A 72,089-nucleotide genomic window follows, 5' to 3' on the forward strand; every position below is an offset into this window, starting at 1 on the left:
GAAACTTGGTAAGGCTGAGTGGGTTCAGAAACCCGGGCACCTCAGGCCTGAGGCCAGTAGGTGTTTCACCCACTCCTGACCAGATTACCAGCCTGGAACACATGACCACAACTCCCCACTTAAAAGAATGTGACCACTGGTCATATAGCAGAGAACACAGAGTACTCCATGCTAATGAGTTATCTAGATGAACCCTGAGGGTTTAGCCACTGAGCTTCCTCTCCCAGACATTCCTTCCTATATAATGTGTTTAATCTCTGGTTCACCCTGAGGAAGATGTATGCACCCATTTTTCAGGAGCTACAGTGAATAAATAGGATGGACAAGAAAAGGCTGTCTCTCATCAAGAATCGCCATGAGGGAAAGTCTTCATTGTACAGAACATTTGCCAAGGTCTCCCACAGAAGTCTCCCTCTATGTTCCCAGACACTCACTCATTTCCTGAGCTAAGCTGGAGTTCCTCACTCCATCCCATGCCCCAGCCTCATTGTCAGCCTGAGGGTCCCCTTCATTCCCCACTCCAACTCCCCATAGTTCCCAGCAGATAATTGACCCCCAGGAGTGAGGGAACCCCATCTTCGGCCTCAGGCTGGGCCCCCATCGTAGGCTGTTTTCCCACCCCCCTGAGTGGTGTATTTGTGCATAGGGTGCAGAACCACAGCACAAGAAACTTATATTATAGTAAGCCTGACCCTCACTACCTCTTTTTCTGCTCATCTTGGAAGTATGAATCTTTGTTCCTACACATGCATACACTGTGAATTTCCACCATCTGCTACACTAAACAGGAGGGTGGGGGTGGGGGGATGTGACCTGTCTGAGTGTGGTCTTTGAATTCCTCCCCCAAAATTAAGAAAATAAGACATCCCCCTTTATAATATATGATCCAGTATTTAGACACAGGAATGTAAAGTCGACTATCATGGGGCAGGACCTATAAAATTACACTGCTCTCAAGTAAAACAATTCTCATCAAACTGTTTTAAAGGGCTAGCTGAGATTAAAGAGATGAAACGTAGTCCCCACAGCTAAAGGAGATGATCACAAAGAGAGAAAGGTTCATCTACTGTCCTCAGATATGAGGTGCGGGGCTTACTGAATCCATTCAACAATGTCCCAGGGCCCTTCAAACATTCAGTGTAACCAAGTACATTCTTCCTGCTTCGTGCTTTGTTTCTGGACTATTTCCCACTATTCAATTAGGCAATGTTCTGAAAATAAATATTTCCATCTTCAACTCTAATTATAACATATTTTATAACTATACTGTAATTGATAGCAGAAAACAAATAGGCAACATAAAGAAGTAGGAATTTAAATCAAAGAGACTCAGTGATTTAAAAAAAAAATGAGCATCTGGATTTAGAAAGAATAGATCAGTCCGTACAAGAGTATGTTGAACAGTTGGAAAGATCTTTACTTCGTGTTCAAGTTGTTCAATACCTTTTTAACCATCTAGATCTTGGTACCTTGTACAGACATATGATCAACCAGACCTCTGTTTAGTGAGAAATATTATAGAGTATATGTTCCTGAACCCAGGACTTTCAGGCTTAGCTCTGATGAAGAGAAGTTTAGAGAAGTAAGCTAGGGGGCTGAGAAAAGGGCTTTTGCCATCTAAACAGCTATCAGATACAGCAAGAAGTCGGAAACCTTTGCTCACAACACAGGTCCTTTCCACATCATTTTATCTATGACCATAAAGACCATGTTTCTCTTTGCATGACTCAAAAATTCCTGTATGAAGTGAGCCATGCAAAGTGAAATGTAAATTTCTGATATGGCTTCCTCAATGAGGAGACCCTTCTCCTCTACTGTCATTGACTGTAGCATGAGCAGTCTCCATGATGGCGTTCACAGTTCCCCTACAATTCACAGTTTTCCTCACACCTCCCCGTATGTATCTGTTTACCCTTTATGGTTGCAGCTTCCCCAGGCCCTGTATGTGTAGAGATCGATATGTTACCGTGGGGGCCCCTGTGAGTGACAAGGTCTAGTCAGAGCTCCTCTAGGCCAAAGGCTCCAGCAGACGCAAGGCTAATATCTCAAAGGAGACAGTCCCGGGGTGGATTTTAGAGGACATGAATCTGGATTTGAAAATGTCATAGGCTTCTCTATGATTACTGTTCTCAAGCATTATTATTCTTCAATTTGTTCATTTCATAATGCAGATTTTGTTTGGAATTCTTAGATGTGATCAGACATGTTTACATAAAAAAGAATTTGTTAAAAATGGTCACCCAAGATTCAAAGGTCAGATAACAGGAAATCAGACACTAAGTGTGTGTTCCTGGTGAGCACGATAACTATTTCCCATCGAATTTGAAGTGCCAGTCATGTCTGTGTAGCTACTGAAGATTTTCCACTTATATATCTATGCAATTAGCAGTATGACAGACACCTGGCCTTCGCAAACACATCCAATCATCCAAGCAAAATGATAGCCTTAGAGCTTTAATAAAACACCAAGATTTTGTTTCCTGTTTGTGAAGGAATTAATATAATCCAGCAAAAATAAATGATTGTATGTACATTTAACTATGAAAATAATAAAGCTCTTTAGCTCTTGGTTCCCCTCCAGAGACACTGAGAGGGATCCAAAACTATCAGATTTACTAAGAAGACTGGCTTTGAGTTCTTCATAGGTGAAGTGAGATGCAATGTTCTCTGGGCCACAACAGAGATTTTTCAGTTTCCAAATATTACATGAGTTATAAAAATTGCCCCAGGATGCTGTTCCTGAGATTAGCTCTGGAATCACGCTCTCAAATTCATTTCTGACCCCAATCCCCTGTATGGATGACATTTACCTAACTTCTTCTTCATCTCTTATCTATATATAAAGGTAAAAATGTTTCTTACTTCAAAGGGCAGTTTGAAGGGTGGGTAGAGGGTTTTCAGGAGAGCAAGGCGTATACACATGGCAAGTGAAATGAACAGAAGGTTTTATTGTTATTATACAGTCACAAAGGCCATTATTACAGATCTATGTTGATGTCCTCTAAAAAGCTTGCTTGTCTGACTTAGTTTTAGGAGGCTCAATTAACAAAACCTACAGTGTTAATGTAATGAATTAAGACCATGTTTTAAACCCTAGGCCATATGGATCTCCTCACTGTGCTCTTCTGATCCTTTTCCTGAGTAGGAGTGGGGCCTTCAGTTCTCTACCTCTCACTGAAGCTCCCTCAGAGTTCAAGGCTTAACTCCTGAAAGTGAATGGTGGAATTTAGAATTCTGTAACTGAATTTTACTCCATTGGAAACTGAAAGAAAAAAAAAAATCAACGGTTCCTTCCTGCCTTGTACTGAAGGTTTTTTTTTTTTTTTTTCTTTTTAAGATTAACTTCTTCATGCCTTGCTTTCAATCATTTCACACAGAACACCTCAGGGTAAAAGCTGGTTTGCATTTTAACTAGCTGCCTCCCTAACCTTCTGTCTGTGGCATTTGAGGAACTCTGACTGCAGATCTCAGAAAGGGCAAGCAGTCTGGGAAATGAAGGGCATTTCTTCCTGTGTCTCTTGTTTCAGCCCTCTAGGAGGATGGGATGAAAGCGCTGATTAATTTTGTACCTTTAAGTTTCTGCAATCCCATGACATATTGGCACTCTTCCCTTTATGATCTCAGCCATGCCCCCGCACTTCCTCTGTGCAGTACTGCAGCGGGAAGGCAACCTTTATGCTTTCATAGACCAATATGACTCAAAGTCAAAGCTAGTTGGCAATCAAAGGCGAGGCAGCTTTGGGAAGGAAGATTATGCCAGTGGGGTCACAGTAGGAGTTCTCTGAAGCCATAAAATGAAGCATTCCAAACCATGCTTCTTTGCATACCATGTGTTACTGAACGCTGCTATTCCTTCCATTACATTGCAGTTCTCCGTAGGCTTTGTGTACAGCCATTCACCATGTTCACAGACCTGACGTTCAGATCATTGCTCACAACTCTAGATTTTATTCTAATTTTAGAAGAGCTCAATTTCCTTAAAGGGTTGTTTGCTGATTGTTACATGTATTATATATCTGGAGGTGATTACCCATAACACCTATTCTTGATTTAGAATGGTGGCATCAAGTTTAGGTATGATCATCAGATTCTTTCTCTATGGGGGCTGATATCCCTTACTTGGGGCTTGTTTTTCAACTCATGTGCTTCATCTCCTTCAATTTCGACACAAAGCTACAGCTTTCCATACTGCTTTCCTTAGTCCTGTGCTACCTATGAATTTTTTTAGCATTTCCAGACTCTTTCCTTGGGGGAATGGTTGGGAGAATTTTAGGTAGAAGAAGGATGATATGGGGCACAGCCTAGAAGTTGGAGGTGACTCCACACTTAAGTACTGGCACTGTTGAAGACCTTGATTGTTGTTTCCTTTTCATTTCATATAGGAAATGAAATAGGGGTTTTGTTGAGACAAGTTTAGTAGCACATCAGCCTTACACTGCTAGAATCTGACACCCCTGTCTTCAGGCTGCACTGTGAAAGACTGTGAGGGCCTCAGGTCTTTAGGAGATGAAGCTCCCAGTTACAAAAGCACCATGGAGGACCCAGCTGCTGTTCCATTGCTCCACCATTCTGATCATAATGGATTTTAGCCCCATGCCCACAGTGTGCATTCCCTAATGGAGGTGTAATATACATAACCTCTTAAGCATGGGATTGAAGGGCCAATACTGGTTGCTGGGTTAGAAGATCAAAGGTTCTTTTGGGCCTTCAGCTTTCAAATCTTATTAATTTAAATAATTAAAATAAATAATATAAAGTACTGGTGCTTTCTTTCTTGTGTTCTAAGAAAGAAAATAACTATCAAAAATGTTTTTATTTTACAAGTCTCATGGACTTCTAAAAATACGGTGTCAAAAGAAAATTAACCCTCACCGTCCACAAAGGAGTGACTGGCAGAAATTGTTCTCTACTCCTCTATCAGTAATGTATCATACATTAATTTTGCTTCAATATTTTTTGTACTGGATACTGAAAATAGCAAAGAGAAACACCTGTTACAGTTGTCAAAAGAGGGGTGGTTGCTGGTGCAGGAGATGGAAAGTTTTGTCTCTCACATTTTGTAAAGGTCTGATTTAGTTCTTCAAAAATATCAGGACTTAACTGTGGGGCTGCTTTCTACTTAGGTCCCTAGAAGGCCACACTCACAAAAACCTTATCTTGGAAAGCAGACATCTACCTTTAAGCAATACATGCTTATCTCTTGGCTTCGATGGTTTCTACCCCTGATGCACCACAGACGGGTTTAAGGAAGTGTGTTTGGCCTACTCTGTGCTCAGACTGTGGATTTAAATAGAATCGAGTTTGACTCTTCACATATGAGCATTCAACAAGGCTGAACTTATGTTTCCTATGTAGTGCATAGGTACTTAGAGAAATTTCAATGTAAATCAAAAATAACTCTGATTGACATTTTTGCCTGAAATCCTCTTCCCATACCTCAGGCTTGTCACAAAAGCTCATTCTACACATATTCACACTGTTTGAGAGTGCGCAGAAATGGGAAATAATATAAATAAAGAAAGTTCAACAATTTTAGCTTAATAATAAGAAGTTTACCTTCCTGTAAGTTTACAATGATATTTTCTTGAGAAACACTCGATATAGCTTTATGAAAGGCAGGCCTTCAAGGAGCATGTAGTGGCTTGCAGGATGAATTACCATAATAGTTTATTCAACTATTTTGAAGAAACAGATTTGAAACCATAGCTATAGTCTTCACTTTGAATGTGGATATTTTACATTTCAAAAGAGAATTAGTTTGTATCTGGCGATGAATTATTCAGATGTTTATGCTTAGCACTGTTAAATCTTCTTTTGGAGTATCACAAGATTTTAAGAACTCACATTGCATATTACCCTTAATATGAGAATCAAATGTGCTTGTATTTCTTTAAGCATTTTAAAACTGTTTCTGGCTAATAATAATAATGATCATAATAATAATAGTGATTAATAAAATCTTATTTTTCTCTGACATTCACACAGTTCTGCAATTCAGGTTAAATTGTTTTCTGTGATAAAGTTTCATTAGGCTGCTGCTGCTATTCTTTCTCTTCCTTCTCCTTGTCTACTTTCTCTGCCTTCTTCTCTTCCTCCTCCTCCTCCTTCACTATTCCTCCTCTTTGTTCCCTTCCCCCTCTCCTTTATTCTCTTTTGCTTTCTTCCTCTAATTTTCATTGTAACCTTGTTGTGACATTTCAACATTTTGGAATAGAGCAACTAGAACTATTTTTTCTCAAAAGAACCATGAAAGATAACAAACTCTATACTACTCGCAGAAGATTTTTGTCAGTACAACATAGTTATGAAGCAAACAAGAGACACTGTTACTCAGATGGACATTGTGTAAAAGAGACAAACATACTGAAAATTTCAGTGCTCCAGTAAAATGAATAAAGGTTCTTTCCTTCCCTTTCTGATCCCGTAACTCTTGAAGAAGAGCTCTTCATCATGATGCCCCAGAATCCAAGCTAATGAAGTTGACACAATCTCAATTCTTAGAGGCATGCTTCAGTGCAGAGGGAAACAAAGATGTTCTTTGACCTTTGAATCAACAAGAAATTCGCAGCCCAGAAATTTAACACCATATTTCCAGTCTCAATTCACTGATCAGAAAATGAATTTGTGGCTCTATCAGCAACAAAGGAAGAAACTTACCCAATTGTGTACTCAAAAAATCAATGGAAAAAAACACTAAGTATAAATAACTCTGAACAGTTGCAATGTTCTCCATTCTAACCAACATTAATACAATATATTTAACCTTCCTGAGGAACACAATGGAAACATTCTTCATACAGTCATGACAGGAATCACTAAGGCTTGAGCCAGTATAGGGAGACACAGTGAGATATACATCAAAGGTATCCTTGGGTTAAATTATCATGCTGTACCTTGGATCTTGCCTCTTGAAATAGTGAATCTTGTCACCTTGATTGGATCTACAATCAACAAAGAGATGAACTTCTGGACCTATCATGAGGAAAACTCCAGCAATTCTTAATGAAAACAAAAACAAAAATTAAAAAAAAACAAAAAACAAAAAACCTGCTCCTAAGAGTACATAGCATCTTTTAGCAATTTCCCAGAAACAAAGAGGTTGATTTTTGTTCATGAATGTGTCTATCTTCTTGCTACTGCCACTGTTGAGCCTGCTCCTATCTTCACTAACATCTGATAACAGGCCACCAGATTGGGGCAGCAGAGGCACCCAGTTCCCTGCTCTACCAGATTTACTCCTGCTCAAGTGAACAAATAGAAATTGAAGGAACTCTAGACAGCCAAATCAGGGCAAACATAGCTCTGACATGCATTGCCTTTCTCATCCCTCTGTCTTGCAAAAACAAAAACAAAAACCAAAAAAAACAAAACCACCACCACCACCACCAACAACAACAACAACAACAAAAAAACTATTAGATTACATTTTTAAAACTAGCCCCTTTATTTGGTCACTTTCTCCTGAGGATGACTTACCAAGATTCACTTACCAAAGTACTGAAAGATAGAAATCAAAAGTTCCCTGTTGGCTCACCTAATAGATCAAATTAAAATTAATGAGTCCATCCTGACACAGGATTTCCCTTTGTACATTTATAAATTACCATTTGCCTAGAGGCCAAGTCTGTCTCTTCTCTATGCAAAGTCAGGTTTGTTCCCCAGGACAAATACATCTTCCTCTTCTCATTTCTTTCCTCCTTCTCCCTTGTCCTTTATCTCCTGTCTTTGTCTTCTATTTCATGTCCTTTGTCCCTCTGGATCAAATAAATCTCCTTTGTCCTGAGAACTTGGTCTTGTGGTGTCTTGAAACAACACAAGTGCTCCTATAGAAATATTTGGAATATTATCACCTACTGGTCAGAAAGCATGTAGTAAATTTTGTGTTTTGGTTCTATTGTTTATGTTCATCTTCAGTATTCTGACTAATACACGATTCTGTATTATGACATCTATGTTGTCCATCCAACTGGCTGACTTGCTGTCAAAGCTTCCATGGGGACTACCAGAAGAATAATAGAAAACTAGAGGGAAAAAACATACCTGAAATTTGTTTTTGAATCAGTGAAAATCAGTTCCTTAATTCCTCCTTAATATATCAGTCTCAATTATTCTAGAAAGAGCAGCTGCTTTCAGTTTAGAATTTTTCTGCATTCCCAAAAGAACTTTATTCCATTCTTTTAGAGCCACAACTCCAGCCTCCTGCAATCAGCTCCAGGTTTGCATGAAGTTTCCAGAGAACCCCAAATTCACCAGTCACAGGGCATACACCTCAAGCAGGGTAGAGATTTTAACATTTCTTCCAATTTCCAAAGAATAAGATTTAAATTTCTTTTTCCTAGAGATACTCTTTGTACAATTTAACCTGCTACTTTTGCCTTCTCAATTCCATAACACCACATTAAATGTATTTCCATAAAATTATCTGTTAAAAACCACTGTTGTGGGTTGGGTCATGCATTATGTTTTTATCATACTTTTGGTTATAACCAGCACCACTTAACCAAAGGTTGTTTATGAACACAAAGACACAAAGTGGATGAGAATGCCACTCTGTGATAAAGGGCTTGTCTCACATACACAGGGCCTGATTTCAATTCCATTAAACATAAAACATTAAGAAACAAGGAAAGTTAGAAATGGAAGACAGGAGGGAAGGATGGAGGAAAAGAAGAAGGAAGGGAGGGAGAGAGAGAAGGAGGGAAAGAAGAAGGAAGAAATCAGTTGTAAGTCCCAACCCCTCCTATAAAAATCTATGGAGTAGGAATAGATTGCTTTCAATAAATGCTTCTATTTAGTCAGTATTAAGGAAGAACATGATAACCTAGGCAGCTGAGTTCCTGGTCTGTTTAGAGCGATCCTCTGGTCATTGTTTGCTTTGATGCTCTTTCTGATGTCCAAAACTCTTAATTAGCCATTCTCCATGTGATCATCTTTGGAGACTGTATTTAGAATGCTCTTTTTCTGCTTGTCTGACACTCTTGAGAAATGGATCCCTAGAGAGAATTAAATATGCAATCAATATTTTGAAATCGGTTCCTGTGAGAAAAAAAGGAGAAAAGTTATTATATAGGGAACTGTAGAGGCTTTAAAACACAAATGAGATCTGAGGCCATAGTAGAGAGAGAGAGAGAAAGAGGTGAGAAGAAAGAGAGAGATTGAAGCATCTTAAGAGGCAAGGCAATTATAAGGACATTTTGGAAAGGAAGTCTGTGATGACTTCAGCCATAGTTGCCTGCCACCAGGATTGCTCACCAGGAGGCTATGCCTTAGTAATCCTAAATGTCCAGTCACTACCTGGGAAAATACATCTGAGAATGTGGGCTCATTCCACAAGCATCAGCTGAACTGAGATGCTCATCCTGTGCACTGTGTACTTGTCAACATAATACCACATATTCAAGGTGTCATTTTGGGATGGCATTATTCCTTACAATATAAAAATATAAAACAAATTCTTAATGTATCAAGCATTCAGACTTAAACTAGGGTTTTACTTTTAGTATGAATATTTCTTTCTTAATTTCCATGTATTCAACTGGTAGCCTGTCCTCAGAGCCTCATGTAACTGTTTTTTTGTCTCTTTGGTTTTTTGGTTTGTTTAATCAAAGGACTTTTAACTCTCATTTCCTGAACATAATTGCTAGTAACTGAGTCTGTATTATTTCACACTCAACTCTTTCTCCTTTGTTATCTTGTCCAATTGAAAGGATTAAAAACATTTGAACTAAACTATTTGAAGAAAGAACATTGGATTTGAAAGCTTTTCTGTTAATTTTATTGCTGCTTCTAGGCAGAAGTTTAATCTGATTTTGTTGTTAAAGTAACTTGCTCGTTTACTGTTAAGGACAGAAAGGAGTTATTTCTTCTAAATCTGTCACTACCTGATTAACTACAGCATCTCTTTCTTTTATTCCTGATTACAGACAACAGGTAATTCTGTTCTTTTGCTCCCAGTGACTTCTCAAATGGAGTGGAAAACACAACTAATAGCATTCCGTTCCCCAAACATTCCCACTAGAGCCACATGTTCATTTTGTACTCAGGTGAACTGCATGTTGATTCTGGCACAGTTCTACCAAATAAGTTGCAACTGTTCATAAAGAATTCTTGTTTACAATTAAACGATAATCCATTGTTAATTAAGAGTGGTCCTGGACAGTTGTTCAGTGTTGTTCAGAATTTATAAACTCTCAACAATAACATGGAAATGTCGCTCCTGATATGACCATGATGAGGGCCAGCATGAGAATCATTTAGAACATATCAGAACTACTTCCAGTGGTAAAGAATAATAGAGGTATAAATAGTGCATGCATTAAATCTTACACCTTTTATCTACTGGAGTCCCCTCTATCATTAAGAAGTCTATTTAACTTTCTGATCATAATACACCAGATTTCTACAAAACACTAAGACCACCAAGAGTGACAGGAAAATATGCTCACCAAGAGATAAATTTTTGATACCTGCATCCAGGCGAATATGAGCAGGGTCACAGTCTTCTTTAGTTGCTTCCTTAATCTAATTGTCATGTCAAGACATGGCATGATGGACATGGAAAAACACTGTTTTTGTCGCACTGTAAATAGATGTTGTGTTGATCGTTTAGTCACCAGCATATCTTTTGCTGATTTACCACTTTGTAAGCAGAACACAAATTTATCTAGTCTACCCTAAAACATGAGGAAGGAAAGTACTAAAATAATTTCCTTCCACTGTGGGATGTTAAGATAGAAGTTTCTGACCTTTCTCTGTACCTAGAGGTATGTAGTACCCAGAGTATACAGCCTCATTCACATCTGCAACATATGAGCTGGGAAGCCTAGGTCCAACCCTTGTATTATCTTTGATTCAGACTCTGAGAGCCCCAAGGGTCCACCTTAGTTGACTCTGTTGGTTTTCCTGTGGAGTTACTATCCCCTTCAGAGCCTACAGTCCTTCCTTCTATTCTTCCATAAGAGTCCCCAAATTCCATCCACTGCTTGTCTGTGGGTGTCTGTATCTGTATGAGTCAGCTACTAGGTGGAGCCTCTCAGAGAATAACATGCTCCTGTCTGCATGTTATTAGTAATGTCAGTGATTGGTGCTTGCCCATGGGATGAGTCTCAAGTTCTGCTGGTTATTGGTTGGTCATTCCCTCAGTCTCTTCTCCCTCCCCCATGCCTGCATTATTTGTAGACAGGATAAATTTTCAGCTGAAAGTTTTATGGCTACATTGGTGTCTCTATAGCTCCACTAGGGTTCCTCTATAGGTACAGGAGGTGGCCTTCTGTTTGGTGAACTTTAGACTTGCTAGTTCCCCATAGTCACATCATGCATGGCAACTTGCCAGAATGTTAGCCTCCTTTCAGTAAATGTAGACAAAGACAGACATAGACACAAACAGCCTCAAAGAAATGTGTATCATTGGTTCAGTTTCTCTGGTGAATCCTGACTGACATGACCTGGCACCATGATATTTCCCATTTGACCTTGGATTTGCTTATCAAACTAGGTCAGGATCTTTGTATGCTTGCCTTGTACTTTTGCTGATTACTGTTAAATAAAGGCTTTAGGCCTTCTCTTCTATGACTTCTACTACTACATCACCTCCACATGATGCATTATATTAAAATATGTCTGAGGAAAATAAAAAACATTTTTTTCTGCAAGAAGGGACAAAATTAGTATTCAAATCTGGTCTTTGAAAAATTGCTTAAGACTTAAATACTGGGATGACTTGCTTGTTTTAAGATGGGTGAAAAATTATATTGGTAATTGAATCATTCCAGCTTCCCATGGGGTTAGGTGACACCAGCTTTCAAAATCTAGAGGCTGTGTGACCTGGATTGCAATCTGTGAGTTCTTTTTGGCTTCTCAGAATAGATGGAGGTGCCCCTACTCTCCTTGGATTCCACTAAAATTAGGAGCAATAATCTACATTGCTAAATTCATTAACAATCTTGAATTTTCAACTTGTAATGTTCACTATTCATTTCTGAGATATGGATTTCAGACTTAGAATTGAGCTCTCCTTATTATAACCAAATAGATAATGCACACAGAACTTTTGTAGTTACACAGATTACTTATTTTGGATAATCATCCAAATTACAAAGTCAAACTAATTTGCAAAAGTCAAGGTATATTTAATTTGGAGTCTTGTTTATTAATTAAGCAATTAGAAGATAAATTACAAGAGTACAAATAATGAAGGGAAAACTATTCAAACAGAAATCTCATTCATATTTTTGACTTAAATAGTAAGGAAAATGTCTAGATTACTGAAAAGTTAAGAGGAAGGCACATTTTCCATTTATCTCTGATCCTGTGCATGAGCAATCTCCCAAAGGAAAATGACTACATCTATGATAATACATGATCCTGTACTGAGACAACTCTTATGCCTTTTGTAGTTTACATTACAGTTCATACTTGATAGATTTTTCTGTGACTTTCAAGAAACTTATAGTGACATATATTCCAATTATAAGATTTTATTTTTATTAATTATAGGATTTTTCTTTATCCTTCTTTCCTACTAACCTTAATTGCCAACAATCCATCCACTGCCTTAGTTTTCCCTTTCTCAGGATATCATACTGTATGATCCCCACAGAATTTTGCCGTGTTGGGTTCCATGTTTTAATATTATGCATTCAGGTTTGTCCATGTTTCCTATTACTGCAATTTTTGTAAGGCAGAGAAATGTTCTGTAGTCTTCATATCTCAATCTATGTTTAAAATGAAATTAATGCAAATGTGACTATTTGTATACTACACTTAACACTTGAACAACACAGGACTAGGGACCTCAGTTGCTTTGTACCATTGAAATTCAAATTAGCATTGGAGACTTAAAAACTTAATTACTACTTGTGAAGTATGGAGTGCAAGCTTTATCAGTGAAATAAATCAATTAATACTTATTCATATGTTGTATATATTATATAAGATAGATGAGACACCCAAACAACAGGTCAGGGCACTTTTTCACAGGTTTATAATTTGTTGGCTAAAGCAGCTGCTCATATGGTGGTGATGGTTTCATCCCATGTTCTCAGCAGATGCTTTCAACACTTGAACTTTCTTCAACAGCAAGAAAAGACATAGTGTGTATTGTGGTACTATAGTTTATCCATGAATATGTTATTTAATGTTAGATCCTTATGGTTGCTTACTGTATCATTTGTGTCTATGTCTATAAATTTTGGTAAATTTATTTTAAATATTTATATTATAAAATGAGTTTATGATTTATAATATGAATTTTACATTTATACTTAATGGTATCATATGATATTATATATATATATGTGTGTGTGTGTGTGCATATGTATATATATGAATGATATATTACCTTTCTAACTTTATTTTGAATATGGAGCAATATAACTCAAATGAAAGTTTTCTATAAGCATCACAAGAATAAACAAAATCTGCATATGGGCTGACCTGGATAGTTCATGCTGGTCATACTCAAACTCTCAACTGAAATTGTTTTTAGTAAGTCAGAACATGTTTATTGGCATTGAGCCATAAAAGGATAGGGAGTAAATTTACAGCAGGAAGGATGTATAACTCACAAATAAAATGAAGATGGGACACAGGATGCTAGTATGATAAGCATGTCCTGTGGTATTGGAGTACGATGCTGCTGAGGTAGAGGTATGGATTAGGATTCTCTTTTAGTAATAATCCCATGCTTTCATGTGCTACATAATGTAGTGTAGCAATCATTTTCATAACACTTACATGCCATTAGGTATTCTCAGTCATTTAGAAATGGGACAAAGTACCCAGAATGTGTATGGGCAGATGAAAACGCTATGTAATTTTTATCAAATAGGGCATGTTTGTCAGCTTCTCTTCACTGTGACAAATCCCCAAAAAAACAATTTAAAAGATAGAAGGAACTGTTTTGTTTCATGCTTTCAGATGTAGGCTTTGGGTATAAAAAATTAGAATATCAGAGAGAGAAGTGGTTGTTGAGGTTGTTCCCCTGTCACTACCAGAGAGCAGAGGGGACCCATGAAAAAATATATTGTTCAAAGACATCCAAAATGTGCACTCCCTCAGCTATGCCCAACCTCAGAAAGATTCTATGCTTCAATTGTGTCACCACATTATAAATCTAGGTGGATCCATCCATCCCTTAAGTCACAGCTGCTTGTATAGTCCATGCATCCCCAACGCTAGTGTGTTTCAACTAGTCCTAAGACACAACCATTTGGGAGACACTGTGTATCTAAACATAGCAAGGTACATTAAGCATTTGTGGATGGTGGCATTTATTATGGAAGAGGTACTAGAACCAGTGTCCTGAGGATAGGGAATGGCATTTCTGTTGTATCAGAAACCTGCTGAATGTCAGTGTTGCAAAGAGTGAGATAATTTCTTCTAACATTTTTGGAGATGAAAATTTTGCTGACAATCTTATAATTAGGAAACTATTGGTCTTTTTGCATAATACACTTATTTTGATATTGTGAATGGTTTTCTTAAAATTTCGTTTTACCTGTCCTGTGTTTTTCATACCAGAGTTTGAATTCATGACTCGGGACCTCATTCAGGGGCAAAAATTTACCAGGGAACTATATGGTGATGAACCATGGCCCTGCTCCAAATTTATCATTCTATTTATTTTCAGGGATATATATGTGTCTTAGTCAGGGTTTCTATTCCTGCACAAACACCATGACCAAGAAGCAAGTTGGGGAGGAAAGGGTTTATTCGGCTTACACTTCTATGCTGCTGTTCATCACCAAAGGAAGTCAGGACTGGAACTCAGACAGGTCAGGGAGCAGGAGCTGATACAGAGGCCATGGAGGGATGTTCTTTACTGGCTTGCCTCCCCTGGCTTGCTCAGCCTACTCTCTTATAGAACCCAAGACTACCAGCCCAGGGATGGTCCCACCCACAGGGGCCTTTCCCCCTTGATCACTAATTGAGAAAATGCCTTACAGTTGGATCTCATGGAGGCATTTCCTCAACTGAAGCTCCTTTCTCTGTGATAACTCAGCTGTGTCAAGTTGACACAAAAATAGCCAGTACAATTAACCCCTTGTCAACTTGACACACAAACACATCACTAGTAAGCCTCAACCCTTACATTCTTATTCATCCCCAAGATCTAAATAACTTTAAAAGTCCCACAGTCTTTACATATTCTTAAAATTTGAATCTCTTTAAAATATCCATCTCTTTTAAAATCCAAAGTCTTTTTACAATTAAAAGTCTCTTAAATGTGGGCTCCACTAAAACAGTGTCTTCCTTCAAGAGGGAAAATATCAGGGCACAGTCACAATCAAAGCAAAAATCAATCTCCAACTGTCCAACGTCTGGGATCCAACTCACGATCTTCTGGGCTCCTCCAAGGGCTTGGGTCACTTCTCCAGCCATGCCCTTTGTAGCACACACGTCGTCCTCTGGGCTCCAGATGCCTGTACTCCACTGCTGCTGCTGCTCTTGGTGGTCATCTCATGGTACTGGCATCTCCAAATACTGCATGACCCCTTCAGTCCTGGGCCTTCAATTACAACTGAGGCTGCACCTTCACCAATGGCCTTCCATGGCCTCTCACTGTGCTGAACCTCAGCTGCTCTGCATGACCCCTTCATGCCTTCAAAACCAGTACCACCTGGGTGACCCTTACACATTACCAAGTCCCGCTGCAGAAGGAGTACAACCTTGCCTATCTCTGGAACACAGCCTCTTTGTGCTTTCAGAAAACACTTCCCAGAAGATGTCACCTCAGCGATGCTGGTCTCTTCTTAATCACCGCTAATTTCTTAGCTCCAGCTAACCAGCATCAATAGTCCCAGTAATGCAAAGTTTTTGCTTTAGTAGTTCTGGTATCTTGTTAATCACAGCTGATTCTTCAGCCCCAGCTAACCAGAACTACAAAATCTTCACAATCAAAACTGCAACGGCCCTGAAAAGAGTCTTTAATTTTCCCTCTGAAATTTCACAAACCAGGCCTCCATCTTCTGCACTGTTCTCAACATTATCTTCCAAGCTCCTACACAACATCTGACAGAGCTCTTAACAACGAATGGATCTTCAAGCCCAAAGTTCCAAAGTCCTTCCACAGTCCTTCCCAAAACATGGTCAGGTTGTTACAGGAATACCCCACTCTGCTGGTACCAATTTGTCTTAGTCAGGGTTTCTATTCCTGCACAAACACCATGACCAAGAAGCAAGTTGGGGAGGAAAGGGTTTATTCGGCTTACACTTCCATGCTGCTGTTCATCACCAAAGGAAGTCAGGACTGGAACTCAGACAGGTCAGGGAGCAGGAGCTGATACAGAGGCCATGGAGGGATGTTCTTTACTGGCTTGCCTCCCCTGGCTTGCTCAGCCTACTCTCTTATAGAACCCAAGACTACCAGCCCAGGGATGGTCCCACCCACAGGGGCCTTTCCCCCTTGATCACTAATTGAGAAAATGCCTTACAGTTGGATCTCATGGAGGCATTTCCTCAACTGAAGCTCCTTTCTCTGTGATAACTCAGCTGTGTCAAGTTGACACAAAAATAGCCAGTACAATATGTATATGCTTATCTGTGATTTACCCTAAAGTTTAAACAATTTTGAAACATTTAGAACTTTCTATTTCTTCCAATAATAATAATAATAATAAATAATAATAATAATAACTCATCAAAATCAGTGAATGGTGGATGTTTTCATAAATGTAAATGTATACATAACTGTGTATATATGCACACTTTTTCCCTAGCAGAATCTTTTTTATTTTATTTTTATTTTTTTAATTAATTTAGTTTTTACAATCCATATTTTATTCCCCCCCCCCCCCCGTGATCCACCCTCTGACTGTTCCACATCCAGTGGAACACCTCCACTGGAATACCTCCTCCCTACCCCACCCCTGTCTCCACGAGGATGTCCCCACCTGCCACTCCACCTGGCCTCTAAACTCCCTGGGGCCTCCAGTCTCTTGAGGGTTAGGTGCATCATCTCTGAATGAACACAGACCCAGATGTCCTCTGCTGTATGTGTGTTGGGGGCCTTGTATCAGCTGGTGCATGCTGTTTGGTGATCCAGTGTTTGAGAGCTCTCAGGGGTCCAGATTAATTGAGACTGCTGGTCCTCCTACAGGATCTCCCTTCTCCTCAGTTTTGTTTAGCCTTCCCTAATTCAACAGCAGGGGTCAGCTGCTTCCGTCCATTGGTTGGGTGCGAATATCTGTATTGACTCTTTCAGCTGTTTGTTGGGTCTTTTAGAGGGCAGTCATGCTAGGTCCCCTTTTTATGAGCGCTCCATAGCCCCAGTGATAGTGTTAAGCCTTGGGGCCTGCCCTTGAGCTGTCTGTCACTGGACCTACTTTTCCTCAGGCTCCTCTCCATATATATATATATATATATATATATATATATATATATATGCTTATCTGGCATTTATTCTAAAATTTAAACAATTTTGAAACTCTTACAACTTTCTATTTCTTCTTCTAACAACAACAACAACAATAATAATAATGAACACTATCTCATCAAAATCTGTGAATGGTGTATGATTTAATAAATGTAAATGTATACATATCTGTATATATATGCACACTTTTCTCCTAACAGATTCTTATTCATTTTTATAATCGATTTTTGCTCAGCTTAGAGTATATCAACTTAGCAAAATTTATATTAAATGGGTATATTTTCCAACTGTAATATTGTTTATTTACCTTACACTAACCTCTATGTAGAATAACAGGGTTTTGCCATTTGACTTAACCAAGCACATAGTTTCACTACGTAGTCAGAGAGCAGATCATATTAAATATGGGGTTTTCTTATTTAGTCTCTTCCACATACTATAGCCTAGGGATGCTTTGTTTTTTAGCCCTAAGAAACTGACCTCCTGATCCAAAGAGATTCTTACTCTCAAGCTGTCAAGAAGGTGGCACTGGCTGCTGCTGACCTGTTACATTTCTAGTGCCCCTAGCATCTGAGCAGCATCTTTATATAGCTCCTGGTACATAGAGATGCTCATGTTAACATTAAGGTCAAGATGTGTGTTAAAGTATCCTCTTTTCATCTTTAACAATTGTAGTGGTTTGACCAGGAATGGCTCCCACTAACTCATGTGTTTGAAAGCTTAGTCCATAGAGAGTGGCACTATTAGGAGAGGTGTTGGCTTATTGGAGCAAGGCTGTTATTGTAGGAGCAGGCTTTGAGGTCTCCTATGCTCAGGCTATTCCTATTATGGCACATAGTCTCCTTCTGCGGCTTGCAGATCAAGGTGTAGAACTCACATCTCTCTCTCAAGCACCATGTCTGGCTGCATACTGCCATGTTTGCAGCCTGGACAATGAAGTACCAAACCTCTGAAACTGTAAGCCAGACCCAATTAAATGTTTCCCTTTAAAAGAGTTGTCTTGGTCATGGTGTAAAACTAATCTTTATTCTCCTGTTTTAATTGTTTTCTAAAAGGTTTACTGCCTCAATATGCTAATTTGGCCTCCATACAATCTAAGTAAGGCCTAGAAAATTTTCAACACTCTGAGACTTACTGCTGAATAAGATCATACTTTCTTGTTCTTTCTGATCTCTCTAACTAGCTCATTTAACTCAGCTGTTCTAGCTCAAAACTCCTCTTCATGATGACTGATTCAACCTGACTTCTCTCAGATTCTCAATGAATTGCTCTACTTGGCCTCAAACTAACTCGGGAAATATGTTCTGATCTTCTGAGTCTTCCTCATTCTCTCTGGCTCATTCTGCCTTCACCTGTGTCTAGCTTATTTTCTGTCTGCAGCCTGTTTGTGTATAACTGTTCCAGTAAAACTGCCTCTTTCTCTGTGCTCTCTAAAGTAGCTTTTCTTTCCTGTCTCTTTTCTCTTGAGAGTTGGGCATATCCTTTACTGTCAAATCTTTCTCTGATTTTTCACTTTGTCTACCACTCAATTAGACATCACTTTTAAGCATGGGTGTTTTCATTCTACAAACTAACTTTACCTTCATTGTTTGTAATTAAAGGTGTGTACCAAGGACATGTCTGCATTCCAGCCAGAGGCATTAAAAATAGGTAAGGGCTGAGCCACACAACTTGAAACAAATTTTATTCAGTAAAGAACAGAATCTTGTGGTTCACAGTGTGATGTGATCAAATATCCTATAACATCAAGGTGTTTCTTCACAGCAATAAAACCCTAACAAAGATGTCAGTGTATATTTGATCAGGGAGATGAACTGTAGAGCACATGCAACCAAAGTCGATTTGCTTTTGCTCATTATTACGTGTTTCCAGACTTTTCTTGACTGTATATGTCTGTCAAAAGGGGAAATAGAGTGAGTTAAAGTCTTAATCTCAAGGGAAAGTAAGTTGTAGATATTTCATTTATACACATCCTGGAGAGAGTTCTAATACATATTCATTGGGTTATTTCTGTCTAGAAAGAAGTGTGAACATTCTCTGCAGACAAGAACATCAAGTCAGTGGAGGTGAGATATTAAGATATGGAATCCAACTTGTTCTTACTTCATTAAGTTGAAATATTTCCATATTATTAGTATCTGTCACTCCTCTGTGTAGTATAAATTAACAGTCAATTTCCAGGATGCAGAGGTAATTTTAGGTACTGCTTGATGTTTTGTTTGTAAATCCCTGAGCTGAACATTAGGTTTAAAAATCCTTACTTTGATACCAATGTGTAGATTCTGCCTTAGTTTTCCAACAGCTAGGAAAGTGTGCATAAAATAGCTCTATGAGAAAATACACACTGACAAGAACAGAAAGAAGAATATGGATCTCCTTCAATTTTATCATTTATTTCTACAGTATAAATGTGTGTGTGTGTGTGTGTGTGTGTGTGTGTGTGTTTACTGTGTCTATGAATGTATGTGTGTATATGGGAGTCCAAGACCCACTGCACATATGTAGAAGTCAGAAGACAACTCCTTTGAGTTCTTTATCTCCTTTCACACATGGGTTTTAGGTATAAAACACAGGTCTTCAGCCTTGATGGCTGGTGCCCATACCTACTTAGTCATCTCTCCAGCCTCTCCCTTTAAGCTTAGAAAGTGATGATTCAGACAATATTTCCCAGTTGTAATGTGAGTAATTCTATTTATTTTTTCCTCAGTTATTCAGATTTAAGTTCTTTTTTTTTTTCTTTCGAGACAGGGTTTCTCTGTGTAGCCCTGGCTGTCCTGGAACTCACTCTGTAGACCAGGCTAGCCTTGAACTCAGAAATCTGCCCACCTCTGCCTCCCGAGTGCTGAAATTAAAGGCATCTGCCACCACCGCCCAGCTTAAATTCTAAAAGATGTATATTTTTTTTCATTTTATACTACTCTAGTAAGATAGCACAGACAAATTGCTTATAGTTCTATAGGCTGAGAAATTCATCACCAGTCTATGGATGGCCTCAGTGTATGGTAAGTGTTGCACTTTAGATCTCTTTCTCAAGGAGTCCTTGAAGAGAAGATTGCGTTCTTACCTGGAAGAAGGAGGAGAGAGGGAGGGATTATGTGTCTTCTGTTAAGCTTGTTAATAAGGTGCATAATCTCAAGATTCAGCCGCTTCCTATGTGTAAGTCTTTTCAACTTTGCATTGAGAAATAAAACTCAACATGAATGGAGAAAAGGGTAGACAAAATATGCAGTGCATTGAAATAACATATTTGAATAGCTAATAGTATTATTCTTGCAATTTTCCAATACCTAGAATCTATAAGTGGATCAAGAACAAGTTACTGTCTGTTGAACAAGTCATTAATTACAAACTAGACTAGATATTGGAATGTAAATTAGTGAATTACCCTTTTAAAATCAACCAACTTACTGGACCTCTGAGACCATTTTATGCATGAGTTTTGTAACCTCCCAGCTATTTGCTATCAATGCCCTAAATATCTAATCCCACTGTTCGCTATTATGATCTTGCCTTATTGGTCCTATAAATACATAAATAACACTAGGAGAACTTAAATAGACAGGAGTGTTTCTATTTTGAAATATTTTAATATATTAAAGAACAAAATGAAAGTACAAATAATATTCTGTAAAACCAAAATAGGAGAAACTTAGGACACTAGGTTGAGCTTATGAATAAATAGTGGCAGCTGATCAGGGTAAGTTAATAGGAAAAGTTCAGCAAACTGAGTGAAGTATGAGTTTGTGACTACATTTGATGGAACACAGGGCCCCTAATGAAGGAGCTAGAGAAAGTACCCAAGGAGATAAAGGGGTCTGCAACCCTATATATAGGAGGAACAACAACATGAACTAACTAGTACCCCCAGATGTGTGTCTCTAGTTGCATATGTAGCAAAGGATTACATATGCATATACATATATATAGTAGTCGGCCATCAACGGGAGGAGAGGCCCTTGGTATTGCGAAGATCATATGCCCCAATACAGAAGAATGCCAGGGCCAGGAAGCAGGAGTGGGTGTGTTGGGTAGCAGGGAGGGGCGGTGTAGGGGATTTTGGGGATATCATTTGAAATGTAAATGAAGAAAATATCTAATAAAATGCCTTAATAAAAAAAAAATCTGTGCTTAGATTTTCCACATTTACTAATGGCCTTGATTAATATTAAGTCTGTTCAAGCATCAGTCTGTAAGAGACTTGAATTCAGGCCCTGTGGTACATTCTTCAACTGCATTGGTCACAGCTGTTCATACTAGTCTGTGAGAACTGCTTTGTATGACCTGTGCTCCCCATCAATGAAGGCTGGAATGAAGCTAAGCCCTGCTTGATTGAGGGATCTCTATAGATCAGTCTTCTCCAGCTTCTGTGGAAAAAAAAAAAAAAACACCTCACAAACAGAACTATCAACTGTTAAAGCTTATTTGATTCATAGCTCTGGAAGTGGAACCTATAAGATTCAGGTCATGGCCTGAAGAGTTGGCTCAGAATTTACGAGCACTGACTTGTATTCCAGAGGTCCTGAGTTCAATTCCCAGCAACCACCTGGTAGCTCACAACCATCTGTAATGGATCTGATGTCCTCTTCTGGTGTGACTGAAGACAGTGACAGTGTACTCATCATGAGAGAGAGAGAGAGAGAGAGAGAGAGAGAGAGAGAGAGAGAGAGAGAGAGATTCAGGTCATTGAAGTTTGGTTTCCCATGAGGCCTCTTTGATGGATCTGATGCCATAATGTCATATCGTCAAAGGACCTTTCTTCTGTGAAGTGAATCATCTCTGATACTTTTCTCATGAAAACATAGATTTCACTAGATTGGGACCCAAATCTTATGATTTCATTTAAACTTAGTATGTTTTAGAGGTCATGTCTCTGAATTCAATCACATACAGGGCTAAGATTTCCAAAGTATGAATTTAGAAAGGGTGATATAAATTAGATCATAAAACTATGATATCGTAAAGTCACTGCAGGGCTTAGGCAGGCTATCTCAGTGTATGGATCATTTGTTCTGCAACCATGAAGACCTGAGTTTAAATTCTCAGAAAACATATAGGAAGCCAGACATTGCTATACATGCCTGTAACCCCAGCATTGAGGTCAGGGTTAGGAGAGGCAGAGACAGGTGACTGCTAGAAACTTTCTGGCCAGCCAACCAGGCCAAATCAGTTCACCTTCAGGTTCAGTGAGAAGCCTTGTCTCAAGGCAATAAAGACAGAAAGCAATAGAGGAAGATACCTAATGCTCTACTCTGGTTTAAACATGCCTACACTCTACACACTAGCTCATGCATTTGCATATTCACATGATTGCTCAAGACCAGACACACCATATAAACACACAAACACACACACACACACACATACACACACCTTACAAACACTGCACATAGAACACATACAAACATACAGGCAGTGTTGCAAACTCAGACCTCTGGCCTGTTTCTAGTATCTTTCACTCCCTTGGTCACTGAACAAAGTTCTCTGTTGTAAATCATATTATTTAATTGCTGGTAGTAAAAATTATGGCCCCAGCATTGAACTCTTGCTGAAATACACAAGTCCTAAAGCCATATTCATATCTATCATCTTAATTCAACATTAAGCAGGAATCTGAAATACAATACATTTTAGAAACTATTCATTTCCCTTCAGGCATGCCACCAAAATTTCTTGATCTCAAGGAGTCCTTGATCATTCACCTAAGTATCTTCTTTCCACTTTCATGTTCCTTGTTCCCTCACATCCCTAATCTATATTAGCAGCAAATCTTCTTAATTATACTTTCAATACTATTTCTTAAATCTTACCTGAGGCCGTAGTGAAAGAGGTTTGATATGGATGCTGTATTTTGGACCTAAAAATAAAAAAAAAATCCCTTAAGTCCCATAGGTTAAAGAAATGGTTTCAAACCTATTCTGATATTTGGGGGAATCCTTTAGAGGTGAGGTATGTTGGAAGGCAATTAGCATTAGAGGCATGTCCTTGCCAAGGACACCAGAGTCCTGATCTTATTTTTGCTTTTCCCTTCACTGTGAGTAAAACAGGCTTTCTGTCCCATGTGTCAAAATGTGTTGTTTTTTTGTTTTTTTTTTCTTTTTCCTCTTTGGGTGAAACCTGGGCATAGGATGTTAATGGTGCATAGGAATGTCTGCTGCAATTCATCCAAGAAAAATTTCCTTCTCTTTGGGGTAATTATCTCAGATACATTGTTATAATAATGGAAACAATCCATTCTAGTTCTAGAGATTTTAATCATGTGTGTTTGCATAATTGTGTCAATCACTATTTTCTTCTCTTATAAAAAAGACATCAAAGTATCTAGATCACAGAGTTTGTACAGCATGCACAGTGCATGGTATGTAGTGACCACTTAATAACTGACAAGCATAATGGTACATACACACTATTTAAGAATTTCTCCTAGGAGAGAAATAACAGGTTCTTCATCATGTCAACCACTTCATCTCCCTTCCCCTGTGTTTCCCACAGGAAACCTTGGTCAGCAGTTAGAAACACTCGAACCTGAAATTACTGAACATAAACTGGGTTTATGTGATGCTTCTGCTGTGATACCTCTGTATCTCTGAGGTTGATGCATGCCTCATTTTCACTGAGACAAGGTAGCAACTGACTGTAAATACATGTGCAACAGCGAATGAGTCATGAGCACAAATTCAGAACTCATTTGTTGCCAAACTGCACATGCAGGAAACAGATATCCCTGCCTCTCGTCTCTTTATTCTGTTGTCTTCTGGTAAACTTTGACACTGATTTCGTAGGAACTGGGCTGTGAAATCAGACACCTCATCAGACACAGTGAAATAGCTCTTCACATGAAACTATCCTTGTAGGACATCACTATTAGTTTTTCATTTACCTCTGCTCTCCGAACTTTGTACTTAGACCTCTGAACTCACAAAGAGCCTTATGGGTAGAGATGCTTTATGAAGACTAAGGTGTACGGAGTTAGTGACAAAGGACACTAATTCTAACTGTGAAGTTGTATAAGCAGAAATGTTAAAAATAAAAATTTGAACTTTTGAGAGATTTGGTCTTGCAATGTTTTTTTGCAGGCAGCCACAGCTGCTGTAAGGTCACATATGCAACATCCCCTCTTGACCTGTAGCCACTGTTTTATAGCAGTCTTCCTTGACCTGTCTCCTAAAATCTTCCTACTTCCTCTTCTGCAATGCACCATCATCTTTTGGGCATATGATGTGATATGAATGTCAAATTTAGTGCTGAGAACAGCACACTTGCTCAGTTTCTGCCATCTGACTAGCAATGATTCCTTTCCACTTTTAGGTACATCTACCATGGTGTTTCTGCCCTGAGAACATGTCCAAAACAATGGAAACAAACATGTACTGAAACTAAAAAGCCAAGGTCTACATTTGTTCTTCTGAGCTATTTTATTACAGAGCAAGAACATGAGTACCCCAGGATCATTCTTTCTTGCCTGTGAAGTGGAACAAGGTGTCCAACTGTGATGCTGTGCCATAATAAAACTACGTAAAAGAGGCAAGAGAAGCAATCATTTTCAAAGGAAAAATATTGAGTAGCATCTGCATTGCTTCCCATTTGGATTTTCCCAGATGTATATGAACAATAACAGATGGTATTTATGATATCTGTTCAGTGTGCAGTCACAGAGGTAGCAGTATTTTAATCTCATTAATTCAAGGGAAAAAAATCACTGAAAGGTGGGAGCTGCACTCATCATAGCTTTGCAGATGACGAATCTGGGTTTTCCTAGCAAGTAAGTTACACAAGTCCAAAAAAACTAGGAAAGAGAAGGACCTATGTGCTGGCCACATTTCTCTGACACTTCAGTATCATGATGAAGCAAACAGGCAGCACAGACTGCAGATTAGGGCTCACCATTACAATCTATGTCTCTGTTCTATCAATTACTAGAGGTGTGAATTTTGAATTATTCCCCTACAGTGCACACAAGAACCACAGAACTGTTTTTTTTTTTAATAAGGAAATGGATTTATGCACTTATGGTGCTTATAAATTGGGCTGTAGTTTCCAAAGTGGTAAATAACAATGCACATAAAATGTTTTCATATCCATCTCTGAATAGATAAGAGAAATGCAGTCCTCACACTCAAGAAAGCTTGAAAATTTCTCTGCATATCCCAAACAGCTGAATATTTTATAACCAGTTTATAATTTTCAGTTCAAAATCAGTTCTGTAATTATACACTAATGTGAACTTCCTTTTTATTTCTCAATAAACAGAGAAGAATGAAGACAGTAGCTCACAGATTAGCTGGACGTTGATTCAGGCATGGAGAGTATTTATTCTAGAAGACCATCAGTGAAAAATAATTTAAAACTAACTCTCATTAAAAAAAATAACCCTCTTTACGTATACTAAGATAGCCATAAAATGAAAATATTTTGTTTAGAAATGCACTTCTCTTGCCTGATGTCTATGTTTCTTACCCAGGTTTCACATATTCACAAATGAGTTATGGCCTTCTACTTTATTCTTTGACAACATTTAGTCTGGAGAAATTAGGAGAGTGTTAAGTAACTTTACATCAGTATCAAAATTACTCAAAAGAGTTACTTCTCTTCTGAATCTACACCAGATTGAAATGAAACAAGTAAAAATGATCACACTCACTAATGCATCTCTATAGTTCTCTATGGAACGGCAATTCTTAAAGAACAAGGATAATGGTTTTGTTTGTTTGCTTGTTCATTTGTTTAAATGCCCACATTCTTGGAAGTTGTCACTGGTTTCAATTCTGTATTTTGTTGGGTTCAATGCACTTCATTACAACTGATGTCCTTCTTTTCTCAACATTTGATTCCATCATTTAATTGATGCTTACTTCCAAACTTCCACCTAAAAATAAGTGCAATTGCACATAGCACAAGGTGAATTTAAAGTGAAGTATCCAGGTCCAATATGATCAGTCTGTGTTCATTCTTCATGCAGGTTGAACTACCATTACTGAGTTGATAAATTTCAAAAAAATTTTTCAAAAGGGAAGTTCTCACTATTCTCTGCCTTTTATGGATACGTTTTTGATGTTTTTCATGCACTTATGATAGCTTTTTTCCCGTGGAGTTTGAATGTTTAATTTTTTTTCTAACAAAAGAATAAAGTAGCCCAAGCAATGGTTGTCTTAGAATACAGGTGTTTCATCCCTGTATTTCCTAGAGTAGCACTGTCCAACAAACTTTATTTGGACAATGGATCCAAATTCATATAGCTTATGTTCATATTATACAGCGTAGCAGCCATTTACCACGTAACGCTATAGAGCCCATAAAATACTTCCATATGGCAAAGAAATAGAATATTCAACATTGTTTAATTTAATGCAGTTTTAACTAACTCTTTTGACTAGAAGCTCTTACACTGAATTGTGTTCGATGAAGAATATCATCCATTTCATTGTGTCGTTCCTATTCAAAGCATGTCTTAAGTATTATAAAAGTTTTATTACAGCCGGGCATGGTGGCACACGCCTTTAATCCCAGCACTCGGGAGGCAGAGGCAGGTGGATTTCTGAGTTCAAGGCCAGCCTGGTCTACAAAGTGAGTTCCAGGACAGGGAGAGCTGTTCCAGGATAGAGAAACCCTGTCTTGAAAAACAACAACAACAACAACAAAAAAAGTTTTATTAATCGCTAGTTCCTCAGAATCAACCTATCTCCTATATAATCAGTACATGTATTCATTTATTAGGATTTCAGCAAATTATAAAGGAAGTTTTGAGTCAGACAAGGCAGCTGAGTCATGAGGGTTTTGAAAGCCCAGTGTGTAACGGTTCCATAAAATATGATAGTCATAGGCCTGTGAACAAAGAGTGGGTGGTCCCCATCTTCACTCATCTAAAATTTTACTAGTTTAGGAATGCAGAAATCACTACAAACAGTTTTAACCAAACTTCCTCTGCCTAAATTTTATACAGCTTCCTGTCTCCATTCTTACATAAATCAAAACACTGAATACACAGCTCAACAACCCCCTAAAACTTCTTTTCTATTTTTCCCTCAAATTGCTAGCAAGATTAGATCATAAATAACTCTAGATTTTCACTAACTCCATAGACATCCAGAAATATTTGATTTAGAAAATGTCTCCATATTCCATCTTTGAGGGCTCCTGATTCTAGGATATAATATATCCTTTATTCACGTTAATTTAGAATTTAACTTTGCATAGCTTGAATACCATATAGACATAGGTTTTCATTTCCTATACAAAGCATTATTCTTTTCAGTAATAGTCACTTACTAACTTGAAATTCATTTGGACATTTGGGGATGTAATTTTAAAAGTGTATTTTGAAGTTTTTACTTATTTTTATTCTTCAACAATTTCAGTATATAATATATACTGAATTTTGCTTATCTTCACCCCCATAAACTTTTCCCCCATTCTTCTTCCTAAGAAATACCACACTACTTTGATATCCCTTTTTGGCCCTCATAGAGTTTAATTATGACTGCTTACATAACATTAAATAGAAAGATTGTTTACTGGAAAACGGGCACTTTATCAGTGGCTACACCACTGAAGAAAAGGATGCCCCTCCATAGCATTCATTTGCTGTCCATATTTCCTTTGTGGGTGATAGGGCCCATGAGGCCTTCCCTAGTTCTTGATGATGTGGACTAGGTATTCACTTTTCTGAGTGAGTCATCCTCAAACCTGACGTGATTGGTTATCCCCATTATGGTCATGGTATTATTGCTCCAGTGGATATGCCTTGCTAGGGAGATGACTATGGTAATTTGTTGGGTCCACAACTCAGCAGGAGTACTGCCGACCTTTTTTCCCCCAGCAGCTTGCAGAATATCCAACTTTGAAATAGACATGCATGGCAAAAAAAAAAAAAAAAAAAAAACATTGTCTTAATCATACGTGTTAAAATATATAGTTATTTTTAAAAGATCATTGTACCAAATTGTCTTATATAAGGTAGGTAAAAATGAAAATTCACAGTGAAGAAATGTACTTCTCTATCAGTCTTTCCCCTCATTCAGGAAATAAACCCATACAGGCTGGAGAATCTGGGAAGAATGCCAGGGTGCCCTGGCTCCCTGTGGAGTCAGCAAACAAGTCATTTTGCTGATTGGGTATAATTTCTGTCATCTTACACTTCTATATGACATTTTAGTTATGAGTCCAAGGCAAATTTGGCTAATTGATCCTGGTCCAATCATCTAATTTGAGATTCTGCATTCATTCATAGTCCATTATATAGTTACTGCAAGCTCACTTTGGCATGTTATTCTGAGATTAGCCATGCTTCCATAGCATATCCTACTTGAGTATCATAATTGTGTATTTCATACTGAAAATGGTAGCTCAATGAATAATTGTGTAAAGCTAGATGCTTACTGGTGAGTGATTATAAATAATAATATATACTACATTAGTATTTCAATCTATTATTTGATTTTTCCTTCTCATTTTCTCTTCTATTTTTCTCCCTCATGCTCTGTCACTCACTATTCAGGTAAATATGCCTATTTTCTGTGAGTTTGGTCTTTTATCCAAAATAGGCAAAATTGTTAAAGACAAAGAATATGAAGAAACCATTGGCATTAAAAAGTAGATACCATGAAAGTTATTTTTCCAATGTTGTTGCATTAAATGTTTCTCTGTCATACTGTTTCTTAATTTTGACAAATAACAATAATATTCCTTACATAAAATAAGTAATAATGGTTTGGGGAGAATGAATGGAATTCCTGAAAACAATGGCCAATCGTTACTTTAAATTCAATTTTTTTGATAACTGAAGGCATATTTTTATTATACATAGTTGTTCCTCAAAACCATTTTTTGGTCAACTTTTATTCTTGTTTTTCTTCAAATGCTATCCTGAAAGTCCCCTATACCTTCCCTCTGTCCTGCTCCCCTACCCACCCACTCCTACTTCTTGGCCCAGGCATTCCTCTGTACTGGGGCATACAAAGTTTGCAAGACCAAGGGGGCTCTCTTCCCAATGATGACCAACTGGGCCATCTTCTGCTACATATGCAGCTAGAGACACAAACTCTGGGGGTACTGGTTAGTTAACATTGTTGTTCCACCTATAGGGTTGCACACCCCTTCAGTTCCTTATATATTTTCTCTAGCTCCTCCATTGGGGGCCCTGTGTTCCATCCAATAGATGACTGTGAGCATCCACTTCTGTGTTTGCCAGGCACTGGCATAGCCTCACAAGAGACAGCTATATCGGGGTCCTTTCAGCAAAATATTGCTGGCATATGCAATAGTCTCTTATTTGGTGGCTGATTATGGGATGGATACCAAGGTGGGTTACAACCACTGTGGAAATCAGTCTGGCGGTTCCTCAGATAACTGAACATAGTACTAGCATAGTACCAGCAATACCACTCCTGGGCATATACCCAGAAGATGTTCCAACTCGTAATAAGGACACATGCTCCACTATGTTCATAGCAGCCTTATTTATAATAGGCAGAAGCTGGAAAGAACCCAGATGTCCCTCAACAGAGGAATGGATACAGAAAATGTGGTACATTCACACAATGGAGTACTACTCAGCTATTAAAAACAATGAATTTATGAAATTCTTAGGCAAATGGATGTATCTGGAGGATATCATCCTGAGTGAGGTAACCCAATCACAAAAGAACTCACTTGATATGCACTCACTGATAAGTGAATGTTAGCCCAGAAACTTAGAATACCCAAGATACAATTTGCAAAACACAAGAAAATCAAGAAGAAGGAAGACCAACATGTAGATACTTCATTCATACTTTAAATTCTTGTGAAAAGATAACCTGTAACTCCAGCATCGATACCATCATCTGTATACACTTATTCTCCACAGTGTTGTCAGTGACAGAACTTTCTTTAAAATTTGTGGTCCTCCATTCCAACTTGATGAAATTGGTTTTCTTTCTTTGTGTAAGTTTTCTGTGCTAGAATATATATTTTAAAATGGTACTGAGAAACTCTATTTTACACAAATTAAATTCATGAATCAAACTATTGTCCTAATCAAATGGTATCATCATAATTCAAGGCTTAGAAATCAGGATTCTTATAAAGCAAGAGCTATGAGTCAAGTATTCTGATATTCATTAGTGTGGGGAAAAACAATCCCTTCCATTCCTAAAACATTGCATGGGCGATGAGAAATGCCTCAGTGGGCAAAGTGGAACACACAACATGATGGCTAATTTTGACTCCCCAGGACCTGTATAAAATCTAACAGAGTTCTGTAAATCTTTAATCTCTGGAGGTATTCCTATCAAAACAGGTGGAGAAAACTGTTCAGCTAGTCTAGCCAGTCAATATGGCCAAGAAACTCTGTCTCTTTCCACTAAAGGAAGCATAATACTAAGATACTCCATATTGAACTTGGGAATCCACATTCTTTCTTTCTTACTACAGAGATATTTGTTCAGCCATGTTAATTGCTGCTCTATTTATAATTGCTAGACACTGGAAGGAGCCTCAATGTCTATCAATAGATGAATGGAAAAAGTAAATGCGGTATATTTACACCATGGAACATTACTCATTTAAAAACATGAAATTATAAAATTGGCTAGTAAATGAGTGGAGCCAGAATACAATCACTCTCAATGAGGTAATGCATATTCAAAAAGAAAAATATGGTACGTATTTGGTAGTATGTGGATGTTAGCTGTTAAGTCTTCTATAAGCAGGGTTTGTTGCAAATAGCTACAGAGTTTAGGTATAGAGCAAGGCACAAAGAATGAATGAAGGATCTCCCTAGAAAAGGGAAACAGAATAGATTATCATGGATGGACTGGGAAAGGTGACTACAATCAAAAGATTAAACAGGAAGGGGGAGGGGAAAAGGGGAGGGAAGGAGAAAATGAAGGGATGATCAGCTAAACCTAAAGGAATGGTTAAGACCACTATGGAATCTACAGCAGCAGAAGCATCTTAATATATATACATATACGGAAGAAATCCAAATAGAATCACTAATTAGTAAGGGAGACAAAGTCCCAACTAGACATCTCTTGCTACTAAAGGAAGTGCCCACTACCAGAAATAGGTTACACTTAATTCGGTTGTTGGATCAAGGGGCCTCATGGGAACACTAAAGAACCCAGTTTATTGCCAAAGCTCTTTGTTGCCCTTCACAGCTGATGGTAAGGCTCTATTCTGAAGATAAAACCTACACAACTCATTGAACATGGAGTAGTGAGCTGCTGCTTATCTGATGCCTTCACCCTTGCTGACTAGTGTTCATCGTTCTAGAAGGTACCAGATTAGAATGATAAACACCAACCAAACCAGAAACTCTTAAATATACAATGATGAGCTGCTTAAAGGATATGCTGGTGCAATCGTTGCACAAAACGTGTGAGAGTTACCAACCACTTTCTGGTGGGAATTAAGGCCCACTCCATGGGATGGAACCATATGCAACACTGAGACTAGGTAGGTCACAGAGATTAAGGTATTTGTTGGAAACCTAATACTACTGCCCTGCTAAAGGACGGTAGCAACAAAATGACTCCTAGCAAGACCAGTGTCTTGTTCAGCTATCATTAGAGAGTTGTCCTCCTATAGTAAACTGGCACAAATTCTGCGACCCACAATTGGACAATGTATAGAGAGTGAGAGATCTGAAACACTCAATCCTAAATGGGAAGTCTCCATCAAACCCCCTTCCTCAAGTGTGGAAAGCCGTGCAGCGAGCAATTGCTGTGGAGAGCCGTGCGCATGCCGCGAGCAATCACCATTATAAGATGGCGCTGGCCTCCGCTGTGACAAACTAGTAAATAAGCCTTGTGCGCAAGTGCGAGAGTGAACTCACTCCTAGTCACTGCCCATTCTCGGGGTGTAATAGTGGTGTGATGGGCGAGCAACTAATCAAGAGCTGTCACGCCACATCAGGTGCTGAAACGTCATGGCTGAGTGCTATATAAGGGACTCCATTTTCTGGGGTCGGGATCTTCCTGAGAAGTAAGCAATAAAGCATTGCCGCAGAAGATTCCGGTTGTCCTGAGTGTGTTCTTGCCAGCGGTGACAAAAGCTCGGGATACGTGGTGCCGAAACCCGGGAACTTTATACCATCACGCTGGCACAAGGAAGATCCCTCGTTCGCGGGGTGGAACCAGAATTGCAGGACACTACAGCTCTGCAAGGTAAGTATAGTCTTGAAATTTCTCCAGAGTTAGATGCCCTTTTGATTGTTTGCACGGCGATTGCACTTTCCCTTTTGGTTTCGTTTTGCTTCCACCACTGGAACTGCTGACTGGTTCCCAGTTGCAGTCAGGCTCGGACAGCACCTGGACAGTGCCTGGACAGCGATTAGTTTCAGTCAAGGTCAGGACTGGATAGCGGCAGTATGGGAATTTCTCACTCTGTAGTAGTGGCATTAAGGTAGGTCCTGAAGCAGTGTGGCCTAAAAATCGCCACTAAGAGTATAGAGGCATTTGTCAGGGAGGTAGACCGTGTGGCACCATGGTATGCTTGCTCAGGTTCGTTAACTATCACCTCTTGGGACAAACTGAAAGGAGATCTAGTTAGGGAACAGCAGAACGGCAAACTTAAAGCAGGGATCATGCTGTTATGGAAATTGTTGAGATCATGCTTAACAGATGAGGATTGTCAGCAAATGGTAGAAGCAGGGCAAAAGATTTTGGATGAAATTCAAGACAGTCTATCAGAGGCAGAGTGGGGAGAGAGATTGAAAGTTGGGACGAAACAAGGTACACCGAAGAATTTAGGCCTTTCCACAGGCCTTGAGCCCAAGGAAAGAGATATAAAGGAAAGAATGCCTTGGGAGAGATTAGAAAAAGGGATGGAAAGGGAGAGAAGAAGAGAGGAAGAACTGGAGAGGCACATAAGGAAAGGAGCCTCTACCCGCCATTAGATGAGTTTAAGGCACTAGCTGTCAGTAGCTCAGAATTGGATAAGGAACTTAGCTCCTCTGAGGAAACAGACTTAGAGGAAGAAAGATATCAGCTAGATGAAAGACGAGCTAATCAGTCACAGAATAACATAAAGAAAGCAAAAGTAGCTAGAGACAAATGTCAAATCACTATGCGATCTTCAGATCCGCAACCTCTGGGTCCTAGTACACCTACGCCCTATGTTCAGAGGTATCAATCAGACTCATTCATTTCAAAAGAGGAACAGAGAAAAGTGCAGCAAGCGTTCCCATTCTTTGAAGGCGCAGAGGGCGGACGCGTTCATGCCACAGTGGAGTATATACAGATTAAAGAACTAGCAGAGTCAGTTCGTAACTATGGAGTCAATGCCAACTTTACTGTAGCCCAAGTCGAAAGGCTTGCGACTCTGGCAATGACCCCCGGCGATTGGATGACGGTAGTAAAAGCCGTATCTCCTAACATGGGAATGTATTTAGAATGGAAAGCTTTGTGGCAAGACTCCTGCCAAGCACAGGCAAGGGCCAATGCCAATGTTGAAGGGGACCAAGGAACATGGACTTTTGAGTTGCTTACAGGTCAGGGACAACACGCTAATAACCAGACAAATTACCATTGGGGAGCTTATGCTCAGATCTCAGCTAAGGCATGGAAGGCACTCTCTAAGAAGGGAGAGGCAAGTGGGCATTTGACCAAGATCACCCAGGGCGCACAGGAGTCATTCTCAGATTTTGTGGCTAGAATGACAGAAGCGGCAGGGAGAATTTTTGGGGATCCAGAGACAGCTATGCCTTTAATTGAACAGTTGATCTATGAACAGGCTACCCAGGAATGCAGGGCGGCTATTACACCTAGAAAGAGCAAGGGACTGCAGGATTGGTTGAAGGTTTGCTGTGAGCTTGGAGGGCCACTCACTAATGCAGGTTTAGCAGCTGCCATTCTACAAGGGCAAAAGCGCCCTGACATGGCTGAGCTCAAACTCTGCTATAATTGTGGCAAACAAAGGAGAGCACCAGGACTGTGTACTAAGTGTGGAAAAGGATATCATTGGACTAGAGATTGTCGTTCAGTCAGGGACATTCGAGGCAGGCCCCTGCAGCCAGGATTCCCTCAAGCAGTAAATAACGAGACCATTCCAAAAAACCAGTACAGGGCCCTCAGGTCTCAGGGCCCGAAAACATATGGGACCTCGACAGGCAAAAGGTGGACCCCACAGTCCGCAGGGCAACAGAAGGATCAGCTGGGTTGGACCTCCGTACCACCACCCGATTCATGCTAATGCCCCAAATGGGGGTACAGCCTATTCCTACTGACTATAAAGGACCTCTGCCATCCGGGAGTGTTGGCCTAATATTGGGCCGGGCCTCCCTTACCTTACAAGGTCTTATTGTTCACCCTGGAGTCGTAGATCAAGACTATGAAGGGGAACTTCAAGTTCTCTGTTCCTGTCCTCAGGGTGTCTTTTCTATTTCACAAGGGGATAGAATAGCTCAGTTAATAATTTTGCCAAGCCTACATGGCTGTTTTCCTTCCTCTGGTGTCCCTCGAGCTACCAGAGGGATTGGTTCTACTGGAAATGACTCTGCTTACTTAGTGATGCCTCTTGACTCCAGGCCATTCTTAGAATTAGTTATAGAAGGAAAACAATTTAAAGGGATTTTAGACACAGGAGCAGATAAAAGTATCCTTTCTTCCCAATGGTGGCCAAAAACTTGGCCCGTTACTCAGTCATCACGTTCTTTGCAAGGTTTAGGTTATCAGTCCTGTCCCACTATTAGTTCCCGTTCTTTGAGCTGGACAGCTCCTGAAGGTCAAACAGGATGATTCACTCCCTATGTTTTACCACTCCCAGTAAATCTCTGGGGGAGAGACATCTTACAGGCACTAGGACTGACCTTGACTAATGAATACTCGCCACAAGCTGTTCAAATAATGAAGAAAATGGGCTATAAAGAAGGAAGGGGATTAGGGAAAGGAGAGCAGGGTAAACTTGAACCTATCCCTCAAAAAGGTAGTAATGGGAGACAAGGTTTGGGTTTTTTCTAGGGGCCGTTGAGGGCTCCATGCCCATACCATGGCTTACAGAGGAAGTTGTATGGGTTCCTCAATGGCCTCTCTCCTCTGAAAAGTTAGAAGCAGCTACAAAACTAATTTCTGAACAGCTACGCTTGGGTCATTTAGAGCCCTCTACCTCAACCTGGAATACACCTATTTTCGTAATTAAGAAAAAATCTGGCAAATGGCGCTTATTACATGATCTTAGAGCTATTAATGCACAAATGCGTCTATTTGGACCAGTTCAGCGAGGGTTACCATTGCTTTCTGCCTTACCCAAAAATTGGGAAATTATAATTATAGATATTAAAGATTGCTTTTTCTCTATACCTTTATGCCCTCAAGATAGGCAAAGATTTGCATTTACCATCCCAGCCATTAATCATTTAGAGCCGGATCAAAGATACCAATGGAAGGTCCTACCTCAGGGGATGGCGAATAGTCCCACCATGTGTCAACTGTATGTGCAATTGGCACTTAAGTCAGTTAGAGAGCATTTTCCATCATTACAGGTGATAATTTATATGGATGACATTTTGATTTGCCATAAAAATTCACAGTTATTGCAAGATGCATACCCTATATTAATAAAAACATTAGGGCAATGGGGATTGCAGGTGGCCACTGAAAAGGTGCAAGTTGCTCAAATGGGAGCCTTCCTAGGGTCACTCATTTATCCTGACAAAATTGTTCCTCAAAAATTAGAGATTCGCAAAGATCAACTACATATCTTGAATGATTTCCAAAAATTGCTAGGAGATATTAATTGGCTAAGACCATTTTTGAAAATTCCATCAGCAGAATTAAAGCCCTTATTTGACATATTAGAGGGAGATACCCACATCTCCTCCCACAGAGCACTTACCCCAGCTGCATGTCAAGCTTTACAAACGATAGAAAAGGCCTTACAGGATGCTCAATTACAACGCATTGAGGAGTCAAAGTCATTTCAATTGTGCATATTAAAAACTGCACAGTTACCAACAGCAGTCTTATGGCAAAAAGGACCCTTATTGTGGGTCCATCCTAATGCTTCCCCTGCAAAAATCATTGAGTGGTATCCTAATGCAATTGCTCAACTTGCACTTAGGGGGATAAAAGCAGCTATTACTTATTTTGGGAAAGAACCTCATATGCTAATCGTACCTTATACTTCTGCTCAAGTTCAAACCCTGGCAGCAACAACTAACGATTGGGCAGTCTTGGTTGCCTCTTATTCAGGACAAATTGATAATCATTATCCAAAACATCCAATTTTACAATTTGCCTTAAGCCAAGCCATAGTGTTTCCAGTAATAACAGCCAAACACCCACTTCCGGATGGGGTAGTAGTGTATACAGATGGATCCAAATCTGGCATAGGTGCATATGTAGTAAATGGCCAAGTAACATCTAAACAATATAATGAGACATCACCCCAGGTTGTAGAGTGTTTGGTAGTTCTAGAAGTCCTTGAAACTTTTCCGGGACCGCTCAATATTGTATCTGATTCCTCATATGTGGTCAATGCAGTTAATATGCTTGAAGTTGCTGGCTTAATTAGACCTTCTAGCAAGCTTGCTCACATTTTTCAGCAAATTCAGTCAGCCTTGTTACATAGAAGACATCTTGTGTATATTACTCATGTTAGGGCTCATTCTGGCCTTCCTGGCCCCATGTCTCATGGAAATGACTTGGCAGACAAAGCTACTAGAATCGTGGCTGCTGCTCTGTCCTCGCAGGCAGAGGCTGCAAGGGAGTTTCATAAATGCTTCCACGTGACGGCTGAAACATTACGCCGCCATTTCACTTTAACTAGGAAAGAAGCTCGTGACATTGTCACCCGATGTCAAAACTGTCGTCAATTTCTGCCTACTCCTCATGTAGAGGTAAACCCCCGAGGCATCAGACCATTACAGGTCTGGCAAATGGATGTCACTCATATTTCCTCCTTTGGAAGAAATCAATATTTACATGTTTCCATTGACACCTGCTCTGGTGTTATGTTTGCTACACCTTTAACAGGTGAGAAAGCCTCTCATGTTATACAGCACTGTTTAGAAGCATGGAGTGCTTGGGGCAAGCCCACAATTCTTAAAACTGATAATGGGCCAGCATATACCTCTACTAAATTTCAGCAATTTTGTCATCAAATGGATGTCACTCACTTGACTGGCCTTCCTTATAATCCTCAAGGACAAGGCATTGTGGAACGTGCCCACCGTACACTTAAGTCTTATCTTATAAAACAAAAAGGGGGAGTTGATGAGACTCTGCCCTCAGTGCCAAGAGTAGCTGTATCTATGGCACTCTTTACACTTAATTTTTTGAATCTTGATGAGCAAGGTCGCTCTGCAGCTGATCGACATAGCTCAGACCCTGATAGACCAAAAGAAATGGTCAAATGGAAGGATGTCTTAACTGGTCTGTGGAAAGGCCCGGATCCTATTTTGATAAGATCCAGGGGAGCTGTTTGTGTTTTTCCACAGAGTGAAGACAACCCATTTTGGCTGCCGGAACGACTCACCCGCAAGATATTCATCAAGGATGGTGCAGAAGATGCAGACCTCCCGAGGACTGCTCCTGATCCTGACAATGCTGAACTTGTCTCAGGTTCCTAGTATGAGGGGCGAACAGAGATGGGCCATTCTCTCGACTTTCCCTAAACCAATGCCAGTTCGCCATAATGCTATAGTTTTTCCAAAATTCTTTACTACTAATAAAACATTAGATTTGCCATATCTACCCTATGATCCCACCCGAGCACCATTAGGGGAAAATTGCTCTTTATTAGAACAGGGTTCTTTATGTTTTCAAATTAATGGACCAGGAAAATGTATCAACCTCACAGCTCGAGCTTTGGGGAAGTTTAATGAGCACCGAGGAGGTTGGGTAAGCACAACCCAAGATACTTCCAATGCAGATATAACCTTTACAAATCGGACCTTTTGGCAGGAGGCAATTTGCGTTAATGGTACATTTCTACCACCTAACTTTTCAGACAAAGAACGTCCCCACCAACCAAAAATAGCCCCTCATTGTAGCTTGGAAGATGAAGGGCTGATACTGCCTTGGTCTGATTGTCAATCCTCCATCACTCGTTGGGCAGATCAGAGTAAAACCTTTTCCTTTTCTCCCAACATGATAGATGATCCAGAGAAGGAATTTGTTATGAAAGAGGGACTTTTCATACAAGACTTTAGAATGCATCCCTTTCACAAGTGGGTGCTTTGTGGAGTCAATGGCAGTGGTACAGAACTCAATCCTTTTATCTTTATCCAGGGAGGAGCAGTTGGAAAGGCTTCTTTTACTGGCATCTCAAGATTTGCTCAGTATTGGGGAATACATGCTGCCTCCCAGGACTCTTATGGATATACTAATACCAGTGTAGAGATCACTGGGTTCAATAAAACTTTGGTAAACCAGATTAATTATCCATCTACCCCAGTCTGTGTTTACCCCCCTTTCTTGTTTATTCTTTCAAATGATTCATTTGAAGTCTGTTCCAATGATTCTTGTTGGATTTCTCAATGTTGGGACATAACAAAGAACACCCGTGCCATGGTAGCACGGATCCCACGTTGGATCCCTGTTCCGGTGGAAACACCCTCCACCTTATCTCTGTTTCGACAAAAAAGAGATTTTGGAATTACTGCTGCCATGATCATAGCAATTTCAGCCAGTGCAGCTGCTGCTACAGCTGCAGGGTATGCTATGGCTAGTACAGTTCAATCAGGCACAAAATTAAATCAGCTTTCAGCAGATCTGGCTGATGCCATCACTGTCCAAAATTCTGCTAGTACCAAGTTAAAGGGAGGGCTGATGATATTGAATCAGCGCCTTGACCTGGCAGAAGAACAGATAGGAGTTCTATACCAGATGGCCCAGTTGGGCTGTGAAAGAAAACTGGAAGCTCTGTGTATTACCAGTGTCCAATATGAAAATTTTACTTATGCAGCTAATCTGTCTAGACAGCTTTCCTTGTATCTTGCAGGAAATTGGTCTGAGGGATTTGATGAGACTCTTGAGGCCCTGAGGGTGGCAGTTTTGAAGATCAACTCAACGCGAGTGGACCTGTCATTGACAGAGGGCCTCTCCTCCTGGATTTCATCTGCATTTTCTTATTTTAAGGAATGGGTGGGGGTGGGTTTATTTGGTGTTGCCACCTGCTGTGGACTTGTGTTCATGCTCTGGTTGGTTTGCAAGCTCAGAACCCAACAAACACGTGACAAGGTTGTGATAGCTCAAGCACTTGCTGCCATTGAGCAAGGCGCCTCCCCCGAAATCTGGCTATCTATGCTCAAAAATTAGTTGACATTGGTGGCTGGCCTCTTTTGTAGAGTTCGCCATAGGTCATTTAGTAGTTACTGTCACATAGCACTGTGGTATCCAGGGACGGGCAACTTTCCTCATGCACAGATCATCCTAAGACATGGGGCCTGGTGGCGATAGGGTTACCCTATGACAGGAAAAGCTGTGACATTGGAGGAACGACCTAAGACAGGAGCCACAGCAGATGGGCATAATTACACAGACCTAGTCCAGCCTCAATTTAATAAAATAAAAAGGGGGAGATGTGGAAAGCCGTGCAGCTAGCAATCGCTGTGGAGAGCCGTGCGCGTGCTGCCAGCAATCACCATTATAAGATGGCGCTGGCCTCCGCTGTGACAAACTAGTAAACAAGCCTTGTGTGCAAGTGCGAGAGTGAACTCACTCCTACTCACTGCCCATTCTCGGGGTGTAATAGTGGTGTGATGGGCGAGCAACGAATCAAGAGCTGTCACGCCACATCAGGTGCTGAAACGTCATGGCTGAGTGCTATATAAGGGACTCCATTTTCTGGGGTCGGGATCTTCCTGAGAAGTAAGCAATAAAGCTTTGCTGCAGAAGATTCCGGTTGTCCTGAGTGTGTTCTTGCCGGCGGGGACAAAAGCTCGGGATACTCAAGGCTCAGGGACCTGTTAGGATGAGGATGCAGAAAAATTGTAAGAGGCAGTAATGGAAACACAGCCTTGTAGACACAACAGAATTGACACATATAGAGACTGTGGCAGCATGCCGAGGACCTGAACATGTCTAAGCTACCTGGGCTTCCAGCACTGTAAGACACAACACCCCCAACCCAGAAGCTACCTCAAATTGGCCAAAGCTCCAAAGGAAAAAATCACTTTTCTTCAGTGGAGTCTCACTGAAGGGCAGGCCCCATGACATGCATTACATGGACAGTACAAAGTGAACTCAGTGGGATTTTTGCAGGATTTTTGTTTCATAGTGCTTGGTATGGAAATTCTTTCCCCTTATATGTCTTTTGCTTATATATTTATTTTTATGATTTGGTGCTTTTGGGGGAAGTTTGTGTGTATGAATGTGTATGTCTCTGCATCTGTTTCTTGTGAATTTTCTTTGGTTCATTTTTCCTGTTCCTTTATTTTGTGTATTCTGGTTTGTTTTTATAGTATTGTATAATTATCATCATCATATACTTGTCTGTTTACTAATGAGAGAAAGAAAGAGTATGGATTTTGTATGAAGAGAATTGGGGAGAATCTGTTTTGAGTTCGAGAGAGAAAACAGAAATCACAATTATTTGTGGTACGAAAAATATTTATTTTCAACTATAAATAAGTACATAAAAACAAAACCACACACACACACACAAATACCTGAAAACATATATGCAGCAAACATTATACAGACTGTACAGTTCATATCTAAAAATATATATGTATATACATGATTTCATGTAGCAGCAATTAACAGAAAAAGGAGGACATGAATTTGAAAGACAGAAAAGTGGGAATATGGGACAGTTTAAAGATAGGAAAGGGAGAGGGGAAAATAATGTAATATTATAATATCAAAAATTAAAATAATTTTTAAAAGACTTCCAAATTTTAAAAAATAAAAAGCTAGGCCACGTACCTGTGGAACGGAAACACATTTGATTGTTCTGAGACTCATTTTCCTCATGTGTGAGGTGAAAACAATAGATGATTAAAATTGCTTTTAATAACAATGAAGTAAATAGATTCCCTATAACAATTAAATATGATTCTTTAGAACATGGCACATCAGCGGTGACTGGGTTCATCTGGCTCCTTCTCCTGTCACCTCAACTTGTTTGTTGGTTTTCTCTATTTTAAACCTATACCATCACCTTAATTCTCATAGAAATTGCTTTCTATTTATTTCTCTTCTGAAAAGTTCTGGTAAGATTGAGGTTGACATTTTCCTGGGTGTGTGTAATTTTCACTGTCCACCCAATTAACAGACACAGGCAATAGTGTATAAATATGCTTGAAGTTTTGTGGTGGGAGCTCTGACAGAAGAGACTGAGTGTAACTCTTCTCTCAAAATGCAACAATCAGTTTGTGTGTGTGTGTTTGTGTTTGTGTGTTTGTGTGTATGTGTGCGTGCATGCATGTTTGTGTGTCAGTATGTGTATGTATGTAATATTGTGTATGTGTGTGTATGTATGTGTTTGTGAGTGTTTATGTGTGTATGTGTCTATGTGTGGTTTTGGGTCTGTGTGTCAAGGGACACAGTGTCTGTTTATTTTACAGTAAGTGGAACTTGGTTGCCCTTCATGCATGAAGCATTTTATAGAGCGACATTAAGTTCCCAGGGTATAGTTTGAGAACAAACTCTAACCTTCCTTTAGAGTGAGACCCCTGTCAGGTAAAGGGAGGCTGGGAATCATGAGTATATAGGACAGTAGATAGCTAGGGAGAATAATTGGTAAGGGAAGACCAAACCTCTTAGCTCGAGGTCACTAGTCCTAATATACATCAAGCCAGCAGTGATCAAAGGTGTTCAGTCTCTCAAAGGTTTGTTTTGTATTTTTCTGCTGAGCAGAGGGTTTATGTCAGAAAAGCATCTCCACAAAGGACAGCCTCAGAAGTGAAGCCACATTCAGCCAATATAGTGAAGAGGTTTCACTACATCAGTAGAGGCCAGCAGTCACGGTCATAGTAAACACAGCACATATAAGTTTATCCTGCAAATGAAGAGTGGAACCATGCAAAATGATCAAGTGTTTATAATCCAGAAACAGGTAAAATAAATCAGTCTGTTTAATGATGGCATTGCTATTAAATATTTTGTGCTATCTCTTATTTTTTTATAATACCAGATGTTAAGTTGCATAACAAAACCCCTCATTGTCCACATTTTTCAAATACTGTATGGAGTGTGTTCAGTTTTAAACACTCTCACTACCAGGTACAACTCTTCCTCCCTGAGTCATTTTTTTATGGCAAGAACAGTGGGGGTTCGTTTCTCTCGTTGGCCTCCACATATATTTATAAGACACATGCTGTTTTAGTGTTCGAGCAACCATCACTTCTAGACAGAGATATCTTAAGCAACAAAATGTAAAATAGAGGTCCCCTCCACTTGGAAACATCTTGGTGGCAAGGCATTGTCACAGGTTGGATCTGAAGTTCCTCAACTGGCTACTCCTGTGTTTGAATACTTGATCACCAGTTGGTGGCAGTATTTTGGGAATTTGTAAAGCATTTAGGACAGGGGAGGTAGCTAATGGGGCTCATCATAATGAGCTACCTCCCCTGTCCTAAATGCTCTACAAATTTGGCTTTGAGGATTGTACCTCTTTTCCTGAATGCTTGTTCTGTGTTTCTGCCCACTGTAATATGAATAAACATGAAATGTCATGATCTCAGCACCATGGACAGAGCCTCTTGCTTTGTCCGGACTTCTAAATCATAAGGGACTGTACGATCTGAAGAGGTGAGACAAAAGAAAACTGCCGTACCTTAAGCTGCTCTGTTGGTTGTCTGGCCACAGCAATAGGGAGTGTAACTTTAAATTTCAGAGCAAACCTGACAGGTATATTTCGGTTTTAATTTCTGCTTAGCAGCTGCTATCTACAAGGCCGAAACTTAGGTAAGTTACCACAATTTCTCCAAATCTGTTTTCTTTTACAGGTCGTCATGAAAATGTCAGTTTTAAAGGATTGTTTTCAGCAAATCAAATAATATCCACAAAGGATTGCCCTCATCATGAATCAGTAGCTTTAGGAGATGAGCAAGATGTTGATTTGCTTTAATACACCAGCCATGTGACCATCTATCCACTCCTTATAACTATTTAAATCTCAGGTATAAAGGGTAAGTGTAGTTTTTGTCAAAAAACAAAAAGCAAATCTCCTAATCTTTCATTAGATTAAAATAAAAATTAAGTGTTTATCTTGAGTCTTGATCAGTCATTAATCCAATTAAATATGTTACTAATTATCACTTGGCCTGGGGATTTTACATTTGTTTTTACATGATAGATTCTATTAGCACATAGAGTAATAGAATCATCTCCTCTCTTAACACAAAATATAAGTTGAATAAGACACACACTGTAACTCTGTGGGAGCAGTTCTTTATTTTTAATCAGTTTATCAGTTTTTTCTTTGGAATGAATGACAAGCACAATAAGCACATACATTTCACTCACTTTAACAACAACTAAAAGGACAAATGGAAACATCTTTATGTAGCAGGTAGGGCAGGCTACATGTAGATACTTGCTTACTTCCCAGGACCAAAGGTGGAACTGTCCTACCACTTGGCCTCAAAGTACTATTTAACAAAATTATATTTAATATGCTTTGTGAAAAACTAATATAAAGGACAGTTTCTATCTTTAAACCATCTAAATATTTGTAATTATTAATGAAAATAACTCATTAGAATGTTCTTCTTTCTGCATTGTGTTTCCGTTACAATGGCTGTTAGTATTAATTTATTCCACGATCTAAGTAGATCCATCTTACAGAAGGAGGTATTGTAGCTTAATTGCCTTACACTGAATTATTCAGTTAATTAAGGAAATGATCCATAATTTTACATCTCAAATTATGTCCTACTCAAATTATATAATGAATATAAGAACACAGCTTTACTAATGACAATCTGATTTTATAGAACAGAGACTATGATTATGTCCCATCTGACAAGTAATCCCGATCTATCTTGACAAGGACATCACCAATAATAAATGTGTGCTCTCATAGTTTTCCTGCCTACAAATACATTCTTAAACAATATAGAACATTTTCCTTGGCAACATCCTTGATGCTTTAGTATCAAGTTATAAATCATATAGGAAGTTGGCAGAGTGACATTATTAAAGTACTTGTGCAGTATGCAAAAGGAGCATAACATCCAGACAATCCTTGAAACTACAGAAATAATTTTGTTGCCTAAGTTTGCATTTTCCTAATTCCAGGAAAGCTGTGTCTACTGTGGGAGATGCTCATAGTTAATATCAGAACACTGAGTTCATTGTCAGCCAAGGACTCAGATCCACATGTATGCTTCTCTTCCATACACGGTGGATTCATTTCAACTAATTAGCAATGCTTTATTTTTAGAAATCAGATGTAATTGCTAATATAAATCCATTGAATAAAATAATCTATATTCACCAATTACATGAAATATTCTATTTCAGACTTTTAAAAACATTCAAACATAGACTAGATAAAGTCTGTTGGGTCTTGGCATTTTCTTCCTTTAAAGAAAAGTAGTGCAAGAAGGGTTACCGTGATCAGGAGAGAAGTTGCTGTCTCAAGACAAATGAACAAATTCATTGGGCAAATCTAGTTGTATGATCTCATTCTTGGTTGCCATCTTTTGGTTTTTGTCACAGAGGAGGTGGATATGTTTTTTTTTTCCTAACTAACAAAATGAAAGAGAAAAATCTGCTAAAGTTCCACTGCTCCTGTTAAATCATAAGCCATGAAAACACGGAGACTTTAGTTTCATGATACCTAGATATCCTTCCACCTTCCACATTTTCCATATATTCTGATAAGAAAACATATGACCTCTGGGTTGAACAAATACTCCACTATTCAGTACTCCAAGTCCAAATGCCGCACCCAGATAAAAACTTTATACCAAGTTCAGGTTGTCCCAGTACAGTGTGGTGAGGCCCAGATGTTTACACACACCCGTGTGTGCACACACACACACTGATGTGTATATATATATATATATATATATATATATATATATATATATATGTATGTATATATATACATATATATATGTATACATATATATGTGTGTGTATAGATATAGATAGATAGATAGATAGATAGATAGATAGATAGATAGATAGATAGATAGAGATATCAGTAGATGAACTTATTGTGTAACATCAGTGGATCAGTTACCATGTGACTAAAAATACAAAGACTTGTACCTATCTAGAAAGCTATCTGAATGCTTTCTATTAGTTATAAGAATAATTAAGATAGTTGACATTTATATAGGACAGTTGGTAATCTGCTGTTTGTGGGAAAGGAGAAGAGATTGTATATTATCCTAATGCTAGTGATGGAATGTAGTTCACAGTATTGTATAGGTAGAAATGTTCTTTAGAACAATTCCTCAGAATTTATAATATAAGCCAATATGCTCAGACAAACAAGAAAATGATATGGTTTCTGTGAGTCTCTTGCAATAACTTAGCCAAGAGTGTGTAACTTTTCCTCAGAAAACACAACGTTGTGGACATGAAACATTCTTGGAGAATTGTCTCTCAAAACATTCCATCCTTCGTAAAAAGACTCTTCTAAGATGCCTGCTTGTTCACTATTTTCTTTTGCCCACATATTGCCCTGTAATATTCAGAGATGCATAAACATAACACACATATAAGGTGACAAGGGTATCCGTAAAAGTCAGTGAGTGAACAGTTGTTGAAACTAACAGCAAGAGTTGTATTGATTCGCTGAACCACTACCTATTTGAATCATCTGCAAAACTCTATCCAAATTTAGTGTGAGTGAAACAAACTCTTCCTTGATTAATGAATATTCGTTTGGATTTCATGTTATTTGCAATAGGCAGTACTACTGAATCATGGGTAACATTTCCAGAGACAGTGCATAGATGAATGAAGACAGTATATATTCTGAGCAAACTTGGGCAAGGTGTATCACAGTGAGTATATTCCCTCCCGGATCACTTATAGCATGGTCAATATTAAATTCCACATGATTTAATCTTCATAAGGTTTGGGGACCCATGGATTTCTTAGTTTCATAATTAAGGCATTATAAGCTTACCTAGACTAGGTTGTAACACTTCCAGGAATGTATGATGTACAAACGTGCACTCTCCTCTTTTGAGCATTCTAATATGAACAGATACTTACTTTCCCTTTATACTTTGCACAAATGAAAGACTATATGTCCTCAAACCATAACCAATGTTCTCAGCTTTATTATAGTAAGTTCAGTTTAATTATTTTCTTTGTCCATGATGTGCTTATATGCGATTTCTTCTGTTTTGACCAACAGTTTAGCTATGTGATTAATTTGTCACTTTAAATTTTCCTCATATAGATAATTAAATGGTTACCCGAAGACAAATCTTTACTATGTGGTTGGAATGCCAGGATGGAGGTGTATATATTTGTAGGATAATAGATTCTGTGACCTCATTCAGCCATTCTTTGTCCTTCACACAGAGAAATCTGGTGGTTATATGCACAGAGTGAAATGTTAAATAATCAAAATATTCATTCCATTGCTGGATAATTTGATTTCCTATAGGGAAAATTGAATTTTGACATGTATCTTTGTAGTATATAGAAGCTTTCCAAATTCCACTAGGCAAATGGTCACACATTTAATTTCCCTGTAATGTATCAAATTGTCAGTGAAACATGATAATTAATCCCCTCAAGGAATGCATGTGCTATGTACACAGTGCAGGTTAGGCAATCACTGGAAATCTCATTTGCTCAGATATACAATGATTGTGGTCACACAAACAAGAAATGAGTTATAAATTCACAAAGTTTAGCTGTTGGCTGTCTAGATTATCAGGCTACTTGCCATGAGTAATTTCTCTGGAATGTTCCGTTTTTAGTTTCTATTGTGAACCAATGATTTATAAGCCATAAAGCATATATAAGAAAGTGAAATTAATGTTTTACTTCAGTTTTACAGGCTCTTGCTATGTAGCTCTGTCTGGCTTAGTACTTGCTACATAAACTAGAATGATCTCACCTCACAGAGATTTCACCTCACAGAGATGCCACCTCACAGAGATACGCCTGCCTCTCTCTCAAGTGTTTGGTTAATGGTGTGTGACAAGAAACCCAACAACATTTCTGATTTTTAACAAAAACATAAATAACAATCTCCAGTTATTTTAAGATAATTTACAGTATATAGATTTAATACATATAGAACAAACATGATATACATGAAGGGGCCTTGGTTTAAACCCTAATCTATGTAAAATGTGTGCGCAGAAGCCTGGTAGAGAAATACTTATCGCAGATGTTCCATATGATACGTGTTCATTTTGTCATCATAAGTAATGAGAATTTAAAACTGAAGTACTAACCTTGGTCTGGTGTTTTGTTTCGTTATTGTGAAACATTTCCTCTAAGGAATTCATTTATGTAGAAACATTGAAAATGGGAAACTATTTTAAAGCAATTTTAGTTTTGAACATTTGCGTTTATTTTTTTTTCACCAAAATCGAAGCAAAGGCATTTCAAAAGTCACTGTTTAAACTCTAATAGGTGCATCCACATTCAGAAACACATTCCACAAAAATTTCAGTTTCATTTAAATTGTCTTCCAATAAAGTCTGACTTTTATGTACATTTAATATATTGTTTAGCCAAAAATGGCAAACACACCAGAAAATACCTCACATAGTAATGAGGGCATGCTGTGTGCAACAAATTCAGAGCTTGTGGTCACAAACACCTGAGAAAGAAGAGCAACAGCAGAATCTATTTGAATGTGCCCCAGAAAATGTGTACACTAAATGTCTTTGACATGTCTCAGCAGAATTAGGTTGACATACAATTTATAACATGTCAATGGGTTTTTGATCAAATCCGGTGCCTCTGATCAAATCTTCACATTTCTTCTCCTTTTCAACTTCATGTGCTCTCAAAAAAAAAAATGCTGAGCTCACTACTTAATGTTGCCTGTTTATGGGTAGTATAAGACCACCATCTATTAGATCATGGGTAGCCTTTCATGTAACATTCCTGAAGGATACTGTGTGTGTGTGTGTGTGTGTGTGTGTGTGTGTGTGTGTGTGTGTGTGTTTGAATGCCATGGCACATGTGGAGGTCCAAGTACAACTTGGGTGAGTTATTCTCTCTTTCTTCTATGTGGATCTCATGGATCAAAGTTGGGTCATCATATTGGTTGGCAGGCAACTTTACTTGTTGAGCCATGCCACTGGTTCTAAACTCTTGCTCAAGGAATCAATTCATCTTTGCAGTTAACAGTGCCACCCTCCAGGGCTCTTGGCAAAGCACCAGCTAATAGAAAATTCAATGGTATCCTTGCTAGTTTATTGTCAAACTGACACAAGTCAAAGTTGTCTAAAAAGAGGCAAGAGCAACTGAGAATGTCCCTCCATAAGACTGACTATTGGAAAGTCTGTTACGGCATTTTCTTAATTAGTGACTGGTGAAGGAGGGTCCCATGCATTGTGGATAGTACTATGTTGGATAGATAGGTGTTTTGGGTGCATAAGGAAGCAGGGAGAGCAAGCCATTAGGAGAAATCAAACAAGCATCACTCCTCCATGGCTTCTGCTTCAGTTCCTGCCTTCTTTCTGTCTTTAGTTCCAGGCATGTACTCCTTCTCAGATGAACTGTGATTTGAAAGTATAAGTGAAGATGCTCTTTGTCATGCTGGTTGATCACAGCAATAGAAACCAGAAGATAAGTGATCTCTCTGGCACCCATGTTCCATGGAAATGCAGAATGTAATTAAAGTACAAGCCATAATTTCTGCCATACTCTTCATTGGAAGCTTTTTATTTTTTCTCATTTCACTTTTGTCTCAACTTTACCCTAAATCATTAAACAGTTTGTTTTACCTACATTAATATCTTAAAACATGAATATTACATCAGGGTCCATTCATTCTTGTATGACTTAAAGAAAGGCCTATGGAAGTCTCACCAACATGACTGCTAAGCATGAGCTCAACAAGAATAGTAGCATGGGCAGGAGAAAATCTAAGATGCCTCAAGCCTCCAGAAACTACAGGCAACTAAGGAATTCTGGGAACAGGAGTGATAATCATCTACAAGTGGACCAGATTTCTACAAGTAACATGTAGACTATACTGTATGTATGTATTTATTTATGAATAAATACACACATATATCAATATATATGTGTGTGTATATGTATGCGTGTGTGTGTGCATATATATATATATATATATATATATATATATATATATATATATATATACAATTAATGAAAAAAGCCATGGTTCTGAAAGAGATCAAGAAGGTATATTATAGGTAGGGAATGGATAGAGGAAAGGGAAGAAGTAAGTAATGTGATTAAATTATGATCTCAAAGCATCAAATAAATAGTTTTTTAAAGCAGAAAGAATTCCGGGGCTGTTAGGTGACCCCCAGCGAGCAACAGGGTTGTCATGACTCAGGTTGGCTGTCTTTTTTTACTGGGAGAAGTCATGTCCTCCTGCTAGTAGATAATGTCCCTACATTACCTTGGAAATGATTTAATTTTCTCAATATAAAATAGAATTACACTACTTTTTTCTGAGTCTATTATTAATTTAACCCTCATTAGTGTTCTCGTTGAATTTGGAATATGAAGAATTTGAGGCTTTTACAGTCTGTAACTTTTAACACCAACCACACAAAACAAATTTGTTGGTTGATGTTCTACAAGAATAACTATGCAAAATCAGTAGGTCTTGCCTACATTTCTTTTTTTTTAAATTGGGTATTTATTTCATTTACATTTCCAATGCTATCCCAAAAGTCCCCCACATGCTCCCCCACCTACTCCCCTAACCACCCACTCCTACTTCTTGGCCCTGGTGTTCCCCTGTACTGAGGCATATAAAGTTTACATGACCAATGGGCCTCTCTTTCCACTGATGGCCGACTAGGCCATCTTCTGATTCATATGCAGCTAGAGACACGAGCTCCAGGGGTGTATTGGTTAGTTCATATTGATGTTCCACCTATAGGATTGCAGATCCCTTCAGCTCCTTGGATACTTTCTCTAGCTCCTCCATTGGGGGCCCTGTGATTAATAAATTAATATCATTAAATAGCTGACTGTGAGCATCCACTTCTGTGTTTGCCAGGCCCGGCATAGTCTCACAAGAGACAGTCATATCTGGGTCCTTTCAGGAAAAATCTTGCTAGTGTATGCAATGGTGTCAGCTTTTGGAAGCTGATTATGGGATGGATCCCCTGATATGGCAGTCTCTAGATGGTCCATGCTTTCAACACAGCTCAAAACTTTGTCTCTGTAACTCCTTCCATGGATGTTTTGTTCCCAATTCTAAGGAGGGGCAAAGTGTCCACATTTTTGGTCTTCGTTCTTCTTGAGTTTCATGCGTTTTGCAAATTGTATCTTATATCTTGGGTATTCTAAGTTTCTGGGATAATATCCACTTATCAGTGAATACATATTGTGCCAGTTCTTTTGTGACTGGGTTACCTCACTCAGGATGATGCCCTCCAAGTCCATCCATTTGCCTAGGAATTTCATAAATTCATTCTTTTTAATAGTTGAGTAGTACTCCATTGTGTAAATGTACCACATTTTCTGTATCCATTCCTCTGTTGAGGGGCATCTGGGTTCTTTCCAGCTTCTGGCTATTATAAATAAGGCAGCTATGAACATAGTGGAGAATGTGTCCTTCCAACTGGTTAGAACATCTTCTGGATATATGCCTGGAAAGGTATTGCGGGATGCTCCGGTAGTACTATGTCCAATTTTCTGAGGAACCGCCAGACTGATTTCCAGAGTGGTTGTACAAGCTTGCAATCCCACCAACAATGGAGGAGTGTTTCTCTTTCTCCAACTCCTTGCCAGCATCTGCTGTCACCTGAATTTTTGATCTTAGCCATTCTGACTGGTGTGAGGTGGAATCTCAGGGTTGTTTTGATTTGAATTTCCCTGATGATTAAGGATGTTGAACATTTTTTCAGGTGCTTCTCAGCCATTTGGTATTCCTCAGGTGAGAATTCTTTGTTTAGCTCTGAGCCCCATTTTTTAATGGGGTTATTTGTTTTTCTGGAGTCCACCTTCTTGAGTTCTTTATATATACTGGATATTAGTCCCCTATCTGATTTAGGATAGGTAAAGATCCTTTCCCAAAGTGTTGGTGGCTTTTTGTCTTATTGACGGTGTCTTTTGCCTTGCAGAAGCTTTGCAATTTTATGAGGTCCCATTTGTCTATTTTGGATCTTACAGCACAAGCCATTTCTGTTCTATTCAGGATTTTTTCCCCTGTACCCATATTTTTGAGGGTTTTCCTGACTTTCTCCTCTGTAAGTTTCAGTGTCTTTGGTTTTATGTGGAGTTCCTTAATCCACTTAAATTTGACCTTCATACAAGGAGATAGGAATGATCAATTCGAATTCTTCTACATGATATCCACCAGTTGCACCAGCACCATTAGTTGAAAATGCTGTCTTTTTTCCACTGGATGGTTTTAGCTCCCTTGTCAAAGATCAAGTGACCATAGGTGTGTGGGTTCATCTCTGGGTCTTCAATTCTATTCCATTGGTCTACTTGTCTGTCACTATACCAGTACCATGCAGTTTTTATCACAATTGCTCTGTAGTATAGCTTTAGGTCAGGCATGGTGATTTCACCAGAGGTTCTTTTATCCTTGAGAAGAGGTTTTGCTATACTAGGTTTTTTGTTATTCCAGATGAATTTGCAGATTGCTCTTTCTAATTCTTTGAAGAATTGAGTTGGAATTTTGATGGGGATTGCATTGAATCTGTAGATTGCTTTTGGCAAGATAGCCATTTTTTCTATATTGATCCTGCCCATTCCATGAGCATGGGAGATCTTTCCATCTCCTGAGATCTTCTTTAATTTCTTTCTTCAGAGACTTGAAGTTCTTATCATATAGATCTTTCACTTCCTTAGTTAGAGTCATGCCAAGGTATTTTATATTATTTGTGACTATTGAGAAGGGTGTTGTTTCCCTAATTTCTTTCTCAGCCTGTTTATTCTTGGTGTACAGAAAGGCCATTTACTTGTTTGAGTCAATTTTATATCCAGCTACTTCATTGAAGCTGTTTATCAGGCTTAGGAGTCCTCTGGTGGAATTTTTAGGGTCACTTATATATACTATCATATCATCTGCAAAAAGTGATATTTTGACTTCTTCCTTTTCAATTTGTATCCCCTTGATCTCCTTTTGTTGTATAATTGCTCTGGCTAGGACTTCAAGTACAATGTTGAATTGGTAGGGAGAAAGTGGGCAACCTTGTTCAGTCCCTGATTTTAGTGGGATTGCTTCCAGCTTCTCACCATTTATTTTGATGTTGGCTACTGGTTTGCTGTAGATTGCTTTTATCATGTTTAGGTATGGGCCTTGAATTCCTGATCTTTACAAGGCTTTTATCATGAATGGGTGCTGGATTTTGTCAAATGATTTCTCTGCATCTAATGAGAAGATCATGTGGTTTTTGTCTTTGAGTTTGTTTATATACTGGATTAAGTTGATGGATTTCCGTATATTGAAATATCCCTGCATCCCTGGGATGAAACCTACTTGGTCAGGATGGATGATTGTTTTGATGTGTTCTTGGATTCGGTTAGCGAGAACTTTATTGAGGATTTTTGCATCGATATTCATAAGGGAAATTGGTCTGAAGTTCTCTATCTTTGTTCAGTCTTTTTGTGGTTTAGGTATTAGAGTAATTGTGGCTTCATAGAATGATTTGAGTAGAGTACCTTCTGTTCTATTTTGTGGAATAGTTTGTGAAGAACTGGGATTAGATCTTCTTTGAAGGTTTGATAGAACTCTGCACTAAACCCATTTGGTCTTGGCCTTTTTTTGGTTGGGAGACTATTAATGACTGCTTCTATTTCTTTAGGGGATATAGGACTGTTTAGATCAGTAACCTGATCTTGATTTAACTTGTTACCTGGTATCTTTATCTTGTATATTCTTGACGGTTACACCCTGCTCCTCCTTTCTCACTCCTTCCCCATAATTACTCAATATATGGCATATAAACATACTTTAACATGCCTTTCTCCTTTAACTAAACTGAGCTATCAGACTCAGGTCATGCCACTGCACAATCCTTTGCTGGTTCTAGTTTTAAATCATCATTTACTCACCATGTGTCTTCAATCACTGAAGAGAAAGGGTGTTACATAGAGTCCTGACATATGGAAAGAGCTGGGTTGTCACACATATAATTCAGATAGCAAGGTCAAATGCTCTGGCAAGATGAGTGTCGCTATGACCATATTCTTTTGATTGGACTTTTCCATTTTGGAATCTTCACTTTGATCAACACTTGTTTTATTTTGAGGGGTTTGAACCATTCTGGAGCTAATACATAAACCTAACCAGCTTTGATTTATTAAAAGAAAAAAAAAACAACTTAGTTTACTCTGTCCCGAAAGTATTACTTTAGGAATTCTTACATTATGTAGCAGCTCTATAAATCCACTTTTTCTTTCTGGTTTTGAGTTATAAGAGATTATTTGAATTTTAAGTGAGTTATAGTGTTTAAAATTTCACATTTCATGATATAAAATATAATGTTGAAACCAAGAGGCAGTTCCATAGTTACAATGAAGCAAGGTATTTTATTTCTTTGTTTCAAGGTTAAAGTATTCTGTGAAGTAGATATTTGCATTTATTTTCATGAACACAATTCTGGAATAAATTACTGCATATCTAGAAGTACAGATGTGATTCCTGGCTTCAAAGGGTTTTAAAAATGCTTCTCTAGGAGCAAATAAATTGTACTTATTTTACACATTATTATTTCAAACAGAGCATTGAATGAAGCATTCCTTCCAAAGTTTTATAATTTAATGTTATTATACTTATTGGGAATATAATTTTAGTCTTCACAGAGCAGTTAATAATTCTATCAAGAAAGAACCAATTTCTACATTTTATTTAAACCACTTAGTTTCCATCATTGAAAGTTCATCTCATGAAAGGCCATCATCAGATAGTTGAAAGCAAGTGTATAGCTATTCAATTATAATATGTCACCACTCTTAAAGGACACATCCAAAGGACAGGTTTCTTTTTTTTTTTTTTACTTAAAAATCAGCACATTTAACAAGTCAGTGTCTGTATTAAATTCTCTATTCAAGATTCTCTAGCTCTTAAATAGGTAACAATGTAAAATATCAAGACTTCTCCCTAGCTCATGGAGCTACATTAGAAATGGAAAAATGGGCCTCTTTAGAGTAACCAGGTAAGTAGTTGAATGTAAAATGTATTCTCCTGGCACCTGTATTTGAACCCACATGATAGCGCTATTTTAGAAGTTTTAAAGAACTTTGGACCCAGAGAATGTTTGAAAACTAAATCACCATAGAAACAGGACTTGGAGATTATAACCTAGTCTCTTCTTCCATTGCTGCTGCCTGTTTTTTTTTCCTTTTTCTTTTTTTAAAACTTATTTTATTTATTTACATTTTAAATGTTATTCTCCTTCCCAGGTTCCCCTCCAAAAACCCCCTTTCCCCTCTCCCTCCCTGTGTCTCTATGAGGGTGCTCCCCCACCCGCCTACCCACTCCTGCCTCTATGCCCTAGAGTTACCCTATCCTAGGTCATCAAGCCTCCACAGGACCAAGGGACACACTACCCAATGATGCCTGATAAGGCAATCCCCTGCTACATATCCAGCTTGAGCCATGGGTCCCACTCCCACCTCCATGCCCCATATACTCTTTGGTTGGTTGTTTAGTCCCTGGAAGCTTTGGGGGAGGGGACCTGGTTGGTGAGCCATGTGCAAAGCTAAATCTTTCATCCATTCGTTGATTTTGCCAGGCAGTTAGGCATAGCAATGAGAAGAGAAACAAATATTCTCAGAAAGAGTGGAAGGACAAATATATTGGCTTTCAATATCAAATCTTTACCAAGCTGTTTGTAATTTCTCATTCCCTTCAGTTAAATCGCCTTCACTGCTCTTCTTCTTTAATGTTCACCATGCTATTTCAATTTTCATTATTAATTTAACAAGAGAATAAAAATAAGAACTGTATAAGAACAGGGTTTTATTATATAAAAATAAAAATACTTTGGTGGTGGTAGCAGAAAAGACTGTGAGGCAGAGAGCAGCACCTGATGAACATGATGAAGAACAGTTGTGTAACTGGTAGAAAGTCCTTAGGAGAAGATGGCATTAAGTTACAACACCCAGCACTTGTCTATGTAATTAAAGAGGTTAAATTAATAAATAAGTGTGAAATAAATTCCCCATTAACTTTATTTTACAAACTTCCTGTTAAGTATAGCCTAAAGATCTATGAATAAACTAATTAATTTCTATAGTTCTCTGATTTAATTTGCATTGCAAGTTAAATATCTTTTATTTTCCAAACAATATGGAAAAAGCAAAAGACACCTAAGTTGGATGCCAACATTAGGAACATTTACATAACCATTTTTATTATAGAGTGGGGGCACTGGGGAGATTTTCATGCTTACCTTTTCTTTCTACAATGTCTCTAACATTTTCACTCCTTGCTCTTTCTTAAATTCATCATGTATTTTTTGTTTTATATATGTATATGTATGTGTACATGTATATACCTGTGTTTGTTCATATAATCACATAAACACATAAATGCAACCTTGTCAGTATGTTTATTGCTGCTTGTATGCATATGATTTCTATCTAGACCACTGGGCATTGGATAATCAATTGATTAGCTCAACTATTGAGCAAAAGATTGCCTAATTCTACTGTTCTTATCATTCGTTATTTGCCTGCAGTTCTTTGGGGATAAAACCTTGTAAGATTTCCTTCTTCATGTTATTTGTCAAAAAGTGAGTATTTCAAGAAGCATCAAAACACAGAGAGAAACAAATTTGAAGTAAACATAAACTGATGATCTAGCTCTGAACCACTTCTTAGAAATGTAGCTACTCTCCCCTCTATAATTTTCAGTGTCTCTGGTTTTATGTGAAGTTCCTTGATCCACTTAGACTTGACCTTAGTACAAGTAGATAGGAATGGATTGATTCTCATTCTTCTACATGATAACAACCAATTGTGCCAGCACCAATTGTTGAAAATGCTGTCTTTCTTCCACTGGATGGTTTTAGCTCCCTTGTCGAAGATCAAGTGACCATAGGTGTGTGGGTTCATCTCTGGGTCTTCAATTCTATTCCATTGGTCTACTTCTCTGTCACTATACCAGTACCACACAGTTTTTATCACAATTGCTCTGTTGTAAAGCTTTAGGTCAGGCATGGTGATTCCACCAGAGGTTCTTTTATCCTTGAGAAGAGTTTTTGGTATCCTAGGTTTTTTGTTATTCCAGATGAATTTGCAGATTGCACTTTCTAATTCGTTGAAGAATTGAGTTGGAATTTTGATGGGGATTGCATTGAATCTGTAGATTGCTTTTGGCAAGATAGCGATTTTTACAATGTTGATCCTGCCAATCCATGAGCATGGGAGATCTTTCCATCTTCTGATATCTTCTATAATTTCTCTCTTCAGAGACTTGAAGTTTTTATTATACAGATCTTTCACTTCCTTAGTTAGAGTCACGCCAAGATATTTTATATTATTTGTGACTATTGAGAAGTGTGTTGTTTCCCTAATTTCTTTCTCAGCCTGTTTATTCTTTGTGTAGAGAAAGGGCATTGATTTGTTTGAGTTAATTTTATATCCAGCTACTTCACCAAAGCTGTTTATCAGGTTTAGGAGTTCTCTGGGGAAAAGCCTTGAAGATATGGGCACAGGGGAAGAATTCTTGAATAGATCAGCAATGGCTTGTGCTGTAAGATCGAGAATTGACAAGTGGGACCTCATGAAACTGCAAAGCTTCTGCAAGGAAAAAGACACCATCAATAAGACAAAAAAAACACCAACAGATTGGGAAAGGATCTTTACCTATCCTAAATCAGATAAGGGACTAATATCCAATATATATAAAGAACTCAATAAAGTGGACTCCAGAAAATCAAATAACCCCATTAAAAAATGGGGCTCAGAACTGAACAAAGAATTCTCACCTGAGGAATACCGAATGGCAGAGAAGCACCTGAAAAAATGTTCACCATCCTTAATCATCAGGGAAATGCAAATCAAAACAACCTTGAGATTCCACCTCACACCAGTCAGAATGGCTAAGATCAAAAATTCAGGTGACAGCAGATGCTGGCGAGGATGTGGAGAAAGAGGAACATTCCTCCATTGTTGGTGGGATTGCAAGCTTGTACAACCACTCTGGAAATCAGTCTGGCAGTTCCTCAGAAAATTGGACATAGTACTACCGGAGGATCCAGCAATACCTCTCCTGGGCATATATCCAGAAGATGTCCCAACCGGTAAAAAGGACACATGCTCCACTCTGTTCATAGAAGCCTTATTTATAAAAGCCAGAAGCTGGAAAGAACCCAGATGCCCCTCAACAGAGGAATGGATACAGAATTTATGGTACATTTACACAATGGAGTACTACTCAGCTATTAAAAAGAATGAATTTATGAAATTCCTAGGCAAATGGATGGACCTGGAGGGCATCATCTTGAGTGAGGTAACACAATCACATAGGAACTCACACAATATGTATTCACTGATAAGTGGATATTAGCCCAAAACTTAGGATACCCAAGATATAAGATACAATTTGCTAAACGCATAAAACTCAAGAAGAATGGAGACCAAAGTGTGGACACTATGCCCCTTCTTAGAATTGGGAACAAAACACCCATGGAAGGAGTTAAAGAGACAAAGTTTGGAGATGTTATGATAGGATGGACCATCTAGAGACTGCCATATCCAAGGATCCATCCCATAATCAGCTTCTAAACACCATTGCATACACTAGCAAGAGTTTGCTGAAAGGACCCAGATATAGCTGTCTCTTGTGAGACTATGCCAGGGCCTAGCAAACACAGAAGTGGATGCTCACAGTCTGCTATTGGATGGAACACAGGGCTCCCAATGGAGAAGCTAGAGAAAATACCCAAGGAGTTAAAGGGATCTGCAACCCTATAGGGGTAACAACATGATGAACTAACCAGTACCCCGGAGCTCTTGTCTCTAGCTGCATATGTATCAAAAGATGGCCTAGTCGGCCATCACTGGAAAGAGAGGCCCATTGGACTTGCAAACTTTATATGCCCCAATACAGGGGAATGCCAGGGCCAAAAGAATGGGAATGGGTGGGTAGGGAAGTGGGGGGGGGGTATGGGGGACTTTTGGGATAGCATTGAAAATGTAATTGAGGAAAATACGTAATAAAAAATATTAAAAATTTAAAAAAATGTAGGTACATTTGTAAGGACCGACTACATTACAACCTTTGCTATCGTAATCTACAATGTAAAAATGTCTAAGTGAGTACTGGTAATGTTGAAGAAAGAAGAAGGAAAGAAGGAAAGAAACAAAGAAACAAAGAAAGAAAGAAGAAAAGAGAAGAAAAAAGAAATGAAAGAAAAGAAACAAAAATAAAAGAAAAGAGAAAAGAAAAGAAAGAAGGAAGAATTTTGTCAAATTCTCTAACCCAACCTCCATCCCTATTAAATATAGTACATTAAGTCTTAGCTATAACAATGAGACAACTGAAGGAGATTGAAGGGATCCAAATAGGAAAGAAAGAAAACAAATTATCCTTACTTGCAAATGATAGGATTTTATTCACAAAAGACTCTAAAGATTCCATCAGAAATCTTCTATAACTGATGGATTTTGTCAGCAAAGTAGCAGGGAACACACACACACACACACACACACACACACACACACACACACTAGCTGTCCTATATACAAATGGCAAACAGAATGAGAAAGGTATCAGGGAAACAGTACTTACATAGTGGTCCCAAAAATACATCAGGAGGAACAACCAAGTGACAGACTTGGATAACAAAAACATTAAGACATGAAGAAATAAATTGAAGATATCAGAATATGAAAATATCTCCCATGCTCATGTATATGTAGGATTGATACTAAGAAAACAACCAACATACAAAAATCAATCTACATATTTAATGTAATCTCTATCAAAATTACAACACAGTTCTTCACAGAAATTGAAAAAATAGCTTTATATGGAAACACACACACATATACAACTACAAGTGTGTGGGGGGATACACTGGCATGTGATGATTCTGAATAGTATAAAAACTACTATATCCCCATATAAATTGTGCTTACAGAGGTACCATAATAAAACCAGGATGTTACTGACATTAAAAGTGATGAGATGACCAGTGGAATCAAAGACCCAAAGATAAATCTACCTATGGGCACTTCATTTTTTACAAAGAAGCTAAAATTTCACACTGAAGGCAAAAACACTCTCTTCAAATGTTCCAGCTCAGACAGGAGAACAGCATGTAGGTGATAATACACAGAACTCCACATTTGGAAAACATGCAGAGGGTAGGAGATTTTTGAGCACTCAGCGCTAAATAGAATGTCTTTATCAAACTGTCCTTTCAAACCTCAGGAATCTATGAATAAGAGGAGGAGGAAAGATTGTGAGATCCAGAGGGGATGGCTTACTCCAAGGAACAGTATTTTTCAGACTTAGTAAGGCTAATATACATATAAGCTCAAATAGACTGTGTCAACAACCACACGTACAAACCAGACAAATTCCAACATGGAGAAGAGGAAGTAGACTTAACCACTCCCACTCCCATCCCTCTCCCTTCCCTGGTAACTAAGTGGTTGTTGTTTCCTTCTGGTTTTGGTTGAGAACAATAGAGAATATGAATTTGGGTGAATAGGGAAGTGGGAGAATCTTATCACTTTAGGGGCAGTGTGTTGTTTACATGAAACTGGCCCTCATAGGCTCATAGATTTAAATACTTGGTCATTAGGGAGTGGCACTATGTAATCAATTAGGAGGTGTGGCCTTGTTGAAGGATATATGTCACTGGCAGTGGGATTTGAGATTTCAAAGGGCCCATTCCAAGCCCAGAGCCTCTTTTTTTCCTGCTGCCTAAGGATCCAGATGTATAATTCTTGGTGACTTCTTAAGCACCATGTCTGCCTACATGCCATTATGCTCCCTGCCATGACGATAATGAACTAAACCTCAGAAATGGTAAGCAGTCATATTTAAATGCTTTCTTTTATTAGCATTGTCATGGTCATGGTGTCTCTCTACAGCAATAGAACACTGACCAGTACAGACAGGCACAAGAATATGATCAAAATATATTACATGCTTCAATATATGAGAACATCTGATTAGTTTTAGTTGAGACTATAGAGATTGGTTCAACATGGTACAAACATCTTTTCATTACACTTCCTTTTGTGTTTCATTAATTGTTTTCAGAAAAAGTCATTCCTGTAGAGTCAAAAACTAATACAAGCATCAAAGGTGCAGTAACTATTGCAATAATTGTTTTTATTTTTTTTTTTTATTTTTTTATTTTTTTATTTTTTTGGCTTTTCGAGACAGGTTTTCTCTGTGTAGCCCTGGCTGTCCTGGCACTCACTTTGTAGACCAGGCTGGCCTCGAACTAAGAAATCCGCCTGCCTCTGCCTCCCCAGTGCTGGGATTAAAGGCGTGCGCCACCACGCCCGGCTGCAATAATTGTTTTATACTAAATGATTTTACTGGTTCCAAGTAAATGCAGGATGTTAACAATTTTACGAAAGGAAGATGCTAGATTCACATATTTGTGGCATTAAAATCTTTCCTGAGAAGTCTTCAGATAAAAGCATTCAATCATCCCCTTGCAAACGAGTTTCAAACACAGAGGATATCCAGAAAATATGCACATGGTTGAGTCTCCATTGTGAACATCTCAATAAGGAATTCAGATACTGTTGTTCCTTCACTTTATGTTTACCCAAATAAATTTAGATTATTTAGTAAAAGCATCAGCTGTCAAGTTGGTAAAATAGTCAAGAGTATTAAGGCATGTGGAATAACTGGAAATCTACCTTTGAATTCTTTCCTCATTGCCTGGATTTCTAGATAAGGTAGAAAATCTACTCTGAGACCACCAACTCTAGTCAACAAAAATTTACACATTTTTGAAAGATATTTTTTAATCTTAGAAGTCATTCAGTGATTCTAAAAAGCCATTAGGTATAAGTATGGTTGTTCCAATCCTAGCCTTCAGGCAGGTTGAATGGCTGATATTATTTATCCATATTTTTGAGGCTCCTTCATTCTCAGTACATGAGGAAAATTATAAGGACTATAAATAAGACTATAAATTGGCTGAAATAATTTGAGCTCTTCTTGGAGAGTAAGAATGCTAAGACAGTTAGTGGTCTTTTTAATAATGAGAACTTTCACCCAGCAAACAGGAAAACTGAGAAGGATGCATTTCAAGACTTAAAACTGGGCAGAAAACAGAAGAAGTGAAAATTAAGCTAGCAAACCAACTAGTCTTGATCAAGTGACATCTAGCAAAGGGAATGCCACTTAAGTTATAACAGCATTGGTTTTGGAAATGTTTTGCCTATGGTGATAAAGACTTAATATACAGAAAGCTTTCATAAGTGCTGAAGTGGATTATGATTGACACATATAGGTATTTATATGTATCTGTATCTATATGCATATGCATACATTATTTTCAAAATATGTGATACTTAAGCACTATCATCTTAAAATTCTTAATTCCTATTTGGCAAAACTGTAATCTTAATATTTATACCAAATGCAAACTTTGGAGGCAAATAGAAAATAAACTTGATTTAGCATGTTTTAATATAGTATATTAAAAGTATGCTCTTTTAAAAAGATGAGATGTTTAGAACATAACTAAATCTATTGACATAACACTTAGAGTACTGTCTCAAATGTATTACTGTAGTTTTTGTTGTTACAGAAAGGTTTATATCTAATCGGATCGGCACTCATGGAACTTGGACTCTGAAAGATGATCTCTGAGTTTCTCAGTCCATTTTGTTTATTTATTTTGCAATGTACCAAGTTCAATTCACAATATTTAGAGATTATAAGAGATATGCAATTTATGTCACAACTAATTCATTAATATTAGAAACACATTGTAAGAGAACTCCATTAAAATAACCAAGAGGATAGCTCATTTATGGAAAATTATATAATTTCATTATATTACCAGTACAGATTGTTAGGAGGGTATTAATTTTCATATGCATATTTTAGGATTTGTAAATTGAAGTCAAAATATGTTGCGTTTGCAGTTTTAAAGAGCATCTGAAATTAAGCTAGAAGGAAAATGCTCTATAAAAGTGTAATTTTATGCAAACATAGGCAGAATCTAATACTTGGCCATCCATAGAACAGTAATGATATCAAAGTCTAGACAGACTCTATGGGAGAATTCTGAGGAAGGGTAAGTATATATGGACCCATCTTATTCCCTAAAATTCCATAAATAAATGAGGGTTTCTTGCCTGAAGATCACCATCATTGTATTACATAATTGTTAAATGTTTGTCTATTCCTCTTCTAGGGAATATAAAGGTATAAATGTAGGAAAAAAATTCAGTTTATAAATTATTGAGAAGAGACAACTGTATCAGGCTCCTGTCAGCAAGCACTTCTTGGCATCTGCTGTAGTGTCTGAGTTTGGCATCTGTATGTGGGATGGATCTCCAGGTGGGGCAGTCTCTGGATGGCCTTTCCTTCAGTCTCTGCTCCACATTTTGGCTCTGTATTTCTTTCCTTGAGTATTTTGTTTCCCTTTCTAAAAAGAACTGAAGCATCCACTCTTTGGTCTTCCTTCTTCTTGAGCTTCATGTGGTCTGTGAATTGTATCTTGGGTATTCTGAGATTTTGTGCTAATATACACTTATCTGTGACTACATACCATGTGTGCTCTTTTGTGACTGCATTACCTTGATCAGAATGACATTTTCTAATTCCAAGCATTTGCCTAAGAATTTCATGAATTCATTGTTTTTAATAGCTGAGTAGTACTCGATTGTGTAAATGTACCACATTTTCTGTATCAGTTCCTCTGTTGAAGGACATCTGGGTTGTTTCCAGGTTCTAGTTATTATAAATAAAGCTCCTATGAACATAGTAGTGCATGTAATATTGTTATATGTTGAAACATCTTTTGGGTATATGCCCAGGAGTGGTATATCTGGATCCTCAGGTAACACTATGTCCAATTTTCTGAGGAGCCATCAGACTTATTTCCAGAGTGGTTGTATCAGATTGCAGTCCCCCCACAAAGGAGGAGTGTTCCCCTTTCTCCACGTCCTTACCAGCACCACCTGCTATCATCTGAGTTTTTTATCTCAGCCATTCTGACTGGTGATATAGATGTCTCTTGAGAGGCTCTGCCAGAGCCTGACAAATACAGAGGCAGATGCTTGTAGCCAACTATTGGAGTGACCATGGGGTCTCCAATGGAGGAGTTAGAAAAAAGACTGAAATAGCTGAAGGGGTTTGCGACTCATAGGAAGAACAATATAAACCAACCAGACCTCCCCCCGACACCCCCAGAGCTCACAGGGACTAAAGCACCAGCCAAAGAGTACACATGGAGGGACCCTTGCTCCAGCCACACACGCAAAGGATGGGCTTGTTGGACATTAATGTGAGGAGAGGCCCTTGGTCTTGTGATGATTCAATGCCTCAGTGTAGGAGAATGCCAGTGTGGAGAGGTAGGAGTGGGTCGATGGTATGGGGGAGGGAGGATGGGATAGGGGCTTTTCCAATGGGAAACCTGGAAAGGCAATAACATTTGAAATGTAAATAAATAAAATATCCAATATAAAATTATGGGTAAACCAAAGTAATGATATGAATACATATATTTTTTTAATTCACTTAATTTGGGTTCCATCTAATTCACATTGACAAATCAACAATCATTGACAAATTAGATAATGTAGATAATTTTATTCATTGTAAACCATATTTACCTCAGGACAGAAATATAGCAATAAGAATATTCACTAGAAAATACATAGTAGAGATCTTTCATAATGAACACAAAGATATACAATTCTGACCAATGTTTTGTGAACACTGAGGTAGTGTTAGCCCTAGAGTTTGCTGTGGGTTTTTACTATTTTCCTCTTATGAAGCTCAGATTCTGTATCCACTGAGGAGCAGCCCCTGCCTCAATTCCTTAGGTCTGGAAAACGCCAGTCAACTTTTTCTTTCAGGTTTGTCTAGATGCGTGTGTGTGTGAGCACACACACACACACACACACACACACACTTCTAATCTCAGCACTCAGGAAACTGAAGCAGGAGGATTCCAATGAGTGTGATACCATCTTCAGCTACTTAAGAAATTTTAGGCAAGCCTGGCTACAATTGACTATTTTGGATATTTCATATTGCAATATTATTGGGCTAGAGACTGTACTGGTACATTACCTGTGGGATTTTTTTATACCTTTGCCTTTATGATCATTTTTATATTTCCTATGTGTTTATGTTGTTTGTCAGTTCCTCAGAAAATGGGACATAGTTCTACCAGAAGATCCAGCAATACCTCTCCTGGGCAAATATGCAGAAGATGTTCCAACTGGTAAGAAGGACACATGCTCCACAATGTTCATAGCAGCCTTATTTGTAATAGCCAGAAGCCAGAAAGAACCCAGATGTCCCTCAACAGAAAAATGGATACAGAAAATGTGGTAGATTTACACAATGGAGTACTACTCAGCTATTAAAAAATCAATTCATAAAATTCTTAGACAAATGGATGGAATCTGGAGGATATCATCCTAAGTGAAGTAACCCAATTGCAAAAGAATGCACATGATATGCACTCACTGATAAGTGAATATTAGCCCAGAAGCTCAAAATACCCAAGATACAATTTTCAAAACACTTGTAATTTACTTTTTACACTCCATATTCCATTCCCTGCCTCTCCCCATCCACCATCTGACTGCTCACATCCCACATTTCTGCCCCACCTCACCCCATCTCCACATGGGTGACCCCACCCCCATCCCACCTGACCTCTAAACTCCCTGAGGCCTCCAGACCCTTGAGGGTTAGGTGCTTCATCTCAGAATGAAGACAGACCTGAAAGCCCTATAGTGTATGTGTGCTGAGGGCCTTATATCAGCTGGTTATGCTGCCTGTTTGGTGGTCCAGTGTTTGAGAGTTATCAGGGGTCCAGATTAGTTGAGACTGCTGGTCCTCCTACAGGGTTGCCCTCCTCCTCAGTTTCTTTCAGCCTTCCCTAATTTAACAATAAGGGCCAGCTGCTTCTGTCTATTGGTTGGGTGCAAATAACTGCATCTGACTCTTTCAGCTGCTTGTTGAGTCTTTTGGCGGGCAGTCATGATAGATCCCTTTTTGTGAGCATTCTATAGCCTCAGTAATAGTGTCAGGCCTTGGGACCTCCCCTTGAGCTGGATCCACTTTAGGCCTGTTGCTGGACCTTCTTTTTCTCAAGCTCCTCTCCATTTCCATTCCTGTAATTCTTTCAGAAAGAAACAATTATGGGTCAGAGGTGTGACTGTGTGATGGCAACTCCATCCCTCACTTGATGTCCTGTCTTCCTGCTGGAGGTGTGCTCTATAAATTCCCTCTCTCTACTGTCAGGCATTTCATCAAAGGTCCTTCCCTTTGAGTCCTGGGAGTCTCTTACCTCCTGGGTCTCTGGTGCATTCTGGGTTTCCCCCCTACCTCCTATTTCCTGAGGTTGCCTGTTTACATTCTTCAAAAGACTCAACAAACTGAAGTGCCCAGGTGAGGAGTTCCTCAGTCCCATTTGGGAGAGAGGAGAAAGCAATCACAAGTGGGGAGGGAAGAAGGGAGGGAGGGACTTGGAAGGGAATGTGCACGGTGTGTGTGTGGGGGGGTGGTAGAGGGGAACTTGATCTGGTATGGGGTGAGGGAAAAGGACTGAAGTCCTGAGGACCAGCAGAAGGAACAAATCCATTCTTTTAATGCCAAAGTTTCTAAAGTATTGAAAACTGCAATCTTACCCAATGAAAAAACAGTTGTTTACCACACTTCATTTTAGTACAGAGACCTCTGTATGTCACCTAAGACCCTTTGCCTGAGACTGATATAAGTTAAAACTTTAGTTGTTTTTCTGGGGGCAGAAAAGCAATGCGTTTTCTATGTGTGGTAAAGAGGATAATCAAAATCAGGGAATACAAGGTGTTTTAAGAATTTCATTTTTCCATTCATCTATTATCTACAGTTAACATTCTTGGGAAATGTCTTCTCCCTGTGTAATAAGCCCCTACCATAAAGTTGGTTGTGTGAGGAGTGGGCTGAAGTGTACGTGAGACTTTACAGGGTGTAATCTCTTGAGTTGGTTGGGATTCTTTGTGTCTGTTCTTCCCAAAGCTGTAAAGGATCTAATGTTGAACTCTCCTTCTGGGATCTGAATTGTACACCAGCTGACACTTGTGTAGACTAAAACAGAAAGGGAGGGTACATGTTCACATTCTGTTTTTAACTTCTTAAGACTAAATAGTAAATCACTTAGTCTTACATTGCCAACTGGATGGACATAAAAACATAGTCTCTGTCGATACATTTAAATATTAGACCAGGCTTGGATCAAAAAGATATTGGGCCTAAATTACAAGATTTCACACATTTCCTCACAATAACCCATCAAGTTAACATGTTAACATTAGCAAGGCACATCAATAAAAGTGATTAATACTGAAACTTTCTCCTTAATAGTGTTGTATAAGTTACATTAATGGCTTTGTTAGGTTTTATACTTTCTATTGTTCTTCCTGTGGGTTACATAATGGACAACTTTTTTGGTTACATTCACTGCCCTGTTACATTCCTGAAGCTCCAGTTACCAGTGTGTCCCTCAAACCTTTCAAAATGCTGGTAAACAGTATTCTTTTCACTCTCTCCATAATTCTGCATTTTCTAGAATATCATAAAATTGAAATACTTCAATATACAGATTTTACACTTGGTTTCTTAGATTTCACAATATATATTCAAATAATAGTTTATTAAATAAATTCATCTATAATTGCAAATGTAGAACAAGTCATTTTAAGATTAATGGTCATTATTTCTTTTTAAAATACTTTTGATATTTATTTTTTTATTTGTGTATGTGTCTGTCTATCTGTCTGTCTAGCTGTGTGTGAGAGAGAAAGGGAGGGAGGGAGGGAGGGAGGGAGGGAGGGAGGGAGAGAGAGAGAGAGAGAGGAAGAGAGAGAGAGAGAGAGAGAGAGAGAGAGAGAGAGAGAGAGAGAGAGAGAGAGAGAGAGAGAATCTCAGTCCTGAAGAAGAGTTCTGATGATCAGTCGTGGCAATAAGTGATTTTCGCACTGAGCCTTTGCCCTGGCACAGTGTAGCAATAGTTAAGAATTTTTAGCTCATTTTTGAAGTCAAAGGCTGTAAGAACATTTGTTCATCTCTATGTGCACTACCTCGACACCCATACATGTTTTGCTGCAGTATTTGTAAAGCCATTTTATTTGTGCATCACATTTGTCCCTAATGTGCTCATTTTTAATGCTTTTATTACATCTCACTTCATATTTCCATTCCTACTGATCGTTTCCCTGGAGTACTTCTCATTATCTCTTGCAATATTTTAAAAGTCTCTCAGTTTAACTTCTTGCCTTCTTTATATTCACTCTAAGACACCATTTCACTGATTCTCAGAATATTCCCTAGAATATAATTCTGGTCATGTATTCTGTCTGAATATAAATCATTAATGATGCTCTACTCTGGACCAAATCATGTCTGGTGGTCTGACCTTAAGCCATTTTCTACTCCTGCTTTCACCAGAAGTACTAAAGTACTTTCACTGAAGTCAGCTAAGGAGCTCTTTTCTCTGAGTTTCACCTTCATTTCTTACCTTGGCTCATACATTGCTCCTCTACTCTCCATCTCCCTATCTTCTTTATCCTTATTCTTGTGATTGTATCTGCAGCATTGATCCTATATGGCTGTGAACATCTGCAAATTCGTACATTGAGACCAAGTCTCAGTGCAGTATTAAGAAGTCCAGGCATGGTCGAGGCATGAGGGCAGCATGCTCATGAATGGGATGAGGGCCATAATAAAACAGGTCTTGGGAATCTTGATAACCATTTTGAGCTCTATTTTCAGGCTTCCAACACAAAGTGCCAAAGAGAAACTAGCTCCCATCCTCAATAACCCTTCAAAACAGTAGCATAAAATAAACCCCTTTCTTTAGTTGCTCCTGCCTCAGAGACAAGAACTAATACAAATGCATGCAGTTGTAAAGGAGAGACACCATGACCAGATGATGTTATCAAACTTGAAAGGAGGCTGTCACTTAAAAAAGAAGGAAGCTGGAGAGGCTGGGGGTTAGAAAAACAGCAACAGTGAGCTGAAGGGAATAACGTGGAAGGTTGATGCAGGTGGTGAACTGGAAGGTGTCCCTCAAGCAATTTTTGCAGAATAATGCATGTAGGTAATGCCTTAATTCCTGCAGGTTATAGAATGATCAAAATGGAAAATGAAAAGAAAAATAGAGATCTTTCGTTTAAAGGGCTTCAGTGTAAATAAAGGGGATGCGAAGTAACAGTTACAGTTACTGTGGTATACCTGATGACGCTTCAGTCTCCTAGAATGGAAAATCCTGGTCCACAATTGCATGAAAGAAAAAGAAAGAAAAGGAAAGGAAAGGCCCCATTATAAACAAGAGGCCTGGGATACAAAGGTGCCATAATGGTTAAGAGCACATACTGCTCTGGCCTAGGACCTGAGTTTGCCACATTTGGGTCCCAGTACCCACATTGGGTGGTTCATAACAGTCTGTGACTTCACTCATGGGTGTCAATCTTCTGGCCTCCATGGGCAACCACACTAACGTGTGCATGTTCTCACAGAGACTCATGTACACATACATAATTAAGAAATAAAAACAGCTCATTTTTAGAAGAGAAACAATTGGCCTTTGTTATGAGAAAAAGCTATTAGCTCTTATAGACTAGAAACACAATACAGAAGTAAGTCTGAATTTAAAAAAAATCCAAAACTGTACACATTATTATATTTTTATGAATATTGTTGTGTTTTATTCTCTTGCAAATCAGTTAAGATTTCTTCTGACCTAAATACTTATTAGTAATTTAAGTTTCCAGTGATCAATATGGTGAAAAAATCATTTTGTTTCTTCCGAATTTTTTGAGCCCATCTTACTGAATTGTCATTTACATAGAGCTCATGAGTTTTACTTTTCAATTTGGTGACTTGGGGCCAAGATATGTAGTTTGGGAATGACATGAAATATTCTCACCACTTCAAAATGTCTCTTTGAGCTCCTTGAAGTCAATCTCTTTATTCCCTGTTCAGAATAATAACCAATCTGCCTTTTCATTCTGTAATTTTCCTGTTCCAGGATCTCATGTTTAAATCAAGTAGATTGTTTCATTTATCTGTCCTCGTTCACTTTGCATAGTGTTTGTATGCATGAGCATTTTGAGTTGTCTGAAGTAGCAAGACATTGACAGGATACTGATTGTTATATGCCCCCGAAGAGCTCAAGATTAAAGGATTTGTTTTACTTGGTTGTGCTGTGGTAGAAAATGGTGCAAAGTTTAACAAGTGAGAGCAGGTTGAAACAAAACGGCAAATGGGAATGTGTCTTTGAAGGTTCCTCCCCATTGCTCTTGTCTTAGGGTTTCCATTGCCGTGAAGAGACATCATGACCACAACAAATTCAAACCTTTAATTGGATATGGTTTACAGTTGTTTCAGAGGTTTAGTCCATTCTCATGGAGAAAAACATGGTAGCATGTAGGCAGATATGATGCTGAACAAGGAGCTGAGAGTTCTACTTCTTGATCCACAGACAGCAGGAGATTGAGAGACACAGGCAAGACTTGAGACCCCAGTGCCCTCCCTTACTCTCATACTTCCTCCAACAAAACCACACCTACTCCATCAAAGCCACACCTTCTAATAGTGTCTCTCCATATGGGTCAAGCATTAAAACACATGAGTCTGCGGGATCATTTCTATTCAAGCCAGCAAAGCTCTCATCCTTTATCTCTGCTTCTTTTCTACAATGAAGAAGAAAGATATTAAATAGAACACATGTGAACACACATGTACACACACACACAAACACACACACACACACACACACTTCCTCCATTAAGTTGCTTTTCACACACATTTGTCGCAGTCAAAATCACCTGGCAAAATAGTTTACCCAATTCTCTAATTGCAAGCTTGTTTCCAACCATTAATACCAACAAATGGTGCACTAATGTTCAAGTTCACATTTTTGTGAGGACATACAGTCATTAATCTGTTATTAACCATTTGTAAGCACCAGTGTTATTCATATAGTGTCTAGTTTCTTAAGAAAGTGAAGACTACTCTTTAGTCATACCATTTCGCAGCATCCTGTACACAATTTATGATCATTGTTCTCCATATCTGTCAACTCAGTTTTGCCAGTCTTTATCATTTTAGCCATTACCATACAGCACGATAGGGTTAGTTCACATTTCTGTACTGGCTAATAACATGAGACAATTTTGCAAAAGACTATTTCTCATTTGTATTGCCTGCATTTGTAAAGTATTATAACTTTTTGCCAATTTTTTAACATAATATAATGGTATAAATGTTTTTGTTACTGTTTTCCTTTTTACAATTTATCTCTCTAAATAGTTTGAATGTGTATTTTAAAATATAACCTAAGAATTTTAATATATATATTTATGAATATAATTATTCATACTGTATATGAATAACTGAAGCTGACCTGATGGGTATAATCTTGACACTACTATAATTACCCACATAAATATTAGATAATCCTCTATGTTCTCATTCATGGTAGATGCTCTCTCCAGTGGCGTTCATATTTACTAAACACCACTAGTCATGTGTTGTTTGCAGGAAAGCTGTCAGTCCTTAAAGCATGTCATATGTATGAGAACATTTGCTTCAAATACTTTCTATCTAAAAACCGATGGATTTTCTGTTAGATTGGATGGGACTCTAAGAGTCTCTCTTCTGCTCCTTAAGGTTTGGTATAGTGTAATGTTTGTTAAGATTGTACTGTGACACTTAATCGTGCTTCTTAACTAGACTGGACTTAGATTCACAGAGGAGAAAAGCCTGTGGGTGTGTCTGTGATGATGTTTCCAGAGGATCCACTACCAATGGCCATGGAAGCATCTCCAGAACTGTGGTATCAGACTGGCTAGAAAGGAAAAAGTAAGCTCCCAAGTGTATCTGATCATCTTCCTGGCTGGTACAAAGGGATCAGTCTCCCATTGAGTGCCCTCAATCTCCTCTTCCACCACTGTAGGTGGTATCTCCTCAAACTTTAATACAAAATAAACCCATCTTCTGCTCATTTGCTTCATTCCTGCTATTTTGTCACAATAGCAAGAAGAACAACTGCTACAATTACTGACCATAAAACACGCATTTCATATCCCTAAAAAGGAGAGAGAAACAACCCACAGTGTTTGAATGCCTAATATGTATCTTTAATATTTAAATAAACTGCTAGCCTATGGTTATCTTCCCCTTCATCATTCTGCTGTTCAAACATTCCCTACAAGTTGTATTTGTTTGTTTTTCTGTACTAATGTATCACTTATTACATATTTTTTGCCATAGCTAAAAATACATAGTTTTGAAAACAATTTGATATAAGAATTGTAAAATTCCCCACACCTCTGTGCTGCTCTCAACTTTGTGTTACCTTTTCTTGACATCTTTGGTTGATTGACAAGCTCCCCCTACACATCCACCCCACCTAGAAACAGTGTGACTTTATCTGAACAAAGGACTCTTGCAGCAGCTAGTGACCTTTTTATGTAAACCCCAAAGATTGGGATTCAGTGCTATGTTAATAATGAATCATCAATACTAAGGA

The sequence above is a fragment of the Mus caroli genome, unplaced genomic scaffold, assembly GCF_978045245.1.
Source record: "Mus caroli unplaced genomic scaffold, Mus_caroli_1 scaffold_16, whole genome shotgun sequence".
NCBI classification, from domain to species: Eukaryota; Metazoa; Chordata; class Mammalia; order Rodentia; family Muridae; genus Mus; species Mus caroli.